Source organism: Bufo bufo, chromosome 5 (assembly GCF_905171765.1).
Source record: "Bufo bufo chromosome 5, aBufBuf1.1, whole genome shotgun sequence".
NCBI lineage: Eukaryota > Metazoa > Chordata > Amphibia > Anura > Bufonidae > Bufo > Bufo bufo.
Window position 1 is genome coordinate 425167282 of NC_053393.1, and position 72089 is coordinate 425239370.

General features: G+C 45.0%; 2 protein-coding genes and 1 long non-coding RNA gene across 5 annotated transcripts in view; all 3 read right to left on the minus strand.

Moving 5' to 3' along the window:
• Window positions 1-7736: 7736 nt before the first annotated feature.
• CMTM6 (CKLF like MARVEL transmembrane domain containing 6) lies at window positions 7737-40172 on the minus strand. The gene is made up of 4 exons (XM_040433389.1): window positions 39928-40172; window positions 11208-11384; window positions 10010-10108; window positions 7737-9312 (listed from the first exon to the last, which is right to left on the minus strand). The coding sequence occupies exons 1-4, from the start codon at window positions 40045-40047 to the stop codon at window positions 9151-9153; spliced, it is 558 nt and encodes a 185-aa protein (XP_040289323.1). The 5' UTR covers window positions 40048-40172; the 3' UTR covers window positions 7737-9150.
• A 10054-nt stretch (window positions 40173-50226) lies between these two features.
• The window catches only part of DYNC1LI1 (dynein cytoplasmic 1 light intermediate chain 1), an 83886-nt gene continuing 62023 nt past the window's right edge, over window positions 50227-72089 (minus strand). The window contains exons 13-16 of one of the 3 annotated variants that reach the window (XR_005779215.1): window positions 71484-71592; window positions 67541-68057; window positions 51332-51342; window positions 50227-50238 (exon numbers count right to left, since the gene is read on the minus strand). Coding sequence is in view for 2 of the 3 variants with exons in the window: in XM_040433393.1 (XP_040289327.1) it covers window positions 68036-68057; window positions 71484-71592 (131 nt within the window). In the remaining variant the exon portion in view is untranslated. Of the gene's footprint in view, window positions 50239-51331; window positions 51343-67118; window positions 68058-71483; window positions 71593-72089 lie in introns of those variants that run through there. The other 2 variants (XM_040433393.1, XM_040433395.1) reach the window with 2 other exon arrangements.
• LOC121002090 overlaps window positions 67119-72089 on the minus strand; it is a 432454-nt gene continuing 427483 nt past the window's right edge. Inside the window, exon 2 of the long non-coding RNA XR_005779216.1 lies at window positions 67119-67560. This is a non-coding gene — a long non-coding RNA (uncharacterized LOC121002090). The remainder of the gene's footprint in view (window positions 67561-72089) is intronic.

Genomic DNA, 72089 nt, shown 5'->3' on the forward strand with positions numbered 1-72089 from the left:
CAAATACTGTATCTGGATAGATTAGATATAGAAAAACATAAAGAAGGGGCGACCAGGGGCTTCTTCCACAAATGGAGGAAGTTCATGGTCAATTCTATGACAAATGAAGAGCTAAAGGAAGTGACTATGCCGTTTAAAGAGACCAAGTGGTATCTTGAGGAACAGACTAGAGGCACTCTGGGAAGACTAATCTTAAGGAAAATAGGAGGATCTGAATACACTTATGGAGCAGGTTTTGTTAATATGATTGACATGTTTTGTTTCTGGGGAGTAAAAAGGGGGGGGGGAATGAGTAGCAGAGGATAATGGCCACTAAAACCTAATGTCTACGGGAAACTCCCAATGCAAATTGTGACATATATGACTATGACAGAAATGGAACCTTATTGTATAATTTACCATGTGTCACCGAATTGTGTACCTGTTTTTCTTCAATAAAATTTTATAAAAAACAAACAAAAACAAAGCAGACAAAACTGACTGAACTTGTTTGTAAAATGGTGCGAGTTTCCCTGAACGCACCCTGAACACATCCGGATCTAATCCGTCATGCTTGTGTGAAAGAGGCCTAATGGGGAGGTAACTGCAGCAGAAAGGACACACCTTTTCAGCTGCCAGCTTCAAATAGATCTAGCAGAGCCATTGAAGTAATGAATGGGGATGGTTTTAGCTTTGTTAGAAAGAGATTGTCATGTACTATATGATGTCTGATTTACAGTATATTTTTTACATTAATCATGGGTTTTCATTTGCACTTATTCTCTCTAATTATATAAAACTTACTGACAGAATTGGGCATGTGATAAACACACATCAAAATCTGCAACCAGGGTGACTGACCAGAAGAGGCAAACACAAACCAGACAGCGGTATTATCACAGCATATTACAGGATAATACTAGTGAGTGGGACCCGCAGGATGGGTCTGCTGTATAACTACTAGGCTTGAGCTAACCGAGCTTCAGATCATAGATCCAAAGTCAATTCGTTCAAACACTCCGTGGACAGCCTTAAAATGTATTGCCTCTGCGGAGGTAGAATTTGTTTCAGCTGAAGTCGCATGAGACCTCGGTGAATAAATTCAGTATTCATTTCTGCATCTTTAAAAAGATTTAAAATCCGGAATCCGAAGTAGGGTTTGGTACCGGCTCAGTACGAAACCTGACTTCGGATTGCTATTTTAAAATGTTTTTAAAGACCGAAGTATCACGCGGCTTCGGCTGATACGAATTTTGCCTCCACGGAGGCAATGCATTTTAATTCTGTACAGAGACCGGTCTCTATACAGCATTAAAACGAAGTATTTGAACGAATCGACTTTGGCTCTATGACCGGAAGCTCGATTAGCTCAACTAGTAACCACGATAATGGATGTTCAGTGTGCTGGGCACATTCTACATCGTTATTGCGGAAAGGAGTACAGCTAATATGCAAAAAAAAGACATCAAAACTGCAGCCATAAACTTGAGTGTTCCCTTTAATCTTCATAGGAAACAAAATACTGATGACTTACATCACATATCCAAGATTAGTCCATCCAGTGTGTAATGTCCAGAAAAGTACTTTTAAAGTGAGATGTAGAGACACCGCATCCGGAGGGGATTAACACGCAGCAGCGCACGTGAAGCTATGTTTCGTGGGAACCCCACCTCCTTTCTCAAGCATGCACATTCTGTGCTACTCAGACCTTAAGGCTGGGTTTACACCTGAGCGTATTTGATAAGCGCTTTTTACAGGCATTTAATCGGGCGTTTTTGGGGCGTATTTTGGAAACGCGCGTAGTACGCGCGTTTGTGTGATTAACCACAGAGGCATCCAATGAAAAACTGCCACAATACGCGCGACAATACGCCCCAAAGAAGCTCCTGTACTTCTTGGGGCGTAGGGCGTTTTACAGCGCATTCGTACGCGCTGTAAAACGCTCAGGTGAGAACCATGCCCATAGGGAAACATTGGTTTCTGCCTGTTGAGCGTTTTACAGCGCGTAGGAACGCGCTGTAAAACGCTCAGGTGTGAACCCAGCCTTAGTGTATTTATCTGCCGCAATAGTGCTTTTCTCATTCAAATGCAAACAACTCTATCTCAGAGTTTAACCCTCCGGGTGCCAAGGTATCCATATTAGAAATACATGGATAGAGAGATAGAGTTGTTTGCATTTGAATGAGAAAAGCACTATTGCGGCAGATAAATACACTTAAGCAGTAGATTTCACTGCAGGCAAATCAGAACATAAGACAGGATAGAAAGAGTTAAAGTGGGTTCGCTAGAGGATATAAGTACTGAGCACTCAGGAGCATCACCATATTCCTCTTTACCTGATGGACAGCGTACTGTCCAAAACGCGTTGTTAGGAATTTTGGCATTAGCTACGATCCGTAGCTGGAACAGCGACGTCACTATCCACTTGTGAGAAGTACAATTTGTAGAAACTGCGTCGTGCCACCGGCTGGGACGCGGACCGTGAAACAAACAACCCCAACCAAGTACCACTTCAAACTACAGTCACGGAACAAGCGCTAGGAGATCGGTAACGGTAGCTCCAGCGTTGAGTAAACCAGTCTGTGACAACCCTACTGCGTAGTAGTGTACTGTAGAAGGTTGAGGCAAGCGCGGTGTCATTGATATTGATTTTAACCCTTTAGAGCAGGGATCAGCAACCTCCGGCACTCCAGATGTTCTGAAACTACAACTCCCAGAATGCTCTATTAACTTCTATGTGAGTTGTCAGAGCAGCCGACCATGTTTGCATGCTGGTAGTTGTAGTTTCACAGCAGCTGGAGTGCCGAAGGTTGCTGATCCCTGCTTTAGAGAGTAGTTCCTTTTAACCCTTAATTTGCCATTTCCCTAAATTTATCATGCAAAATTAACAAACCTACATTTAGGGTCACAAAAATACATTAAAATTGCAAGATTCGGCCAGACCTTTAGGACTTAATCTAAGGTGTGGATCAAAAGTACCTCTTTTTGTAGAAGCTAACAACCTTCTGAGGCCTTCACAGAACAGCTGTAGTTATCCTGAGAAAAAACATTACACCCGGGTGGACTCTACTTACTTAATAGGTGACTTCTGAAGGTAAGTGGTCACACAGGATTTTATTGAGGGGTATCAGAGTACAGGGGGATGAATACACGCACGCTACACTTTTCTGATTTTTATTTATTAAAAATTTGAAAACCATGCATCATTTTCTTTTTACTTCACACATACTTGCTACTTTGCGTCACATTAAATCCCAATAAAATAAGTTTAAGGGTACTTTCACACTAGGGTTTTTGTTTTCTGGTATTGAGTTCCGCCCTAGGGGCTCAATACCGGAAAAAAACTGATCAGTTTTATCCTAATGTATTCTGAATGGAGAGCGTTCCATCCAGGATGCATCAGTTCAGTCCCTCTTACGTTTTTTGGCCGGAGAAAATACCGCAGCATGCTGCAGTTTTCTCTCCGGCCAAAAATCCTGAACACTTGCCGGATCCGGCATTAATTTCCATTGAAATGTATTAATGACGGATCCAGCCCCAAGTGTTCCGGCAAAATGGATTAGTTCTTTCCTTCCGCGCATGCGCAGACCATTAAATCTGTGGGGGAAAAAAATACCAGGTCCGTTTTTCCGGATGACAACCAGAAAGACGGATCCGGTATTGCAATGCATTTGTGAGATGGATCTGCATCCGGATCCATCTCACAAATGCATCCGTTTGCGTCCATATTGCTGGATCCGGCAGGCAGTTCCGGCGACGGAACTGCCTGCCGGAATCCTCTGCCGCAAGTGTGAAAGTACCCTAAGTTTGTGGGTGTAATATGAAAAATGTGGGAAAGTTCAAGGGGTATGAATACTTTTTCAAGGCACTGTAGTGCCCAGAATAGGTTTCTCCCCCAACGCCAGGGGCAAGTTAGCATATGATAGGTCACAGGATAGCCCCATCGTAGCACCTCTGAGCTGGTGGTGGAAGTGTTTTTTAAAACCCGGACACATCCCCATTTTCACCCAGGCAGCCCCTCTAATATGAGCTGTATCGCGCAGGGCAAAGGCCGTTTGTTTATATTGTTTACACTGCTGTATTACACATTTTCTTATGTTCACCTGTACTACTGATATACACTCACCTAAAGAATTATTAGGAACACCTGTTCTATTTCTCATTAATGCAATTATCTAGTCAACCAATCACATGGCAGTTGCTTCAATGTATTTAGGGGGGTGGTCCTGGTCAAGACAATCTCCTGAACTCCAAACTGAATGTCAGAATGGGAAAGAAAGGTGATTTAAGCAATTTTGAGCGTGGCATGGTTGTTGGTGCCAGACGGGCCGGTCTGAGTATTTCACAATCTGCTCAGTTACTGGGATTTTCACGCACAACCATTTCTAGGGTTTACAAAGAATGGTGTGAAAAGGGAAAAACATCCAGTATGCAGCAGTCCTGTGGGCAAAAATGCCTTGTGGATGCTAGAGGTCAGAGGAGAATGGGCCGACTGATTCAAGCTGATAGAAGACCAACGTTGACTGAAATAACCACTCGTTACAACCGAGGTATGCAGCAAAGCATTTGTGAAGCCACAACACGCACAACCTTGAGGCGGATGGGCTACAACAGCAGAAGACCCCACCGGGTACCACTCATCTCCACTACAAATAGGAAAAAGAGGCTACAATTTGCACGAGCTCACCAAAATTGGACTGTTGAAGACTGGAAAAATGTTGCCTGGTCTGATGAGTCTCGATTTCTGTTGAGACATTCAAATGGTAGAGTCCGAATTTGGCGTAAACAGAATGAGAACATGTATCCATCATGCCTTGTTACCACTGTGCAGGCTGGTGGTGGTGGTGTAATGGTGTGGGGGATGTTTTCTGGGCACACTTTAGGCCCCTTAGTGCCAATTGGGCATCGTTTAAATGCCACGGGCTACCTGAGCATTGTTTCTGACCATGTCCATCCCTTCATGACCACCATGTACCCATCCTCTGATGGCTACTTCCAGCAGGGTAATGCACCATGTCACAAAGCTCGAATCATTTCAAATTGGTTTCTTGAACATGACAATGAGTTCACTGTACTAAAATGGCCCCCACAGTCACCAGATCTCAACCCAATAGAGCATCTTTGGGAAGTGGTGGAACGGGAGCTTCGTGCCCTGGATGTGCATCCCTCAAATCTCCATCAACTGCAAGATGCTATCCTATCAATATGGGCCAACATTTCTAAAGAATGATATCAGCACCTTGTTGAATCAATGCCACGTAGAATTAAGGCAGTTCTGAAGGCAAAAGGGGGTCCAACACCGTATTAGTATGGTGTTCCTAATAATTCTTTAGGTGAGTGTATATCTTTTATGAAAAGCTTTAGTGCTACTTTCCCTCTTACCACATCTGCACAGTGCACGTTACACATCACCAATGGTAGCAATAGACTCATTTCACTTTCTTTGATACATGTATTCAACCTGCAATAAACATTAACAAATAAGAAGCAAAATATCCAAAAGTTTCATTTATTCAATATCATGTTTATTTGTGGCATAAAATCACTTTGAGCTGAAATACTAAAAATAGACAAATAAAGTCATATTCAGTGTCATATACAGTAAACATACAGTAAACGCATACACAGAGAAATACGTACACATCAGCATCTATTGATTTAGTAATCTCTACCTCTCGGACTGAGATACATTGTTACTAGAAATTCATGCCGGGTTTTGTACAAAAAAAAACCCCACAGTTGACTTATTTCTTAGGCCACTTCCACACTCCTGTTTTGGGCGGATCCGTCATGGATCTGCAAAAACGGATCCGTTACAATAATGCATGCATCCGTCATGACCGGATCCGTTTGTATTATCTGTAACATAGCAAAGACGGATCCGTCATGAACTCCATTGAAAGTCAATGGGAAACTGATCAGTTTTCTGTTGTGCCAGAGAAAACTGATCCGTCCCCATGGACTTATATTGTGTGTCAGGACGGATCCATTTGGCTCAGTTTGGTCAAGCGGACAACAAAACGCTGCAGGCAGCGTTTTGGTGTCCGCCTCCAGAGCGGAATGGAGACTGAACGGAGGCAAACTGATGCATTCTGAGCGGATCCTTTTCCATTCAGAACGCATTAGGGCAAAACTGATCCGTTTTTGACCCCGTGTGAGAGCCCTGAACGGATCACACAAACGGAAAGCCAAAACACCCGTGTGAAAGTAGCCTTACCTGTGTGAACAACTGCACTGAGCTTATGTTGGCTTAAGAAAAATGCTGCGAAATTCATGTTTTTTTTACACAGGTTTTTATGGCATTTAGTGGTGGCTTTTGCACCTGCACCATTCTTTGCAGGTTTCCCTTTTTCCCGGTAAAACGTCAGCTCCAGATGTTAGCTGAAGGTCTATGGGAAATCTGAAACACAAGGCACACAAATATATTTTTTTATATTGCCATTTTTGTTAATTAAGTGTTTTTTTTTTTTGTCTTTCCGGCTTCTCAAAAATACAGCATGTAAAAAACACTATGAAGAAAATGCTGGTGGGCAAACCATACCATTTGATAAAATGCTTGAAAAAACATGGCAAAAAGGAAGATGGCCAAAAAAATGCATGTGGGTTTGCTGGCATTTTCACAGCCCCATAAAAACTGTGTATAGGGGCGCCACATTTTACTTTTGTTTTTTAAGACTTTTTTTTTCTCTACAGAGAAGGTTATGGAAATAGGTCTGAAAAAATGACACACCCATGGCATGCTGCAATTTAAAAAAAGGAACACCAAAGGCCAAAAACTACTGACCTGACCTCCCAGCACTGACGAGGTCACATAGCATTATATTGATTTATGATGCTATGTAACCCTTACAGTTCTGGAATGTATTGGATAACACTGACCTCATTATGTCACTGTTATCCAATACATTCCAGAACTGTAAGGGTTACATAGCATCATAAATCAATATAATGCTATGTGACCCCGTCAGTGCTGGGAGGTCAGGCCGGGAGCTTCGCTGCGAGTCCGCAGCGTGACAAACGCTCATCTGCAAGGGGCCTAAATGAGTCTTATTGGGAAAGTAGGGGGAAGGTAAGCAGTGCTAGGTGTCTGGCAGCCACTAATCTTCCTTTTCCAGTTAGAAAAAAAAAAAACTTTACATGGTTGGCTGATCCTAGCGTGTGTTTATTGAGGAGAGGTGACATGGCTGCATTAGCTAATGTACAGTATCATTTTGCAAATTTTTTATATTTTTTTTAAATAAACTGCAAAAAAAAAAAAAATTAGAGATTGAAGATATTAATAAAGAAGTTATTTTATTTTAAAAAACACCAAGATTCACATTTTTCACTTTAATCAAACATCACAATGTTAAAAACGGTTTCCGGCATTTGAATATTTATGACCTATCCTTAGGTTTGAAAGGGTCGTCATTACCAGGTACAGTGCCATATATTTTGTAGTGGCTGTTCGTGGTACTACACATAGCTCCGTCTCATTCACTAGAACCTGCACCACCACTACAAAATGTAGGGCAATCACCGGAGAGCCACCGCAGCAATCAATCACCGGAGAGCCGCCGCAGCAATCAATCACCGGAGAGCCGCCGCCGCAATCAATCACCGGAGAGCCGCCGCAGCAATCAATTACCGGAGAGCCGCCGCCGCAGCAATCAAACACAGGAGAAATGCCGCAGCAATCAAACACCGGAGAAACGCCACAGCAATCAAACACCGGAGAGCCGCCGCAGCAATCAATCACCGGAGAGACGTTGCAGCAATCAAACACCGGAGAGCCGCCCTTTGGCTGTGCAGTGGCTGTGCCCCACCGATTTTATATCGATAGTTTATCCCAACGATCGGTCATGGATATTAAAATCTCAGAAATGCCCTTTAATTTGAGCAACCTTCCCACTAGAGCCAAACCTTCGTATTGCACAGTTTTAGATCATATGGATGAAACCCTTTATGCAGTCTGTTCAACAGCAGGTCCAGTGATAGCTCCTGCTCTATGCACATAATGTCACCTGCCAGAGAGCCCAGGCTAAAAGAAGGTTACATTGCTTAAACAGGCTTCATTTTCTCTTAAAAAAAACATTTACGGACAACTTTGCTAAAAACCGCTATATGTACAATTAGACCAATATAGCTTGCGTAAAAATGCTTTCAGCATACCTTAGTAACCTGCAGCTTCTAAATTTTATTTCCAAGTGCCATATACATTACTAATGGGAATTAGGGAATTCTGCCATGTGCACGACTTGTCCTTTAGCCAGAGTGACTACGAAGCACGCCTGGGTCATTACACAGACAGCTCATTCATACCAATGGGAATGGCGTAATGCCTCACTTTTCCTGTGGTGGCGCTGCATGGAAACTGAATGCTTGCGGCTGGATTCCCGCACACAAATTACGTCCCAGCAGAGGTACACCTTACGATCAACTTAACGGGTGAAACTTTTTTTTTTTAAAGGGAACTGTCCAAATGGGATGTCTTTTTTAATATCTTGTGACCCATAGTTTTAGAAAGAACCCTTAGTTCCACCTGCGACCTTGGGCCTTGACGTCTTGCGTGACCCCCACAGTGCATATGGATACCCAAAAAGCAGCTCATTCACGTTATACAGCAGCAGTACCTAAAGAATGGAAGGGTTAATGCAGTAAACGCAGGGTTAATGCAGTAAACCTACTACTGTAAAGGCCTTCCTAAATCTAAAGAACTGATGGTGTTTGATACTGTACAGTAATACAACCTGCAGCAAGTAACTGGGGGACTTCATTTCATCCCTACTGATAAAAGGTGGACCTCCTGGAATATAGAATAGTCACAGTAAGCAAAGTAGCAAAGCAAAGTAGTTTGTGGCAGCCTAAGAATGCACAGAAATATTCGAAAAAGACTAATTTCATGATTTTCACGTTGGTAGTAAATAAATAAGTGAAGCAATCCATCATGCATATAAGGAACCATTATCTGGAATGAATTAAAATAAAAAAGGAATTATCTGGAAAGGCAACGTTCTCCTGCATATCCACATAGTGTTATAATGGATGGCAATCTCCAAAATAGTGGATTATATTTACAGATAATAAAAATTTTAAAAAAAGAGACCATAAAATCGGATGGATTTCCTGACGGATAGGTTTATGCCTGTGGCATAGCTCACTGCGCTCCACCAGAATCAGTGTCCTGGGCAATCAAGCAGAAGCTTGAACTGGTGGGTTCAAGGGTTGGTTCTCAACCACGCCATTTGCTCCGCCGGGTGTTGAACGGTCCTCCTGATTTTGCTTCAGGTAGCCACTTTTATGCATAAACCACAACTCCGCTAGAAACGCAAAAGAAGCGAGGAATCCAAAAGCCTGCAAGATACAAAAAGAGACATTAAAGTGTACCCCCAGCTAGGTGTAGGTCTCGCCCAGTGGTGTTTCAGAAACTCGGGCTGCCCCTTTCCTGTAGAAGTGCGGCACAGACATGTCCACTCTTCATCTGCACTTGGGAGATGGACCATGACCTCCAAATTAGTGTTGAGCGCGAATATTCGAAAAGCAACATTTTTATCTCGAATATCGCAACTTTGAGAATCCGCGAATATTTCGAATATAGTGCTATATATTTGTTTTTAGAATATTCAGCATTTTTTTCCATCTGCTTCTTGCTTGTGGACCAATGAGAGTCACTGGCCCACAAGCAACTTAAGCAGGGAGGAATCATGTGTTCAGATGGAAAAAAATGATGAATATTCTAAAAACAAATATATAGCACTATATTCTATAGTGCTATATATTAGTTTTTGACCCACGCCTGTATTGATCGCGTAATATTCGCATATTACGGGATCATTACCTTGCCGGTTTTCAAGTTTAAAAAAAATAAAATAAAAAAGTAGAATATAACGAATATTCAAATTCGCAAATATTCGACAAAATATTCGCGAAATATCACAAATTCAAATATTGCCCCTGCCGTTCATCACTACTCCCAATCTCCTGCATATGGTACTGCTCAATAAAGAGCTTATTTGTGGCAGACGGAAGTAAAAAAATGGCTCTGACTTACCACTGATACTTGTCCAAGTGACGAACTGTCCATTGTAGCCACAAATACAATAGAAGCGATCAGGAACAAGACTCCAACAACTGCGGTAACCCAGAAATCCTGCAATAGATAACAATGCAATTTGTTGTACTTTCCTCTAGGTGGCGCATTTACCCTACTGTGTCATACATGTGCACAGAATTCAGGCTTCCAGTGCTGGGGTGCAGAGATGGTCTTCATATCTCAAGCTCTGGAGCAGTGAAACATAATGAAACTTAAAGGGCCTCTGTCAGCAGATTTGTACCTATGAAACTAGCCGACCTGTTGGCAGCTGAAGACGTCTGTGTTGGTCCCATGTTCTTATGTGTCCGCATTGCTGAGAAAAAGGATTTTTAATATATACAAATGAGCCTCTAGGAGCAACAAGGGCGTTGCCATTACACTTAAAGGCTCTGCTCTCTCTGCAACTGCTGCACTATGATTGACAGGGTCGGGCAGTGAAAACATCATCACCCCTGACCCTGTCAATCAAAGTGCAGAGGGTACATCAGTTGCAGAGAAAGCAGAGCCTCTAGGTGTAACGGCAACTCCCATGTGGCTCCTAGAGTCTCATTTGCATATAGAAAAGCATCATTTTCCTCAGCAATGCGGGCACATATGAACATGGGACCAACACAGACGCCGTCAGCTGCCAAGCGCACATGTAACAGGTCAGCCAGTGTCATAGGTACAAATCTGCTGTCAGATGCACTTTAAAGTGCTAGCCTAGTGATCTGCAAATTGCTACGACTAGCAACAAAATCTAAACCTGCTAGCTCTCTGGCGGTTTGTGGGTCACTATGCAACTACGTTCACTTTTAACGTTTTTCAATGTAGCCTCACAGATCTGCAATCCTTAGTCGTGGGAAGTCGCCATGTAGCCCTAGCCGCCCTAAAAAGGATCCAGCATGAATAACTGAATTCCTCAGAAAATGACAATTATTGAGCAATGTTCCTGTTGTGGGTGTGCCTGTGCTGACTGTGTGGGGGCCCCCCTAATGGTCAGTTATTCTAGGAGGAGTAAGGAGGAACGACGCAACGCAGAGTTCTGAGAAAATAGGTCCTTGGATTGTTATGTAATGAGGAGTAATAACGAGCATGCCAGGAGAGCCGTCAGTACTTCTAGGAGGCATTATTAGATTTGTTAAAACTGAGTAATTCATTAGGTAAGCAAACTTACAATTTTCCTGAAGCTTGGAATGGAAATTCTTTTCCTTAGAGGTGTCCAATACACGATTAACATGAGGATGGAAAGCAAGAAGGCACTGCAGCTAACAAACTCAAAGAAGTACAGGCCTCCACAGGAGTCACATTGATCGATTATTTCTTCACATATGAAAGCCACGAAGGACAGCACCTAGGAAAGGCAAACCAGGATCAATTCGGTTTTCTACTTGCATATATGGTAGAGGTAAAACTATGTATTTATGCAGCAGTCGTGAGGGGTGTTCTGATATGTTATAGCACATCACCACTATACACTATTCACAAAAGGTTCTAGATATCTGGCTTCTCGGTGAAATTTAAAGATGCACTCTAATCTTTACAGATGAACTTAATGTCACCTTCTCTAAACTTCTGAACGCCCATGTCCAACGGTTCATTGTTTCAGTTCTTTTTGCACAACTTGCAACCAACCAATAAATTTCCTGGTGCAAACAGAATTGGAATTTAAACAGTCCTCCTCATCATGCTGTTCACATTTTGATATCATGAGACCAAGATGACACCTAACAATTGATCAACAGTACCTCGCCATTGCGAGGCTTCCAGCAGGATGTTCTCAGACGGAAGTGGCCACTGAGCTTAGAGTGTCAGAGTGTCATCAGCAGGTTGCAACCGAGATTCTGAGACTGGAAAAGTCACAGAAAGGCATAGAAGTGGACATCCTTTGACCACATGCCACACTGATGACCGCTCCATTGTGAACAATGCCCCGTGGAACTCGATGATAAATGTTACATTTAAGGAAGGGGAGTGTCAGATCAGACCTTTGGAAACTATTTACATCATCGTGGTCTGCATGCTAGACGACCTGCAAGGATACCTGACCACACCACCAGGCGTCATCCTCTTGAATGGGCCAGGGAGCTTCTACGCTGGACAGGGGACCAGTGAGCCTCAGTGCTGTTCACTGATCAAAGTCGAGCAGAAATGATGGCCACAATGATGTTGGAGACGTAAAGGAGAGCGCTATGCATAAGCCACTGCGGTCACCAGACGAGCCTTTGGTGGTGGTGGTATTACAGTGTTGACAGGAGTGTCTAGTCAATTCAGAACTGCCCTACACTTTGTGAATGGTACAGTGAAAAGCCCAAACTACTTGAATAACATCATGAATCCAGTCATTGTGCCTCTGCATAAACAACACAGGCCTAATTTCATCTTCATGGACGACAATGCGCCATCAAGGTCACATCATTAGGGAACGGCTGCTGGAGACTGCGGTGCCTCAAATGGAGTAGCCTGCACTTTCTCCAGACCTGAATCCCATTGAAAACCTATGGGATCAGCTAAGATGCCGTGTAGAGGCTCATAATTCTGTACCCCAGAACCTCAATGACTTGAGGGCCGGCCTTCAAGAAGAGTGGGATGCCATGCCTCAGCAGACAATAAGTCAACTTGTGACCAGCATGAGACGTCGTTGTCAAGCTGTGATTGATGCTCAAGGCCACATGAGAAGTTATTGAGACACTGACATTTTTGTGGGGGTATATCTACCACTGTTGCTTTAGTTTCAATAAATTGTTTGAGATGAGGAAATCACCATTGCTGTTTGTTAAATGCCCTACTTTCATGATATAATATCACTGTAGCATGAACTTTTTTTTACGTTTTCCAAAAATTTCACCCGAAAGTCAAATATTCCTAACTTTTTGGGAGTAGTGTATATATCCACCCACACATAATTCAGATTAGCAGATGACTACAATGTGGTCCATTCAGTTTCCTGTATTTTTTCCTGCATGCAGAACTTTTTTGGCCAGTCTTTATGACGGCATCTGATGGAATCAGCATTATGGCTTGGTGGTCAGCGCTGGGGTGCTAGGTTCAAATCTGACGAAAGAGAACATCTGAATGGAGTTTGAATGTTCTCCCCGTACCTGTGGGTACTCCAAAGACATACTGATAGGGATTGTGAGCCCTATTGGAGAAAGCAATCAATGATGACGTCTGTACAGCTCTACGGAATATGTCAGCGCTAAAATAAATAAGTGAAGGATCTGAACGGAGCCTCCTATGCAGATAGCCCTAAGCCCTGATACGACGACTGCTGAGGGTTTGACTCACAAGAATGAAGGGGCAGAAGTCTCTTTAGGGAATTATGTTGCCAAATGGGATTGCTGTGCACTGAACTGCAACATAGCTTATGTGGCGAATGGTAGCACTTTGCATAGGGAAAAAACAAAGACGCAGCCGCAATGTTTAACTAGCTCTAGGCCTCGTGCACACGATCGTATGTATTTTGCAGAACAGACATACAGATGTGGAAAGAAAACGGATGATCCATGTGTTTTCTGCATCTGTATGTCCATTCCACAAAAAGACAGAACATATCCTATTCTTGGCCACAAAATGTAGACCATGGACCCACGGAAGTCAATGGGTCCGCAAAAAAACGGATGCAACACTGATGTCACCCGTCTTTTGCAGGTCTGCGTTTTGCGGACCTCAAAATACATACTGCCCATGCACGTGACTGTATCCGTTTTGCAGTCCGCTAAATATGGATACTGGCCATGCGTATTCTGCAGTTTCCTGTTCTGCACATCCTGCCCTATGTTAAAAAAAATGCCTTTTCTTGTCCGGAAGACGGACATGTTCTATTTTTTTGCCGGACCTACGGACGCGAACAGCACACGGTATGCTATCCACATTTTTTGTGGCCCTATTAAAATGAATGGGTCACAAAATAAATAAATGCAGATCAGATGCCGACCAAAAATACAACTGTGTGCATGGGGCCTAAGGCTGGATTTCTACATTTACAAAAATTTTACAAAATGTGGCATATAATTAGATTATACCATCTATTTATATATTCTTAATTTTCAGAAGAAAAAAATAAAATAAAAAATCGAGAGCATCATTGTACAAGACATTACAAAATAATAAAACCAGTATAAAATGCAATATGGAGTTGAAATTTGTAAGAGTCACTAATAATTTAAATTACATTATCCCAAAATGGTATCTTAGGGCATCTACATCACACAATGTAATATCTGCCACCAACATAGAACATCTGGGAGCCTCTGCAGATGCCCTCAACCTTGATCTGAACAACCAGAACGGAGAGCAATTTATCGCTGCAAAATAAAAATAAAAAATTGCTCCTTTTTTCCATAACTCTTAGGAAAGAGTTAGAATGTCTCAGTGTCATGTTCAGCACTGATCTTTCCTTCACCCCCTATATTCAATCTCTTGCCTTCACCTCAAAAACATCTCTAGAATCTGCCAACAAAAACTCTCATTGTTGCCCTGATCCATTCCCGCCACGATTATTGTAACTCACTATTAATTGGACTCCCCCTCACCAGACTTTCCCCTCTCCAATCTATCCTGAACGCAGCAGCCAGGGTCATCCATCAGTCTAGCCGCTACTCCGATGCCTCCACCCTGTGCCAGTCATTGCACTGGTTGCCCGCACAGTACAGGATTCAATGTAGGCTACATTCACACGAACGTTGTTTGTTTCCGTGTCTGTTCCATTTTTTTGAAGTTGGGATGCGGACCCATTCATTTCAAATGGATCCGCAAAAAATGCGGACAGCACACCGTGTGCTATCCGCATCCGTATGTCCGTTCCGTAGCTCCGCCAAAAAAATAGAACTGCTATTCTTTTCCGTTTGGCGGACAAGTATAGGCATTGTTACAATGGATCCTCAAAAAAGAAAAAAAGGATGCCATACAGACGTCATCTGTTTTTTTTTGCGGATACGCAATTTGCGGACCGCAAAACACATACGGACTTGTGAATGTAGCCTTAACCTGCTTATTCTCACCCACACAGCTCTCCACAGTGCTGCACCCCCCCTACATCTCCTCCCTAATCTCTGTCTACCACCCTACTCGTGCTTTACAACTGACATCCACCATAATCCAAACCTCTCACTCCCAGCTACAAGACTTCTCCCGAGCTGCACCAGTTCTCTGGAATGCCCTACCCCAAGAAATTAGGCAGATTCCTACATAACCCTAATCAAATTTCTCCATTCACCCACCCGCCTTCATCATCATTCTTCAGAGCCTGATCCATCACCCATCAGTATCCACCGCACCCCATGCACTCAGAAGCACTACAGATATCGGCCGGTGACGTCCCATGCAGCCTTATATTGACTCCCCTATTATGTAAGGGTACTTTCACACTAGCGGCAGGACGGATCCGACAGGCTGTTCACCCTGTCGGATCAGTCCTGCCGCCGGACCACCGCTCCGTCCCTATTGACTATAATGGGGATGGGGGCGGCGCTCTGGCGCAGCACGGCAGTGCACAGCGAAAGGTCGCTGGACTAAAAGTACTACATGTCCGACCTTTTAGTCCGGCGGCCTCTCGCCGTGCACTGTCGTGCTGCGCCGGAGCTCCGTCCCCATCCCCATTATAGTCAATGGGGACGGAGCGGCGGTCCGGCAAAATAGCGGCAGGACGGATCCGACAGGGTGAGCAGCCTGTCGGATCCATCCTGCCGCTAGTGTGAAAGTACCCTTAAGATGGCAGGAACATTGTATAAAACAAGCACTTTTTACCTTTTGTGTCACTCCTATCTCCTCATAGATTGTAAGCTCTTGAGAGCAGGGCCCTCACGCCTCTGGCTTGAATGGTTTGTTGCTATGGTATTTATGACTCTGTTTGTACATGAACCCCCTGATTGTAAAGCGCTGCGGAATATGCTGGTGCTGTATAAAGATAATTATTGTTCAAGCTATTATTTCAGTACTTATTGCAGATGGTACAGATATTTTGCCAGTCCTTATCGTGAATCGGGCTGGTATCTCTTTCCAATTTGCTGCCACCTTTAGTAAAAAGTTCAATGGACTTAATGTACTTTCTGCATGGGAGAGGTGGGGAGAATCAAGTGGAGGAGGGGTTGCTGTTATTTTTGTATTATGTAAAATTTTCATATAAATTATCTGATTAAAAAAGCATTTTAATAAGTTCACTGTATAGTAATAATATGAACTAAAAGGCAATCTGCCATCCTGATTTTGGACCATTGTCTACACTAATAGATAAGGAGTCCAGATCCCCCCGCTGTCAGAGCTGATGAATTCCATTGGCAGGACTGCTGGGCTGTTCTAACATAATGGAGAGGACTCCTGGGCACATACACAGCAGTCCTGACAATGGAATTCATCAGCTCTGACAGCGGGGGGATCTGGACTCCTTATCTATTAGTGTAGACAATGGTCCATAATCAGGGGGACAGATTGCCTTTAATCCCTTCAATTAACCAATATATTCACCAGTTTGTTATTTTACACCAGACACAAATCCTTATGAGCGCAGCTCTGCAGGAAAAACAGACAAAGTTAGAACACACTGCGATTTCCGTGCATATAATCGCCCATTTAAAGATACCCATCCAAATAAAGGAGTCTGTTTTCAGTTCGGGTGCGGTCCATACTGAACTAAGAGCGCCCCAAGATGGAGACATTGGGGGATATTTACTGCCAGTCTTAGTTGTCCATCCTGTGCTGCCATAGTATACGTCTAAATTAATACAAGGCGTGCGCTTGGTCATAAATTTGGCGAAAATATAGTCTGTGTGCCTCTCTGAAAAACAATGCCAGCACCTGGCTGGCACAGTTTATCGTCTACACTTTTGCCAGTTTCCGGGAAGAAAAAGTATTAAATTTCCCAGGGAGAACACAACTCCCAACACGCCCTGCTCCATCTATAGGACGTGGCTTAAAAATGTCTCTGTGACAAAATATTGTTGCACGGGCATTAAAATATTCACAAAGATGACTATTTTTACGCCAGGCGAGCTTTAATAAATGAACCCATTGACGTTGTGAAATCAGCCTAAGGCCTTGTTCACATTTCCATTTTTCACGGACGTGCGCTATCCGCATTTTCCAAGGACAGCACACGTACCCATTGATTTTAAATGTGTTTGTCCACACACCGTGGGTCAGTGGAAAAATGACGGAGACATGCACTACCTTGGTCCATGACGCGGACCAAATACACCGATTGAAGTCAATGGGTTTGTGAAAAACCACTGACAGCACGGATCGGGTGTGTGTTCTGTCAACGGACCATTGGCAGGAGAGCAGTAAGCATTTAGCTGACACGTGGAGGACAAAAAAATAAAAATAAAATAAAAACACGGATCAAACATGGATTCTTCACAACATGGACGTCTTCATGGATTAAACATGGATGGATTTTCCACGGACATCAAACAGACACAGACATGTGAACAAGGCCTTAGGAAACGACCACAAGGCTGTGGTTGTGAGACTTCTTAATGGCAGGGATCTCAAGTCTCCCGAAGGTTCAGGGAGTCTCCCGCTATTAGATAGCGGCTCCCTGACACCCGCATGTGAGACAATATATCCTGGAAAGGTTTACTGATAGCAGAGCAGAGAGATAAGAGAAGTGACAGGACACAGAGTTTACATTACAGGTTGATTTAACCCTTTAGGGTCAAATTGGCTTCTCAAGGAGATATATATATATGTTAAAGGCATCCCTTCTTCTGTCTCATTCAGTAGCTATAGAACTATTGAGAGAGATGTATTTTTTTTTTAAATTCATTTACACATTTAACCCTCCATTTTAATTATATTATTTACCCCAGTGTTAAATTCACACCCCCTGGATGCTTGATTTTTTCCTACAGTGGGGTAGATAATTACACACACGGTTTTAAAGAATTAACTTCCTGACTCATACCAAGAGCCGACTCAGCGAGTAAGCAAGTGAATCCAAGCTTCCGTCATCAGCGCATGCGCATTGCGCAACCTAAGATTCAGTTCACTTGCTTCTTGTCAGCTCAGCGAATGAACCGATTCATGTAAAAGATCCGAACTTCCCATCTCTAGTTTACTCACAGTAAATCTTTCCGACAACCTGTAGCAGTGTCCCCTTCTCGGCGCGTGCGCAAAGTGCAAGAATAAGCCGATGCCAGCAGTCCGCAACGGCGCATCAGGCTGAGCTTGTGCGCACGAGCGGCATCTCAAAGCGGGAGGAGGAAGATGGAGGGAGAGGCGGCACCGAGGAGTAGAAGGGGGCGCTGGGCATGAACGGCGATGCGTGCGGCCGGGCACCATGCATCCACAGACCTCCCCTGCTTGGGCACCTTAATTCAATGATTGACAGGTTAGTAAAACCTGTTTTTTCCGCAGAATAAGGCTAGGTCTACACGACGACATTTGTCGCGCGACATTTTGTTGCACCAATGTCGCGCGACAATTTTTATAATGGCAGTCTATGGTGTCGCACTGCAACATGCAACATGCTGCGACTGCGAAGCAACAGTCGCAGAAAATCCATCGAGATGGATTTTTCTGCGACTGTTGCGTCGCAGTCGCAGCATGTTGCAGTGCGACACCATAGACTGCCATTATAAAAATTGTCGCGCGACATTGGTGCAACAAAATGTCGCGCGACAAACGTTGCGCCCTAATTGTCGCGCGACAAATGTCGTCGTGTAGACCTAGCCTAAAGCCACAAATAGCTTTTATAAGACCACCTTAGAAATCAGAATGCTGCCCTGGACATGAGCATATGTTTAGCTCACAGGGCTTATAGGTGGTGACAGAACCCCTTTAATCATATACAGAAATATGATAATTTGGGGCAGGGTGATGAGCCCAGTCCTCCACACCATAGAGCAAAGTGTGCAGATACTGCATATGTTTGGTAAATGTAATAAAAAGTTTGTAAAAGAAAAAAAAAAGAAAACCTCCCTGAAATGAGAAGTGCACCTCCCTGAAATGAGTTTTTGCAGGTTGGGATGTCTGTAATGGTCGCACAACGGTTCACATATTCACACACGCCGTTTTCAGAACCAATGCAGTCTATAGGGCTATTCGCATGTTTTTTAATGGCCAGGGAATAGCGGCAATCAAAAAAAATAGGACATGTTCTATTTTTGGCCATATTGATGGCCAGAAGGACTCCACTGAAATAAATCGGCCCATTTTTGTAAGCCGTTTAGATAGGAGTGCAGCCGTCTAATGGTCTTTAAAAACGGGTACCTGAGTGGGAGGAAGAATTTGTGTTTGGTCCATGTGTCCGTTTTTTGCTCTCTATTCGGGTTCCACTGACACGGCACAGCTGAAAATTTATTTATAGAGCATCTCCTTTAAATGATCCGTGAAAAACAGATGAAACACTGATGGCGTTCATGCTTTTCATAGACCTATAGACTATAATGAGCGTGATGCATACATAAACACGGGCAAATTAGAGCATGCTTCCATGCTAAAACACGGCTATGTAATGTGAGGCGGTGACAGGAGTCATCTATGAGGGGAGATATGTGTCACCCAGATTGTTGCAGGAAGCATTCTAAAGCGGCTTGCTTACCAGGAATGTGCCACCAAGGTGCCTGGCCTTGGTGGAGTAAAAGGCCTAGTCTGGGTGTCCACTAAGTTAGCTGGTGGACACAGAAAATAGTGTAGCTGGTTCAGCTAGTTCAGGGCGGGCTTTTACTGGGAACAGGCAATGTGTTGGGTGGGTGCCTGTTCCCCAGGTTCCAGTCCGGGACTTGAGGCATGCTCATGTCCAGGGATCCTATTTAATCCTGCTGCTGGATCTTAGGTGTGTCTCAGCCTGGAGGAAAGGCAGACAGTGTGAAGTAACACTGTCAGAGCGGGCTACAACTGTTTGACCCGGCTGCGATCTGGATGTACTGGCTGTACTTTTGATGAAAAAGCCTAAATAAAGAGGACTTTTGTTGAACGTTTTGGTGTCCCTGCCTCTGTACACTGGTCAAGTGAGTACGGTACCCCACAGTAAATACACACATTAAAAGGAGCTATCCAATTTCAAGGACCCCCCCGCCCCCACATGTGCCGGGCCCCTCCCCAGTAATATACTTACCCCGCGCCACTCCTGGTCCCCGCATCGCCGCTGCTGCTTCTCCCTGCACACGGATGAAAACATCCAGTGTCCAGGGGAACAGCCAATGCCTCCCTAGTGTCACCCGCGATGCCGGGACCAGGAGTGGCACGGGGAGCGGGGTAGGTATATTACTGGTGACGAGCCCGGCACATGTGGGGGGGGGGGGGGGGGGTTCTTGAAATTGGATAACCTTTTTAAAAAGAATAGGTATGTGAGCAGTCCGTGGAGAACACATACAGCACTTGTCCATGAATCACTGATGTGTGAATAAGGTCTTATCTCCTCGTCCTGTGAATACAGGATAAGTACAGTATTATTTGTGGGAATACCCCTTTAAGAGAGAGTACATCAGTGAAAATGTGCTAGTGCAAACAAAAAAAAAAAGCAGTTGGCCCTTCACATACACACAAACAGAGAGGGTGCGGACGCAGAGAACAGCACCCTTTAATTACTGCGGCCCAGCTCGGAAAGCGCTGGTTATCTGGACGCGCAGTAAACAATATACAGGCATGCAAGAACTTCCACAGAGGTTTTCCGAAGATGTTAACCAGCAACAGACATGGGAGACGCTGCTGTAAATTACAGACTTCACCGGGCAAGGATTGCAAAGAAAGGAGTGGCTCCTCAGCTTCCCCTCAAGACGCGGCTGCTGAATCACCAAGTGCACAGCATTTCCTTCCTCTACTCAAGACCGTACAATACAAGGGAAAACCTTAAAAACCTCCACAAGGTCAACACATTCAATCCCCTTAAGGTCAAATGGAAACATTGCAGTCATGGCACACTTCTATATGATATTTAGCAAAATTTTAAGTTACAAAAAAAAATAAAAACACAAAAGCAAAAACCCCAAAAACGTATAAATAGACATCATAACTCCAGCGTTGACAGAAAGGTTCACCTGATACTTTGCCTACCTAAGCTTTATAGCATAATACAGGTTATCTTTAGGTTTTCACACTACACTGAAGACTGGGTCAATTATTCGGGATGAACGGGAGCGATACTGCAGTAACCGGGCAAGAGCACTACACACGGGAGCGATACTGCAGTAACCGGGTAAGAGCACTTACCACGGGAGCGATACTGCAGTAACCGGGTAAGAGCACTACACACGGGAGCGATACTGCAGTAACCGGGTAAGAGCACTACACACGGGAGCGATACTGCAGTAACCGGGCAAGAGCACTACACACGGGAGCGATACTGCAGTAACCGGGCAAGAGCACTACACACGGGAGCGATACTGCAGTAACCGGGCAAGAGCACTACACACGGGAGCGATACTGCAGTAACCGGGCAAGAGCACTACACACGGGAGCGATACTGCAGTAACCGGGCAAGAGCACTACACACGGGAGCGATACTGCAGTAACCGGGCAAGAGCACTACACACGGGAGCGATACTGCAGTAACCGGGCAAGAGCACTACACACGGGAGCGATACTGCAGTAACCGGGCAAGAGCACTACACACGGGAGCGATACTACAGTAACCGGGCAAGAGCACTACTCAGTGTAATTCCAGTGCAAAAACACCTAATCTAATTTCGTCCTGGAAACCCCTTTAAAAAGAAGACCCGTCATCTCTACTGACAAGTCTAGTCTAGTAACTGCTTGCATTCCCAATGTACCGGTAATCATTATTGGAAGCGACATCTGTTCTTATGACTATTTTCTGCCAATCCTCTATTATTCCAACTAGAAGCTTATGAATATACTGCCGGTAGTTTGCAATAAAGGTCCAACTGAGTATAACCAGTTAGGTTTGTGTTCACGCTGATACTGACAGCATTAACTGGATAGTGACAGACGGTGCAGGGACACATACACATCTCGTAACACCCAGTTGGACATTTAGGGTCACACTGTCAGGTTTTCCGATGCAGTTTTGGAAGCCTGCAGAAAGATGACCGTGTGCTGGTGCCCTTACTGTGTAAAGCCAGGACTATGACGAGGGGACATCCTCTGCGTCTGGAGGAAAGAAGGTTTGTACACAGACATAGAAGAGGATTCTTTACGGTAAGAGCAGTGAGACTATGGAACTCTCTGCCTGAGGAGGTGGTGATGGTGAGTACATTAAGGCTACTTTCACACTAGCGTTTTTCTTTTCAGGCACTGAGTTCCGTCCTAGGGGCTCTATACCAGAAAAGAACTGATCAGGCATATCCCCATGCATTCTGAATGGAGAGTAATCCATTCAGGATGCATCAGGATGTCTTCAGTTCAGTCATTTTGACTGATCAGGCAAAAGACTTGCCTGAATGCCGGCATTTTTTTCCATAGGAATGTATTAGTGCCGGATCCAGCATTCAAAATACTGGCATGCGCAGACCTTTAAAAAGGAGAAAAGAAATAAATACCGGATCCGTTTTGCCTGATGACACCGGAAAAACGGATCCGGTATTGCAATGCATTTTTCTGACTGATCAGGCATTTTTCAGACTAATCAGGATCCTGATCAGTCTGAAAAAATGACATGCGTTTGCATACAGTTGCAGGCAGTTCAGGCAACGGAACTGCCTGCCGGAATCAAACAACGCAAGTGTGAAAGTACCCTAAAAGAGTTGAAGAGGGGCCTGGATGTATTTCTGGAGTGTAATAATATTACAGGCTATAGCTACTAGAGAGGGGTTGTTGATGCAGGGAATTATTCTGATTGCCTGATTGGAGTCGGGAAGGAATTTTTTCCCCTAAAGTGGGGGAAATTGGCTTCTACCTCACAGTTTTTTTTTTTTGCCTTCCTCTGGATCAACTTGCAGGATAAGGGTCCATTCACACGTCCATAGCATATTGCGGATCCGGAAATTGCGGATCCGCAATACACCCGGCCGGCACCCCCATAGAACTGCCTATTCTTGTCCGCAATTGTGGACAAGAATAGGACATGTTCTATTTTTTTCCGGAGCCGCGGACCGGAAGATCGGGGGCGCACTCTGGAAATGCGGATGCGGACAGCACACTGTGTGCTGTCAGCATCCATTCCTGCCCCATAGAGAATGAATGGGTCCGCACCCATTCCGCAATTTGCGGAACGGATGCAGACCCATTCTACGGAAGTGTAAATGGACCCTAACAGGCCGAACTGGATGGACAGATGTCTTTTTTCAGCCTTACAATCTATGATACTGCAAGCAACCCATTCATATCAAGAGAGCTGACATGTCCTTTTTAAAGGGGTTGTCCAGAATTTTTTTAAATCCCACATACCACTACCCAGTGGTACCTGAGATGTATATGTATCTGCTCACAACCACTCCATTCTGGCTTCGTCTTTTCTGACTTCCAGACCCCTAAAATTTCTGCACAGACAGAGTCACGTGCTCCATTGCAGCCAATGACTGGCCTCAGCGGTGACATGTCCCCAAGCGACATATCACTGCCGCTTGCTGAGGCCAGTCATTGGCTGCAGTGGCAGACATGACCCCATCTAAGCGAGAGTTAACAGGCAGGACCAGAGGTCTAGTGAAGACGACCCAGGGAGCCATGGAGTCTGAACGGAGCAGTAGGAAACCGGCAAGTATAGATTTCTTCACAGGTAACACTGGTTAGGTGGGAATTTAAAAACAAAATCCCGGACAACCCCTTTAAGCCTTACGTCCCAGTGTATACTTTTACTTGTACAAACAAGTGCTCTATGTATAAAAGTAAGAAATAATGATCTGGTCACAGCAGGGGAAGGGCAGTGCGATTTTAGTAGAGCGACAAGAACGCTACCTCAAAAAGAAAGAAATTCAAGTGGTGAGAAGTCAGCAGCAAATTTCTAGGCCTACTGGCCACGTGGCTTATGCGGTTTGTCCGGCACCGATACAGCATATATCTTTCTGGAAGCTATTCCCATCTGGGACACTGATGGAACGTCACTAGGATTGGCCATCAGTCACATACAAGTGGGTCCCAGAGATGGGACTTGCACCTATTTCCAGACTGGGGCCCCTAAAGTAAAAAAAGAGAGCAGCCATGCATGCATCGCCACCCTCTGTTCACCATTATGGCACAAGCAAATGCTCAACTATTTTTATCAGTCCCAAAATGGGAAACTGAGAGGTGGCTGCTCTCCCTTCACTTTGGGGGGCCCCATTCTGGAGATAGATTCAGGTCCTACCTCTGCAACACGCTCCTAGTGATATTCCATCAATGTCCCAGATGGGAAGAACCCTTTAATATGACCACTTTAAGGCTGGGTTCACACGAGGGTGTCCGGATTAGGTCCGGACGCGTCCCGGTGTATTGCGGCAAACCCGCGCAAGTAGGAATGCAATTGCAGTCAGTTTTGACTGCGATTGTGTTCCAATGTTCAGTTTTTATCGCGCGGGTGCAAAGTGTTTTGCACGCGCGTGCTAAAAAACCGACTGTGGTACCCAGACCCGAATTTCTTCACAGAAGTTCGGGCTTGGGTTAGGTGTTCTGTAGATGTTATTATTTTCCCTTATAACATGGTTATAAGGGGAAATAATAGCATTCTGAATATAGAATGCTTAGTAGGTGATCAATTGAGGGTTAAAAAAAATAAAAATAAATTAACTCACCTTCTCCTCTTGTTCGCATAGTTCCCGGTCTCTTCTTTAATGATGAGCTGTCGGCTAAAGGACCTTTGGTGACGTCAGATCACATGCTCCAATCACATGGTCCATCACCGTGACGTCACCACAGGTCCTAGCCGGTAGTTCATCATTAAAGAAGTAAAGAAGAGACCGGGAACAAGAGGAGAAGGTGAGTTAATTTATTTTATTTTTTTTAACCCTCAATTGATCACCTACTAAGCATTCTGATTTCAGAATGCTATTATTTTCCCTTATAACCATGTTATAAGGGGAAATAATATAGTGAATAGACTGTCACCTAGCAACCATGCGTGAAAATCGCACCGCATCCGCACTTGCTTGCGGATGCTTGCGATTTTCACGCAACCCCATTCACTTCTATGGGGCCTGCGTTGCGTGAAAAACGCAGAATATAGAGCATGCTGCAATTTTCACACAACGCACAAGTGATGCGTGAAAATCACTGCTCATGTGAACAGCCCCATTGAAATGAATGGGTCGGGATTCAGTGCGGGTGCAATACGTTCACCTACCGCATTGCACCCGCGCGGAATACTCGCCCGTGTGAACGCAGCCTAAATCAACTCGCAGGATTGCCATCTCCTAGGTAAGATGGTTGGCACAAGATGAACTTTCACTCCAACACATTTTCATATAAAACTGGCCGTAAATAGCTTTATTGTCTTGTCACATGGCAGAACATCACAGCGCAAAACAAATATTAGGCAGCGGAGTGCCACACCTGTATTTATAGAGAAACTGGCCATTTGCGGTATACCGCTGCAGCTTCGTTGTGCAGCACACTGGCGCACACAGAAGCCAAGGCTAACAAAGTGCCCTCCCAGTTGCTTCTAATCAGGCTTATGAGACAGCCCAAGTGACAGACTGTCCTGGATGACGAGGTTCCTGTGAATTTTAGTAAAAATCATTAAAAGTTTCACAACATGGAATGTAGTGGTTTGTGGTTCACTAAGGGCACGTTCACGGCGGTGCCATTATTTTTGTTGTTCTGCTTCGTTATAGTAGTAGTAGAACGAAAAATAACAGAAGTGCCGGATTCAGTACATAACTGACAGGAAAGGTGCCAAACAGATAGGTAGCCGTGCAGACCTGACCTCCACCCCCACCACTGCCCCTACTTACTTTGGAAGATCATCCCTAAATGGTGCCCCCCTCCCCCCAACTGGGCGATGGTTCCTGATAGGGATGAGCGAATCGACTTCGGATGAAACATCCGTGGTGCCTTGGAACCGAACCAGAGTTCGGGAAATGTTTTACCGAGTAGAAATTAATTTATGAGACTTCGCGAAGCAATAACTTTGGCTCATCGGAGCCAATACATTCTAATACTGTACGGAGCTCCTGCTCCGTACAGTATTAAAACAAAGTTTTATGCGAATCGACTTCGGATGTTTCATCTGAAGTCGATTCGCTCATCCCTAGTTCCTGAACTGACTAAGTGTGCAGACAAAAGGGGAAGTCAGACAGGCTGAGTCAAAACCAGCGCATATCGTCAGAACCAAACGCAGAGTAATATACCAAACCAGGAGAAAACGGCAGTCAGAGGTGAAGTCACCAACAGGCAGAAGGTCAGATGTCCAGGAATCTGCATGAAACACAGGACGCAGGTGCCAACCCTCACTGGCTCAGGGGTCTTGCCACTTGACAGGGTGACCAGCTCGACTGTCAGCAGGACTGCTTGTCACAACAAAAGAGTGGTCAAACTTGTCGCGGGAGCGGGGCCGGGTAAGTGCGTGAGAAATGGGATCCATTAGGTAGAACTGTTTTGGTTTTACAAAGAAAAAAGATCTGCATTGAGGAAATTTCGCTCCACTAACTTTGATGAAGTCTGCGAAGGAGGCCCTGAATGGAGCCTCCAACGCAAATGTAAACATACCCCAAGACATTAAAAACTTTGGGTTGGTCCTCCCGAAGTGGCATCTGCACATTTCAGTTATTTTTTTTTTTACTATTGAAACCTTTATGAACCACTTCCCAGCCTGGCTCCAACACTTTCTTTTAACAGACATCCCCACCATGATCATGGGTGACTAAGGCTACTTTCACACTAGCGTTTTAGTTTTCCGGTAATGAGATCCGTCATAGGGGCTCAAAACCGGGAAAAAACGCTTCCGTTTTGTCCCCGTTCATTGTCAATGGGGACAAAACTGAACTGAACGAAATGGAGTGCACCAGAATGCATTCCGCTCCGTTCAGTTGCGTTCCAATACCGGAGAGCAAACCGCAACATGTTGTAGTTTGCTTTCCGTCCTGGGATGCGGAGCAAGACGGAGCCAGCATGACCCCCAATGCAAGTCAATGGGGACGGATCCGTTCATAACGGATGCAGATGGTTGTATTATCAGTAAGGCTACTTTCACACTTGCAGCAGAGGATTCCAGCAGGCAGTTCCGTCGCCAGAACTGCCTGCCGGATCCGGCAATCCGGACGCAAACGGATGCATTTGTGAGACGGATCCAGATGTGGATCCGTCTGACAAATGCATTGCGATACCAGATCCGTCTTTCCGGAAAAACAGATCCGGTATTTATTTATTTTCCTCATTTTTAAAGGTCTGCGCATGCGCAGATCGGGAAACCGGATGCCGGATCCGGCATTAATACATTTCAATGGAAATTAAAGCCGGCAAGTGTTCAGGATTTTTGGCCGGAAAAAAAAAAAAATGCAGCATGCTGTGGTATTTTCTCCAGCCAAAAAACTTAAGAGGGACTGAACTGATGCATCCTGGACGGAAGGCTCTACATTCAGAATGCATTAGGAAAAAACTGATCAGTTTTTTTTTCCGGTATTGAGCCCCTGTGACGGAACTCACCACCGGAAAAGAAAAACGCTTGTGTGAAAGTACCCCAACGGAAGCGTTTTTGCTAAACCCTGCCGGATCCAGTAAAAACGCTAGTGTGAAAGTAGCGTGAAATCTCTCCACTGATACATACCATTCACCTGCCTCCATACTCTTCCTTTGGCCTCTCACAATAGTCCTTCACAGCAACCCACCAGGCAGACCACATATTAGACCATTTCTAACCTCTCAAACCTGCCATTCCATCGGACTACAATTTAACCATGTTCTCATATACAGGCAACCCTATTCTGATACAATGTGAAAATGTCAGTATCAGATTTGTATTTTACTACTGTCGTGTGGGTTTATAATTCGGAATGAAGTAAGGCTATTTATTCATGTTGAGCAGCACGCCGAGCATGCCTGAAGAAGGGGGAACGCCCTTGAAACGTTGTGGTAGCACAGTCTTGTGCCTTGTCTGCCTCCGTGATTTGGACTTTGGTATGTGTCGATTACACTTTTTGAATAATGATCAAATAAAGATGATGTTAATATAATACAGTGGGCTCTTTCGTTGCTTGGACTGTGTGGGAAGTATATAAGAACTTCCTGAGCTACACTACTGCCTATGCCAGCGATATATGTGGATTTCTTTTTTTTTTTATATTATTGTCCCAAAAATCAGACCACCCAAGCTCCATCAGACCTCAGATCAGTTCTCCACATCAAACCTCAGTCCAGAATTCCCCCCTCCCCTCCAAACAAACCTCAGATCAGACACCGCTCTCAGCGCGCGCCATGTTCTCTTCACTAGCACAGTGGAGAAGGAGGGAGTCCCTCCCCACTGTGAAGCCGCTGCCACCAAATGGTAGGATAGGGGAGTGACCGTGGCCACTGCGCCACCAATGAATGTAAAACACATTAATTCAAGTATAGGCAGCGGGTGCCGGCGGTGGCATCACAGACCCAGCCTCAATAACAGGGCACAGCGATCCGCCAAACCGCGGCAATTAACCCCTCAGGTTCATGTCCTGTTATAAAGGGCGGGTATGTGATACCGCCGCCAGCATCTGCTGCCTCCTATACTTAAATTAAATTAATGTGCTAATCACATTCATTGGTGGCACAGTGCGCCCCCCTCAGTATTGTAAATTCTAACCATTGGTGGCACAGTGCGCCCTATTCCCCCCCCCCCCCCGTATTAGTATCATTGGAGGAGCAGTGGCCACAGGCGCACCCCCCCCCCATTGTTATAGTTATATTCATTGGTGGCAGTGGCCACAGGGTCCCTTCCTCATTGGTGGCAGTGCCAATTCCAATCGGAGCCCCAGGGCGGGGCTCCAATCGGTTACCATGGCAGCCAGGACGCTACTGAAGCCCTGGCTGCCATTGTAAGCTCCCTGCTGCTGTGTGCACTATGCACATGGATTAATAGGATACGGGTTCTAGCCCCTAAGGGGGCTAATAGTTAGTGTAAAAAATAAAATTAAAAAAAACACTAAAAGTTTAAATTGCCCCCTTTCCCAATTTTACATATAAAATTTACAAACAATAAAAAAAATTACCATTTACATATCGCCACACCGAAAGTGTGAACTATTAAAAAATATTTCCTCAGATCAGACTCACCCCCCATCAAACCTCAGATTAGACTCCCCCATCAAACCTCAGATCAGACTCCCCCCCATCAAACCTCAGATCAGACTCCCCCCCATCAAACCTCAGATCAGACTCCCCCCCCATCAAACCTCAGATCAGACTCCCCCCCCCCCCCCCATCAAACCTCAGATCAGACTCCCCCCATCAGACATAAAAAATAAAAATAACAACCTTGATTGCTCCAGACAGTGCTGCCACTCCCCAGATCCCACTCCCACGGCTCCCTGCTTTTCTTCTGGCCTGTGCTGCACTGTGACCGGACATTACATAGGGTCAGGTGACAGTGCCCGACTACCTGCACTACGTCCTGACATTGTACACAGTCAGAACACAGCGCTGCACCTGGAAGAAGACCAGGGAGGGCGAGTAGAGCCAGCGATTCCCTGTGCCTCCTGCATGCTGATGATAGCTTCCATAATGGATCATTAGCACTCTGACTATAAGACGCACTGCCATTTGCCGGGGGGAAAGAAGTGTGTCTTAGAGTTTGAAAAATATGGTAAATACTGGGGCAGTCGGGGCCTTCACTAACAAAACTAGGTGAAAATATAAATCATTTATAAATGAATGAATCAAACAATACTGTTTATGGAAATTTCGGTATAAATTCCCCTACCCCTTTATAACCTATGGCCTCTACACAATTTGTTCAGTGCTCCTTCCCATATTAACAGATTAAATGCTTTCCACCCTACTCTCCAAATCCCACCTCTTCACCCGCACTCTTATACAAATCTCACCCCACCTCATCCACAAGCTTACAACTGCATTTCTCCCATCTAAACCATCTTTTTAATCTATCGCTCACTGCAAACCTCTTTCCTTTTCATTAAACATGCAACCATCATATCTATCCATAAGTCACCTTCTGACCAGTCCTCACCCGACCCAGTCCAGCTACTGCCCATCTAAAGCCCCCTTTGAAAGGGGCAACAAATCAGGAAATTATCGGGAAGGAGTATTCCTAGGAACGTTTGTTCCCGATCACTGCCCCATGTAAAGGTGCTGCTGTTTTATCGGGTGAAAGCATCGCTGGCCAGTATTTCCAGGTGGCAGATTCTGCTTTCTACACAGGGATCTACTGCCCAGAAACAAGGAATCTGTATGGGACAAGCAATCGCTAGTCTCCATAAAACAGAGGAGATTGCTGCAGGTAAATGTAGCTTTCACCTTCTCTGACGAGCCGGCAGTTATAGGGAATGAACAGTTTGTTCCTGAAAATTGCCTGCTCGGTCACCATGTGTAAAAGAAAGTCCTTAAACGACACGTCCACCATAAACTGCTATATGTGGCGCCAGGATCTGGCATCATCAGACTCAGCAGCGATGCGCAAATGTTCATGGAGGGGGCATGATACATCATGAAAAGGGGGTATGTCCAATGATGAAGGGTCCTGGCATTCAAAAAGGGGCATGTTAGTGCTCGTAAAAATTTCACCTGCACTCATCACACACGGCACTATACTTTCTCTATTCCAACAATAAAAAGCTAGAAACTATAGGCAGATTTAGTTGAAGTCACTGGTGTCCTCTCGTTTTGTTATGGTCATCATACTGATGACTGGCACGTCGTCCTCTGGGCTCCATTTAACGTACACATTAAATGGATGCCATACAGTGGCATCTGTCACTCATGAGATGCCACTGGACAGGGGGCTGTCTAAGGCCAATGTCAGACGAGCGTATGCATTCCGGGAAACACACTCCGTGGGCGAGTAGTATTTCTCAGCCTGAATGCTGCTCCTGTGAAGTGAACTTGTAGCATGATGATGATTTAGGAATTAGGATGCTGTGAATTCTAGTCTTGCAACAGGTCTACTGAACTATCGTCACTGCACTATGTGATAACAGTTCAGTAGATCTCATCATTATAAATCATTAAAATGTTGCAAGTTCACTTCACATGAGAAGAACTCTCTGGGAAATACAGCTCACACACGAAGCGTATTTCCCAGAATGAATATACTTGTCTGAAACTGGCCAAAAATAAAGACAACCTTACCCACCTAAACGTCCCACCGCTCCACCACCGCTGATCTGGTTCCCAGGAGTCCTGCAACGATGATGTCACTTTACCACTAAGGACAGCGACTGGCTGCGGTGATCATGTGAACCACTTCATCACAGTGGGACTAGTGGGGACTGGAGCGGTGGCAACCCCCTGCCAATTTTTCTTTTAAAGAAAAATGAATATTAATTTTTTTTGTGCCACTTTGCCATAATTAGTACTGGTCCAGTATGTGCCCCTCTCAACACTTTCACTGCCAGAGGGCGTTTCAGGATAAGGGCTCATGCAGACAGCCGTTTCCCGACCATTCTGAGCATTGGTGCCCAATGCATGGGCACCATCCGTGCAGCTGCCGCAGATGGATCCAGACCCATTCAACTTGAATGGGTCCCTGATCCATCTTCATTTTATATTTTTTTGGTGGTGCAGAGGCACGGAGAGAAACCCACAGAAGCACTCTGTAGTGCTTCCGTTCCGCACCGCTCCTTTCAGATTGCGCACCCATTCAAATGAAGGCGTCCGCATCCAGGGCCAATATATTGCGGACACGCTGTTTGTGGGCAGCGATACGTGGAATGGCCAGAGAACGGCTGTCTGCATTAGCCCTAACATTTATACTCTCTACAAATATAAACCCGTGTGAAAGACGCCTTAGGAAAACGCTATCTATCAAAGATTAAATGCCAATTGCTGACTGGGGTGCTTGCTAGGTAGGTGACCTAATACTTCCCTACTGAACTCCAGAAGACTGGTGCAAGGTGCACTGTGTTCCACCTACAGAACAAGAGCGCCTTTCAGGGCAAGCTGTATGTGACAGAATGGTAAATGATTAACGGCACAGGACCATTATACCCGCAGATTGCTGCCTCTGTCCCTATGTCAGTAATCTCCCTGTATTACTTCCTAGAGTAGCATTTTTTTGGAGTTTTTGTAAAAACCTTCTCATTTTTAACAGGCCAGATGCAGTGATGGAGGTCTGTCAGAGTTCCCCCGCAAAGTCAAACATTTCCTCCATTACACGGGGAACTCGTGGTGATAGCCTCGTGAGGTCAGCAAGTCTCTGGCATTCTTTCACGGTGAAATCACCACACCGCCTACTCCTTCCACCCCAACCTCCCTGTAAAGCCTCTGTCACACACATGTCGCAGCCTATTTTAAAGCTTGGAAGATAAAAAGGGCTTGTAGGTTAACAAGCAGTTTTAGTGGCATTATTTTAATTTGTAACATACATATTTTTTTCTGACTTTTTGCTATAGTGAACAGAGCATGCCGAGTTTTGGAAAAAAAATACATAAAACGCCAATGCTGCCCCCCAATCCCACAAAAAAATATCAAAGGCCATCTGTCAGCAGATTTGTACCTATGACACTGGCTGATCTGTTACATGTGCGCTTGGCAGCTGAAGACATCTGTGTTGGTCCCATGTTCATATGTGTCGGCATTACTGAGAAAAATGATGTTTTAATATATGCAAATGAGCCTCTAGGAGCAACGGGGGCGTTGTCATTACTCCTAGAGGCTCAGCTCTCTCTGTAACTGCCGCACCCTTTGCACTTTAAAGAGGACCTTTCACCAGGATACATGTATTGAAATTTTTTTTTTTTTTTTTTTTTTAAAGGACCCCCCCCTTTCGTCCGCTGTGGTCCCCGTTTGTTTTGGCGCCTCATATGCTAATGAGGCGATTCGGTTCAACTAGGCGAGGACTTGAATTTGTCCTGGGCCCGGTTATCTTCTCCCTGGCTGCGAGCGCATCCAATCAGAGCGCCCCGCTCTTAGCCAGGGTGAAGGAGCCCAAGTTCTCGCAAGATTCGCGAGCGGAGCGGAGGCTGAACGCTGCCAGACTGATGCATTCTGAGCGGATCCGCGTCCACTCAGAATGCATTAGGGCTGGACGGATGCGTTCAGGGCCGCTTGTGAGCCCCTTCAAACGGAGCTCACAAGCGGACACCCGAACGCAGGTGTGAAAGTAGCCGGAAGCGTGTTTGAACGCAGCATATTCTGCATTCTTCTATAATAGTACAGACAATAAAGGGCGCCTCAGGCTGTAGAAGGTACAAAAACATCAACAGACGCTGCGTCTTGGTAGATTAGGAAGTTGCCTCATTTCTGATTCTCCACGCTGAAGATCAGCTGTCTTCTCAGAACAAAGCAGCTCTTCCAGGAAACAACATAGCAGTACGGAAACTACCAGAAGAGTGACTCCACAGGTCATAGGGACAAGAAACTTCAAAGACAAGCCGGCGGGGTCTTCTATCTAATCTAGAAGTAGGGCAATGAGCCTAATCAGACTGGTCCGGTTATATTCTCATGTTCTGTCACGCCCAAGGGACATCTGGGGTGGATCTCTTGTTCCTTTACAAGCTGGATCCCAAAACATGTAGCAGGAGAAAACTGTATGCCACAACCAGAGTGTACTATACAGCAGGGATACTTTGGGATAAGGGCGTTTCATTCACACCCAGCAGTACATCGTGCCGACCAGACATCGGCCGCTTCCAAGGACCTGGAGTCTGAAAGCACCATCTGAAGTGCTCCTGATATGACCAGAGAACAGTGTGGTTGTCTCATAAGTCACATTGTCTCTCACGTTACTGCCATTTGGACAACTTTTTTAATAGTGTAGCAGAAATCCAGTTCTGTCCTAGCCATACAAGACATAGACCAGGTCAGTGGATTAAAACCGGCAGCAAACATCATAGGGCCTACTTAAGAATGCTTTCACCTAAAGAAGAGCATTTGCTCGTTCATCTTGTTATTGGCGGCACATTCACACAGGCTTTCCCGTGTAAAGGGACCTTTAGTTGTGTCTATGTGCCCAACCGGGGAAGAGGAGCACATTACTTACTGAACGTTCAAATGCTTTTAAAGAGATGGCCTATCCTCCGAATAGACCTTTAATAGGGTTTTCCGAGACTTTACTACTAATAACCTATCCTCATGATAGGTCATGAGTATGTGAGCGCCGCTGCCTTCTTGCAGCTTACCAAGTACAGCGCAGTACATAGTATAGCGGCTGAGCTGCTCCTAGGCATCGTGATCCATGAACGTGTCATTACTGGCCTAGGAAAAGGTGTGAGAAGGCGTCTGCCTTCTCGACCAGCTTATCAGTGGGGGTCCCGGGTGTCAAACCCACACCAATCAGATACTGATGACCTATCTAGAGTAGGGCTGAAACGATTCATTGATTAAATCAGGTTTCCCTGCATCGAGGAATTGTTTGAATCACATGACCACGGAGCGGGAGTGAAATTAAGCTTCTCACTCACCGCTCCGTGGCCTCCTGAGTCCCTACTCGGCACCGCGCTGCATGGCCTTGCGAACCTACATCGTCAGCGCGCTGGCTGACGATGTGTGTGACGTCATGTCCCAGTGCATGCTGGGATGAAGACGCGTCTCCTGCAGACTCCAAGCCGCACTGCCATTAAAGGTAAGTCAGCAGCACCAGCGGCGGGCCAGGGGAGAAACGGGGGCACCTGTGAATTGGCAATGGGGGGGAGGGGGGGGGGGGGTTAATTGGGGCACCAGGCTATGATTTGGCATGTATAAAGAGATATGAGAGGGAGGTGGGGGGGATGGAGAGGGGTTAATGGGGCACCTGTGACTTGGCATGTATAAAGTTATTGTTAGGGGGGAGGGGTTAATGGGGGCACCTGTGATTTGGCATGGAGGGGCTGATCTGGGGGAGTGGGGGACATGGTGGATGGCATGGAGGCACAGGGGAAGGGAATATCATGGCAATCTGGATGGCATGGAGGGGCTGATGGCAGTGCCATCATGGGGGCACATGGCATGGAGGGGCTGCTGATCTGATGGCACTGTGGGAGTGGGGGACATGGCAATGGATGGCATGGGTCCAGGTCTGGCTCTGATTGCACTGCAGCAAGGGAGTGTGTGATAATGGTGGCATGGGGGTCTGATTGCAGGCTTGCGGCATGGGGGGGGGGGGGGGACTGATTTGAGGGCAAGGCTGACTGACTTGGCGGGGGGCTTATCTGTGCCTGAGATCTGTGATAGTCTGATTTGGGGGGCGGTGTAGTTTGATCTGATGATCTGTGTTCTGATGAAAATTATTGTTTTTGAAATTCTTAATTTAAGCCCCCGTAAGGTGTGACGCAAGTTTTACTAACTGTTGCACAAAGCAAGGAGCAAGACCTAAAGAAGTATTACAACTGCGAAATGGAGAAAGAGAGAGAAAAAAAGTGAGGCTGAGGGGCGATCAGAAGAGAACGGACAGAGTGTCCAAAGTTTGGGATCATTTCAAGCTGAAAAAGAAAGAAAACGCTGTACAGTGTGTCTATTGTAAAACCGATCTAGCGTACCATAATAGCACAACATCAATGCTTCAACATCTGACTAGAAAACACCTTACACATGTAGTTCACCGAGCGGACCGGACCCAAGGTAAGTAAAGCAAACATGTTATATGATCTACACACTTCGTATAGTAATTGTTTATTTAACCTCTTTTTCAGTACATCACAGCGACGTGTGGACAGCGGCGTGTGGACAGCGGCGTGTGGACAGCGGCGTGTGGACAGCGGCGTGTGGACAGCGGCGTGTGGACAGATGCATCACGTTCACCTGAAGCAGCCGAGCTTACAGACAGCAAAGCCCTTTCTGTGCATTCCAGCAACTTCCACGCCACCAGAGCAGGAAACATAGCATCAAAGCGCAGGGCCAGCCTTTGAGCACCTTGCCTGACAATAGACAGGGGAGCATCTATAAAACTTTGTGTTTTTATGAGAATGTATATTGCTGCTGTGAAAGAAGCCTTGTGTGTGCGCAATTATTTGCTACACCACTGTAAGAAACAAAAAGATTGTTTTTATAACGCAATACGTTATTTTAAGAAGGTTTTTCTTATTAGATTACTCCATTAATTGTAAAAATGAATCGATAGAATGCTGGATTACTAAAATATTCATTTACTGCAGCCCTAATCCAGAGGATAGGTCATCAATAAAAAGAACTCAGAAAACCCCTTCAGGACACGGCCATTTTTCACTTAAAGAGGACCTTTCAGTAGTTTAAAAACTAAAAACTAACTATATCAGTGGGCAGAGCGGCGCCCAGGGGTCCCCCTGCACTTACTGTTATCCCGGGCGCCGATCTACACGTCTGTATAGTCAGTTTAGATACTTAATTCTGGTGAAAGGTCCTCTTTAAAGCTAAAATTAATTATATCACTAAGGGTTAAAAATGCAATAGTGTCCCCTGAGTTGTGCGCCCGTGCAGTTAAAAAAAAGTGACATTTTTGGCAGGGTTTTTCCAATTTTAACATGACTGCTAGGCCTCTTTCACACGGGCATTGCGGATTGGGGCCGGATGCGTTCAGGGAAAATGGTGCGATTTTGACACTAAAACAAGTCAGTTTTCACTGCGATTGCGTTCCGTGTTGGCGTTTTTTCCACGCGGGTGCAAAACATTGTAATGCGTTTTGCATGCGCGTGAGAAAAATAGGCATGTTTGGTATCCAGACCCGAACCCGGACTTCTTCACAGAAGTTCGGGTTAGGAGTTGTGTAGATGTTATTATTTTCCCTCATAACATGGTTATAAAGGGAAAATAATAGCATTCTTAATGCAGAATGCATAGTACAATAGGGCTGGAGGGGGTTAAAAAAATTTTTTAAACTCACCTTAATCCACTTGATCGCGCAGCCCGCTTCTCTTCTGTCTTCTTCTTTGCTGTGCACAGGAATAGGACCTTTGATGACGTCACTGCGCTCATCACATGGTCCATCACATGATCGTTTACCATGGTGATGGATCATGTGATGGACCATGTGATGAGCGCAGCGACGTCATCAAAGGTCCTTTTCCTGCACACAGCAAAGAAGAAGACAGAAGAGAAGCCGGGCTGCGCGATCAAGTGGATTAAGGTGAGTTTAATAAAAAAAAATTAACCCCTCCAGCGCTATTGTACTATGCATTCTGTATTCAGAATGCTATTATTTTCCCTTATAACCATGTTATAAGGGAAAATAATAATGATCGGGTCCCCATCCCGATCGTCTCCTAGCAACCGTGTGTGAAAATCGCACCGCATCCGCACTTGCTTGCGGATGCTTGCGATTTTCACACAGCCCCATTCACTTCTATGGGGTCTGCGTTGCGTGAAAAACGCACAATATAGAGCATGCTGCGATTTTCACGCAACGCACAAGTGATGCGTGAAAATCACCGCTCGTGTGAAGCACAGCCCCATAGAAATGAATGGGTCCGGATTCAGTGCGGGTGCAATGCGTTCACGTCACGCATTGCACCCGCGCGGAAAATTCGCTCGTGTGAAAGAGGCCTTAGGAAGTTAGAGAGGACCTGTCCTCACAAAATGCAGTGCAATCTGCAGACACTATGTTATGGTGAAGGAGGAGCTGAGCGAAATATCGTTTTGTAGGAAAAGAATCAGTAAAACGTGTAGTTTATACATTTAAACCTCAGCCTTTTCTGACTTCTGTTGTACGCGGGGAGACGTCACACGCGGTGGACACTTCACTGCTGCAGCAGCCGCGCGACCTTTGTCAAACTGGATGTTGATGGATCACAGATGCGGCGGACCCGTTCACTTGAAAGGGTCCGCAATCCGGAAGGTCGGTGCAGAATGGAGGCACGGAACCCAGCGGAAGCACCACGGAGTGCTTCCGTGGGGTTTCTGTCCGTGCCCCCGCACTGCATAAAAGTAGTGCATGCTCTACTTTTTTTGCGGTGTGGATCGGCGGATGCGGATCGCGGACCCCATTTAAGCAAATGGGTCCGTGTCCGCATGTGGCGTCCCTACGGTCGGTGCCCGTGCATTATAACTAACAAAAACGGAGCACAACAAATACCATTGACTATAACGGCATCTGTTCGGTTTCTGTCTGGGGAAAAGTTCTGTAGGCCTCACACACACGACTATTTTTGGTCCGTGTCCGATCCAATTTTTTTTTTGTTGGAAAGCAAACGGACCCATTCATTTCTATGGGTCAGCAAAATAAGTAAAAAACGGATCGCCCAAGGATGTCATCCATATGGACAGGCTGCAAACGATAGAATGTGTCCTAGTCTTGTCTGTTTTGCATAAAAGAATAGGCTTTTTTTTTTTTTTTTTTTTTACATTGGGCCCCACGAAAATTATGGGATGCACACGGACCGCATCTGTATTTTGCAGATTGCAAAACGGATAAGGTGGTGTGCAGGAGGAGGTCTTAGGCTGGATTCACAAGTGTCTGGAAATCCACGCTGCGATTTTTGTTGCGTTTCTGTACCCTTTTAGGGTTTCCGTACCCTTTCTATTACAAGAGGTAAAATCTGCAGGAGAGATCCGCTGTATAAAACGGACATGCTGCGGATTATAAGTCTGCATTGCTGCAACTTTTCCGCTGCATTTTTTTAAAATATATATAACACATGGATGCGAATTCAGAAATTCTCGTCCATTTTGCTGGTACTGCACAATATTGTGGATTAGCAGCGCAAATGGCAAATGCGCAGCTATTCAGTCACATGTCAACCCAGCCTTAGGCCTCATGCACATGACCGTATGTATTTTGCGGTCTGCAAAAAAACGGATCCGCAAAAAAAACAGATGACGTCCGTGTGCATTGCGTATTTTGCGGAACAGAACAGCTGGCCTCTAATAGAACAGTCCTATGCTTGTCCGTAATGCAGACAATAATAGGACATGTTCTATTTTTTGGGGGAACGGAAATAAGGACATACGGAAACGGAATGCACACTGAGTAACTTCCAGGTTATTTTTTGCGGACAGATTGAAATGAATGGTGCCATATAAAAAATAAAAAAAACACGGAACGGACAGGGAATGAAAATACGTTCGTGTGCATGAGGCCTTAAAGGGGTTATCCGGGCTTTTTAATATTGATGATTTATCCGCCGGATAGGTCATCAATATCAGATCGGAGGGGGTCCGACACCTGGTACCCTGCCGATCAGCTGTACGAGGAGACGGCGCACGCAGTGTGCGCGTGCCACCTCCCTTCCTGCCCGCTGTCCCATAGACATACGGATTATAAAGCCGTGACGCTTGGTTTTGTTTTTCAGAGTCTCCAAAGCAAAGTTTTAAAGATATGCAAATGAGCCAATCGCGTGTGCCCCCCGCCCTACTCGCCTCTGCCTCCTCCGCTGTGTATTGTCCGGCCAGCCCTGTATCCTAATGAAACCCGGGGCTGGAGGTGATGTGCGCAGGCGCTGGAATTGGGTCACAGGACAGAACGACACCAGAAAGATACAGGGCTGGCCGGACAATACGTAGGAGAGGAGTTAGGCGCGAGTAAGGGTCCATTCACACGTCCGTAGAAAATGCCTTTTTAGGGCATGTTCTATTTTTTTGGCGGAACGGAAGTGCGGATACGCAAATGCAGATGCGGACAGCACATTCCGGCCCCATTGAAAATGAACGGGTCCGCACCTGTTCCGCAAAATTGTGGAACGGATGCGGACATGTGAACGGACCCTTGCAGCAAACTGGGCGCTTACGATGGCTCATTTGCATATATTTAAAACTTATGGGGGTCATTTATCAAACTGGTGTAAAGTAGAACTAGAAAATGAAAGGTAGAATCGGATTGGTTGCTATGGGCAACTAAGCCAATTCTACTTTCCACCAGTGTGATAAATGAGCCCTGTCCTTGTGCCCCACACTGCAGGAGTAAAGTAGGTGACAGGCTCCCTGTTGGGTCAGTACAAGGGGTGACGGTAAGTATCACTGAAGAGTCCAGCTCTCTACCGCAGAGGACGTCACTGCCCTCAATGGCTTTGTTCACACAGGACGCGTCAGCAGGTAAGTAGCCCCCGCCGCAGACTTACCAGCTGTACGAGCTTCAGGACTAAATGCTTCAGGTCCAGCTCGGAGCCGCAGACCTTGTTGGCTTTGCCGGTGTCGTCAGAGACGGTGGTGGGATTGTAGGCCGGGCCCGTGTCCGCCATGACCCTCTGCTGCGGCGATCGTCCGTGTACACACCGGGGCTGCTGCAGGCGGTTCTCCGCGCTTCCTGCTCTTCAAGCGACTCCTAGAAAATGGCCTCCGAGAACGAAAAGAAAGTGAAAGTAGCCGCATGTGGCGGACGTGCCTGAGGACTGCGGCGCGCGGCCTCCCCCTGCTGCCCTCTCCGGGTCCGGGCTGGGGCAGCTGCCACAGAGATAGAGACAAAAAGGGGGCAAATGGGGTTTTATGTATCCGAGTGAGGATTTTTCGTTATTCACTCCCTTCCTGGAACCATAACTTTTTTATTTTTTCCGTCCACATAGCTGTGTGAGGGCTTGTTTTCTGCAGGACACCTTGTACTTTCTAATGTCACCATTGAGGCCTCATTCACACGACCTTACCGTGCTTTGTGGTCCGCAAATTGGGGATCCGCAAAACACGACTGATACTAGCTGTCTGCGTTCCGACCTTTAGCGTAACGGAACCTCCCGCCCTATGATAGAAATGCCTATTCTTGTCCACAAAACAGATAAGGACATGTTCTATTTTTATGAAACAATATCACCTGGCCCAAGATATTGTTTCATGCTTTTTTCACCACCCTTTGCACTCCGCGTATTTGGTGTGCCCCCTGTTTTCTCAATCCATGTTCTATTTTTATTGCGGGGCCACGGAACAGACGTACGGATGTGGACAGCGCACCGTCTGCTATCCGCAGCTTTTGCGGCCCATTGAAGTGAATGGGTCCGCATCCGAGCCACAAAAAATGTGGACCAAAGCAACAGTCATGCGCATAAGGCCTTAGTGTGGCCTACCATGTAGGGGGAAGCTGGAAAAAAAAAATCCAAATAGAGTGGAACTGGGAAAAAAAAAATTCCATCACAGTTTTTTGGGTTTTGTTTTAACGGCGTTCCCTATGCGGTAAAACTGACCAGTGCCCTTCATTCTCTGGGTCAGTGCGATTACAACGATACCACATTTGTATAGTTTTTCTTGTGTTTTCATACTGACATACTTTTTATCATCATATTCTGACCCCATAACTTTTTTTTAAATATATATTCATGTCTATGGAGCTGTGTGAGTGCTCATTGATTTACTTTTTTTTATTTATTTATTTTTCCTGTAGTTTTTATGGATACCATTTTGGACCATGTATGACCATGTATGATCACTTTCTATTCCGATTTTTATGGGAAGTGAAGTGACGAAAAAATAGAGTCTGCAGGTTTGATTACGTTTTCCATTCACCGTATTGGATAAATATTTTTATATTTTAATAGTGGGCACGTTTTCAGACATGGCGATGCCCATGATGTTTACTATTTTATTTTAAATTAGATTTTGGGGAAAGGGGGTGATTTGAATTTTTATATTATATAATCTATATATTTTTTTTTATTCCATCACTGAATAGAGAATTCAGTATATTCCAATGCAGCGCTGCTAACTATTTCAGCGAGAGGAAGGCGTTCCAGTTTTTTTTAGCTCTTAGATGCCGTGATCACATTTCACCACGGCAACTGAGGGGTTAAATGTCTGTGATTGGTGTTATTGCCGATCACAGATATTGGCCCCAGGTCTCTGCTGTTTATTGCCCCTTGCAGACGAGCGTGAGCGGATTAGGACCGGATGCGTTCAGTGAAAAATGCGCGATTTCACAAGCAAGTTCATTCAGTTTAGTATGCGATCGCATCCAGTTTTTATCACGCAGGTGCAATGCGATTTAATGCGTTTTGCACGCGCGTGATAAAAAAACTGAAGGTATACAAACAACATCTCTTAGCAACCATCCGTGAAAAACGCATTGCATCCGCACTTGCTTGCGGATGCGATGTGATTTTCACACAGCCCCATTCACTTCTATGGGGCCTGCGTTGCTTGAAAAATGCAGAATATAGAGCATACTGTGATTTTTCACGCAACGCAGAAGTGATGCGTGAAAATCACCGCTCATGTACACAGACCCATTGAAATGAATAGGTCCGGATTCAGTGCGGGCGCAATGTGTTCGCATCCTGCGCGGAATACTCGCTCGTGTGAAAGGGGCCTAAAATAGCAGAAACCCAGTGGCTGTGGTATTCGCTGTGCTCACGAGTGGGCGCCGTATTTAAACTGATGACTTCTGTCGTACATGTACAGCGCTGGTCGTCATGTTGTCTCATTCGGCAGTACATTACCTGCCAGGTACTGGCCTCCTGCGTGTCCAAGGTGATCTGAGAGCCCATGTAACATCGCAATAGTGAGAATACCCCAGGGGTCCTAACCTGTCTGCTTCCTCAATGAGAGGCCGTTGTTGTGTTCCGTTCCGCAAAATGGGGTTCCGTTGTTCCGTGATCCGTTTTTGTTTCCATGTGTCTTCCTTTATTTTTGGAGGACCACCAGACATAAAGGAATGTAAAAAAAAGTCTAAGACAGGTTTGCCATGCAAATGATAGGAATAAAACAGACGCGGAGGACAATCTTGTGTGCCTCCGTGTATTTTAGCGGTCCCATTGACTTGGATGGGTCCGCAAACCTTTTTTCGCGGAAATAATAATAGGACAGGTTATATTTTTTTGACGGACTGGAACCACGGACGCGGATAGGAAACGGTGCACTATCAGCATTTTCAACGGCTCCATAGAAATGAATTGGTTCGCACCTGAAACGCTAAAATCGCCGGAACGGACGCGGAAGCAAACGGTCGTGTGCATGAGGCCTAACATTGCTGTACAGAGATCCCATTTTACAAGACCTCACTCTCAGCAGAGACACGTTCCTTCGAACATTTTTTCCTGACTATTGCTTCATGTAAACTGTGCCCATTGATCAGCTGACAGAGGCGCAAATGCTTGGCCGATCGCATCTTTTATATGGTGTAACGGATCTCCTGGCACCCCGACTGGGTACCTCCGTTGATGGATGCTCCTAGTGCTTCCCGAGGGCTCCAAGCACTCCGCTCAACACCGTAAGCACTGCCGACCCCACGAACTGCCGCAGCTCGGTTGGGATCTCGCCGTCTTCTACCCACCCTGGACCTACGACAAGGCTTCCAGGTTCCAGCGGGTGCACTTCTCTTCCTTCAGAGAGCAAAGGAGGAACAAGCTCTTAAAAGTGCTCCGGGATTATAGCCAGGGGAGTATACAGCATATAGCATTCCCCAGTGTAGATGCAGCCTTTTCCCCACACACATGAGACGAGGCTCTATGTTGAATCCAGTATCTCTTCCAACTGGTCGGCTTGACTCTGCTGCAGGAGAGTGATGCCACCCATATCATCTTCTGGGTAACCACACTGCCGCTGGCGAGAGAGGTCGGCTACCTCTTCTCCGTGGAACGCCCTCTGCCGCTGGGGAGATCGACCAATTGTCTCTTCTCCCTGGAACGCTGCTGGGTAGGGGTAGCGACCATCTCTGCTCCCACTGCTGCCACCACTGTAACAGATCTCCTAGCACCCTGACTGGGTACCTCTGTTGATGGATGCTTCTAGTGCTTCCCGAGGGCTCCAAGCACTCCGCTCGACACCGTAAGTACTGCCGCTGGGGAAGGGAGACGATGCTTTTGGTGTAAAGCAGTTTAATACCTGGACGACCCATGCTCATATGGACTATATCTAATATTTATTATTTGGAAGCACTTCCTTCTATTCATCTACCTGTATAATCACCTGGAAACCCGAAAGCCCACGACGCTGAACACAGAGGACTACGTAACCTCCTCCACAACACCAGCGCCTGCTGACCGACGCACACGCCGAATACCCGGACATCCCAGTGTGAAGCCACGTGGGACGCCAAGAATACGCAGTCGGGCACACAGCAGCAGTGGGAGCTCGTGAAGACACCGGGACAGGTAAACGCAGCCAGTGTATGGTGGGACGCCACCAATAACACAGCAGTACACTGGTCCGCTTTCATACTCCATTACACAAGGTCTATACCATATTATACCAAACCGTCTAATACAATACAATCGGGACACGGGAAAGAAAAATAAAGTGTGTGTAATAGACACGTTTTGAATAACTGAAGATTCACATCAAATCAAATAGATTTTTGGGGCTTGTGGTCTAAGAGAATATATTTGATTGCCACATACCTAACCTTTATTACCATGACAGTTTACTACAATTGATGTATAATCACAATACAATCGATGTGCAATTGAAACAATAAATAATATTACTCTAGGCGAAGTTTTCTTAAAATTGGGATCGTCAGTCTGTCTGCTACAGCCACTGGTTCAATCACCGAGGACCTTGATATTACCTTTACATTGCCTCTTTTCTGAAAGTTAAAAAAAATAAAAATGTAACTTTTTATTCCCCACATTATTTTTTTATTCTTGTCTTATAGTATAAAATTTTATTTTTATTTTTTTTGGGAAGCACACGTATCCACTGTACGCCCGCAATATTTTATGTACTATGTATTAATAAACTACTTATTTTATCTAAACTTCTGTGCGATTGCAAATATTGAGTGCCTGTCTACACCATTCTTTTCCATATCCACTCCACTCCACTGACTGGGTGAGTCAGAGCAGACATTGAGCACCTCCCATACTGATAAACAGATGAGCCTCCACACCTCTCTCTAGTTACTTTCCAATGCTCTCCTCTCCCTGGAAGGTACACTGCCACTGGGGAAGGGAGACGATGCTCTCCTCTCCCTGCAAAACATACTGCCGCTGGGGAGCAGGACCGACTGTCCCTACTTCCTGAAACTCTGGCTGCCGTTGGGGATCTGGGCCGACCGCCAAGCATCCCTGTAGGGCCGGTGGAGAGACCTCGGTCCCATCTCCACCTGTCATATGGAGTTCCCCTTCAGAACCCATCTATCAGGTCCCCTACCTCTTTAGCTGGTAGTGAAGTAAGGGGTACCTCAGCCGGGTCTTCCCCGCCACAGGACTTTAAGTCTGGGACTGCCACCCAACTCTCCTGCAGGGTATTCTCAATTACGTGGAGCAGATGTCAGTAGTCGTGCTCCAGCCCCCCACTCCAGTGTCACTAGATATTCTAAGTCTGGTCTCACCTCGTTGGCGTCAGCCCAATCTTGCACACCCTCCCTGAAGTCGTAGATTTCATAAAATTGGGTCTCCGTAGTGCTCCCAAACTTCGGTTCTGTGAAAGCCTCCCACAACAGCCCAGTGCCATCGTAATCATACCCCTCCGGGTTGTCGTGCTCCGCCGTCCAGGGTATATGCCGAGCTGTATACCACCAGAGCGCCTGGTAGGCATTCTCCAGCCACAGCTCCTGTCGCACCTGGAGCTCAAGCTCCTTCACCCACTCCTCCAGGGGCTGCTCTCCCAGGAGGGGCATCCGTATGGCTAGTCGCGTCTGCCATCGCTGGGGAGTCTCCCGCCGACGCTGTACGCCCTCCAGGGCCTCATACCAGACGCCTTTCTAGACTGTATCCCGATCGATCAGGTCCTCGTCTAGTGACGCTTTTTGGTTACAACCTGGTTCCATACTGCTGTAGCCAGGGGCGCTGTATGGGGACAAGCGTTGCCCTCAATTTTGTAAATCCACGAATGGTGTCTCCGAGCTACTTCTCCTCGCACTAGGATGCCATCCTACTGCTGCCACCACTGAAACTGTAACAGATCTCCTGGCAACACAACTGGGTACCTCTGTTGATTGATGCGCCTACTGCTTTCCAAGGACTCCAAGCACTCCACTTGACACAGTAAGCACTGCCGACCCCACGATTGGGTATTGCAGATGTGCTAGCGCCCATCTAGATCTATACATGAAATCCCAGTGACAGGTTCCCTTTAAGCAAGTGGGAAATGTGCAGTGTTATCATCCGGCCTCCTGGCAGCATGTAATACACTATGCGCCATAATACAGAAGGTAAAAAGAACTGGGGTTGTTGCAACTATAATGACCCAACCTATTCAATTATCCCATCATTCAAGCCACATGGTGAACGCTCCCCAAAAATGTAATAAAAAAATTATCAAAGGGATGCATCTATCCCCAAATTGTATCAGTAAAAATACAGATCGGCCTGCAAAAAAACAAGCCCTCACACAGCTCCATCAGTAGAATAAAAAAGTTATAGGTGTCAGGACATGGGTTGCTGATAGCACATCTGCAATACCCAGTCCCCATAGCTCTGTGTGCTTTTATTGTGTAAAAAAACTATTTGATACATATGCAAATTAACCTGAGATGAGTCCTGTATGTGAGATAAGTCAGGGACAGGACTCATCTCAGGTTAATTTGCATATGTATCAAATCGTACACAATAAAAGCACACAGAGCTATGGGGACTGGGTATTGCGGATGTGCTAGCGGCCATCTAGCAACCCATGTCCTCCGCTTTATACCCAAAATCCTGGTGACAGGTTCCTTTTAAGAATTTTTGGAAAGATAATGTAAGCCATATCTTGTATTGGTATCCTGGACTTATCTAAGGTTGTCAGCAACTTTCTGTTAATTAGTGTCTTCTCAAAGCCAGTATGAGCAGGTACTGTCCATCCGGACAAAGGAACGTTAACATATCAAAGGCAGCAAATCGTTGTCAACTGCCTAAGGCTACTTTCACATTAGCTTTTTCTGCGGATCCGTCATGGATCTGCAAAAACACTTGCGTTACAATAATACAACCGCATGCATCCGTCATGAAAGAATCCGGTTGTATTAGGTCTTCTATAGCCAGGACGGATCAGTCTTGAACACCATTGAAAGTCAATGGGGGACGGATCCGTTTTCTATTGTGCCAGAGAAAACGGATCCGTCCCCATTGACTTACATTGTGTGTCAGGACGGATCCGTCTTGCTCCGCACCACATCGCGGACAGAAAAAAGCTGCTTGCTTTTTCTGTCCGCGATGAGGACGCAACCAAACGGAACGGAATGCATTTTGGTGCGTTCCATTTCGTTCAGTTCAGTTTTGTCCCCATTGACAATAAATGGGGACAAAACTGAAGCATTTTCTTCCGCTATTGAGATCCTATGACGGAACTCAATAGCGGAATTGAAAACGCTAGTGTGAAAGTAGCCTAAGGAATGTGTGACTGTTGTCCTGAGGGTGGTACAGTGGCCGGTGGGGAAGGAAAATGCTGGACGTTCCAGCTACTTCTATCAATCTTAACCAGAGTTAGGCTACTTTCACGGATCCGTCATGGATCTGCACAGACGCATCCGTTCAGATAATACAACCGTCTGCATCCGTTCAGAACGGATCCATTTGTATTATCTTTAACATAACCAAAACTGATCCGTCTTGAACACCATTGAAAGTCAATGGTGGACGGATCCATTTTCTATTGTGCCACATTGTGTCAGTGAAAACGGATTTGTCCCCATTGACTTACATTGTGTGCCAGGACGGATCCGTTTGGCTCAGTTTCGTCAGACGGACAACAAAACGCTGCAAGCAGCGTTTTGGTGTCCGCCTCCAAAGGGGAATGGAGGCGGAACGGAACCAAACTGATGCATTCTGAGCGGATCCTTATCCCTTAAGAATGCATTAAGGGCAAAACTGATCCGTTTTAGACCGCTTGTGAGAGCCCTGAACGGATCTCGCAAACGGAAAGCCAAAATGCCAGTGTGAAAGTAGCCTTAACTAGAAAGTGCTAGAAAATCATATGGAGCAACCAATCCGATGTGACCAAGCCACGAACCAGGAGATTCTAGAACTGGCTGTTAATCATATAAAAGGCCGGAATGTGAGACCCAATGGAGGACGGGGACTGGACTGCAAGGAAAAGAAGAGAGCACAGACAGAGAAGAAGGACTGATTGAGAGACTTAGACAGACCCATGTATGGTAACTACTGTAGAGTCAGAGTGATTTAGTTGTTTAGTTTACCAAATGGTCTTGGGGGTATCTTTAGTAGCATAGTATATAAGGCCGAAAAAAGACATCTGTCCATCCAGTTCGGCCTGTCATCCTGCAAGTTGATCCAGAGGAAGGCAAAAAAACAACAACTGTGTGAGGTAGAAGCCAATTTTCCCCACTTTATATTGTAATTTTGTACTTTAAGCAATTGTAACTATTATTGTGTACAAGTCTCTCTGTATGTGATATGTATTTATTTGTGTTCCTTTATACTTTTATATTTACTCATCAATAATATTAATAACAATATCTCCACACTGTACAATATACGTATTTTAGATTTTTGCTCATGTCTCATTTATTACACCCATCTTAGGCTACTTTCACACTGGCGTTCGGTGCGGATCGGTCTTGTATCTGCACAGACGGATCCGCACCAATAATGCAAACGCTTGTATCCGTTCATAGCGGATCAGTTTGCATTATTCATAGAAAAAAAAAAAGTCTAAGTCAAAACGGATCCGTTTTCAATTGCACTATATTGTGTCAGTGAAAAACGGATTCGTCCCCATTGACTTACATTGTAAGTTAGGACGGATCAGTTTGGCTCCGCATCGTCAGGCAGACACCAAAATGCTGCAAGCTGCATTTTAGTGACCGTCTAAAAAAACGGAGACTAAACGCAGACAAACTGATGCATTCTGAACGGATCCTTATTCATTCAGAATGCATTGGGGCTGAACTGATCAGTTTTGGGCCGCTTGTGAGAGCCCTGAAACGGATCTAACAAACAGACCAAGAAACGGCAGTGTGAAAGACCCTGTAAGAGGGTACAATATATATATATATATATATATACATACACTGCTCAAAAAAATAAAGGGAACACAAAAATAACACATCCTAGATCTGAGTTAATTAAATATTCTTCTGAAATACTTTGTTCTTTACATAGTTGAATGTGCTGACAACAAAATCACACAAAAATAAAAAAATGGAAATCAAATTTTTCAACCCATGGAGGTCTGGATTTGGAGTCACACTCAAAATTAAAGTGGAAAAACACACTACAGGCTGATCCAACTTTGATGTAATGTCCTTAAAAAAAGTCAAAATGAGGCTCAGTAGTGTGTGTGGCCTCCACGTGCCTGTATGACCTCCCTACAATGCCTGTGCATGCTCCTGATGAGGTGGCGGACGGTCTCCTGAGGGATCTCCTCCCAGACTTGGACTAAAGCATCTGCCAACTCCTGGACAGTCTGTGGTGCAACGTGACGTTGGTGGATAGAGCGAGACATGATGTCCCAGATGTGCTCAAATGGATTCAGGTCTGGGGAACGGGCGGGCCAGTCCATAGCATCAATGCCTTCGTCTTGCAGGAACTGCTGACACACTCCAGCCACATGAGGTCTAGCATTGTCTTGCATTAGGAGGAACCCAGGGCCAACCGCACCAGCATATGGTCTCACAAGGGGACTGAGGATCTCATCTCGGTACCTAATGGCAGTCAGGCTACCTCTGGCGAGCACATGGAGGGCTGTGCGGCCCTCCAAAGAAATGCCACCCCACACCATTACTGACCCAATGCCAAACCGGTCATGCTGGAGGATGTTGCAGGCAGCCGAACGTTCTCCACGGCGTCTCCAGACTCTGTCACGTCTGTCACATGTGCTCAGTGTGAACCTGCTTTCATCTGTGAAGAGCACAGGGCGCCAGTGGCGAATTTGCCAATCTTGGTGTTCTCTGGAAAATGCCAAACGTCCTGCACGGTGTTTGGCTGTAAGCGCAACCCCCACCTGTGGATGTCTGGCCCTCCTCCTGTTCCTCCTTGCACAAAGGCGGAGGTAGCGGTCCTGCTGCTGGGTTGTTGCCCTCCTACGGCCTCCTCCACGTCTCCTGATGTACTGGCCTGTCTCCTGGTAGCCCCTCCATGCTCTGGACACTACGCTGACAGACACAGCAAACCTTCTTGTCAAAGCTCGCATTGATGTGTCATCCTGGATAAGCTGCACTACCTGAGCCACTTGTGTGGGCTGTAGACTCCGTCTCATGCTACCACTAGAGTGAAAGCACCGCCTGCATTCAAAAGTGACCAAAACATCAGCCAGGAAGCATAGGAACTGAGAAATGGTCTGTGGTCACCACCTGCAGAACCACTTCTTTATTGGGGGTGTCTTGCTAATTGCCTATAATTTCCACCTGTCGTCTATCCCATTTGCACAACAGCATGTGAAATTGATTGTCACTCAGTGTTGCTTCCTAAGTGGACAGTTTGATTTCACAGAAGTGTGATTGACTTGGAGTTACATTGTGTTGTTTAAGAGTTCCCTTTATTTTTTTGAGCAGTGTATATATAAAGAAGGACGTATATATATGTGTGTATGTATGTTCCGCGATCACGCAACCATCAATTTCAACAAAACTTGGTATACACATCCCTTGCTACCTGGAAAGGAATCTTGTGGGGGTCTCAGCTCTTTAGGATGTACCGTTCCTGAGATATTCCCAAAAAATGACCTGCATTAGCCAATACAAGCCTGCAAGTCTTTCTCTTCATATCCCAACTGCCATACACACGGTCACATGTCCCTTATCAGCCAATAGAAGCTCGCCTGCCCTTAGTCTCCACATACACACAGTTTTACTCCAAGTTTCCATAACAACCCATCCATTTTTCTTCACTGCTGTAGATCAGCTTTAGGCTAGGGCTACACGACGACAATAAGTCGCACGACACATAGGGCACAACTACACTGCGACATGTTACATAGTTAATACGGTTGAAAAAAGACATCCATCCATCAAGTTCAACCAAGGGATAGGTGGGGATGTGAATCCCAAAAGGAATTGAGACTCTACACGTTTTCATAAGCATTAATGTTTTTTACTTTTAAGAATTCAACTAAACCCTTTTTAAAACTGTCCACTGTTCCTGCTGTGACCACATCCTGAGGAAGTCTATTCCGCAGATTCACTGTTCTTACAGTAAAGAAACTTTAACGCTTCCGGAGCCTGAACTTTTTCTTCTCCAGTCGGAGACAGTGCCTCCTTGTCTTTTGAGCGCATTTTACATGGAACAGTTTTTCACCATATTTTTTGTGTGGCCCATTTACTGTATATATTTGTATAGGTTAATCATGTCCCCCCTTAGACGTCTCTTCTCAAGACTAAATAAATTCAATTCTTTTAATCTTTCTTCATAACTAAGACCCTCCATGCCCCTTATCAGTTTAGTCGCTCTGCTCTGTACTTTTTCCAGCTGCAGAGCGTCCTTTCTATGGACTGGTGCCCAGAACTGAACTGCATATTCCAGATGAGGCCGCATTAACGCTTTATAAAGTGGTAATATTACATCCCTGCCCTGCCATGTTTGATGCATGACAATATCCTGGTGGCCTTAGAAGCAGCTGATTGACATTGTATGCTGTTATTTAATCTACCATCCACAAGGACACCCAAATCCTTCTCTATAAGTGACTCGCCCAGTGTTACATCCGCTAGGACATATGATGCACAGAGATTATTACTACCAAGATGCATAACTTTACATTTATCCACATTGAACCTCATTTGCCAAGTTGATGCCCAATCACTCAGAGTGTTCAAATCAGCTTGTAGTTTATGGACATCTTCCATAGACTGTACAGTACTACATAGCTTAGTGTCATCTGAAAAAATAGATATGGTGTGCGACAATTTTTATAATGATAGTCTATGGTGTTGCACTGCGACATGTGACATACTGCGACGCAACATCTTGGATGGCTTTTTTTGCAACTATCGTGTCGCAATCGCAGCATGTCATATGTCGCAGTGTGACACCATATCATTATAAAAATTGTTGAGACAAAATGTCGCTTGACACATGTCGTTGTGGAGGTCGCTGTTAAAGGGGCGGACACTGTGGAAGTCACTGTCAAGGGAGTGGGGTGCTGTGAAACTCAGTTAAAGGGGCAACTGCTGTGAAGGTCAAAGTTAAGGGGGTGGGCTGCTGTGGAGGTCCCATTTTAAAGTGGCGGGGTCAGTGTGGGACTGTGGAGTTCACTGTTAAAGGGACGGGGTGCTGTAGAGGTCACTGTTATGGGGGATACTGTCGATATCTTTTAACGACACACACAAACATTAAATGAAATATACCCGTGCGAAGCCGGCTCCTTCTGCTAGTAATATATATTTATATATAGAATCATTTCTTACATATGTCGACAAAAAAAAAAAAGTTATAGCTTTTGAAATGCGGAGATTTATAAAACTGACAAAAAAAAATAGCTTGAGCCTTAAATATCAAATTAGGGGTTAAAGATGACCTATCAGCAGAATCAACCTTTTTAAACGGCATACTCCCTAGTAGGATTGATCCTACTTATTACAGTGATATCTGTATTGTGAAAATCGGTTACAGGGTACCTCAGAAAAAAGATAATTCTTTATGTAAATGATGGCTTCAGTGCACTGAGGGGTGGGGCCTAGCCCATTAGTGCACTGAGGGGTGGGGCCTAGCCCATTGGTGCACTGAGGGGTGGGGCCTAGCCCATTGGTGCACTGAGGGGTGGGACCTAGCCCATTGGTGCACTGAGGGGTGGGGCCTAGCCCATTGGTGCACTGAGGGGTGGGGCCTAGCCCATTGGTGCACTGAGGGGTGGGGCCTAGCCCATTGGTGCACCTCAGCTTCCAGGTGCTGGCCACACTCCTCCGTGCACTGAAGCCCTCGTTTACATAAAGAATTAAAGTCATTTTTTTCTTGGGAACACTGCAACCGATTTTCACCAGACAGGTATCATTTTGCTCAGCAAGATCAACCCTACAAGGCAGCATACATGGTGTAATAGTGTTGATTCTATTGAAAGGCGCTTGTTAAAGTCCTAGCAACTGGAATTCTACATAAGTGCATAAGAAGTAGCATCCAGTTGTTCTTGACTGATTCTACCGCAGGCATGCTCAACCTGCGGCCCTCCAGCTGATGTAAAACTACAACTCCCACAATGCCCTGCTGTAGGCTGATAGCTGTAGGCTGTTCGGGCTGTTCAGGCTATCTAAGCGATCGCTTAGATACAGCGATAGCTTAGAATCAGCGATAGCTTAGATACAGCGATAGCTTAGAATCAGCGATAGCTTAGATACAGCGATAGTTTAGAATCAGCGGTAGCTTAGATACGGCGATAGATTAGATACGGCGGTAGCTTAGAATCAGCGATAGCTTAGATACAGCTATATGTCCATCTTATAGATAGAGCTGTAGCTTAGATACAGTGATAGCTTAGAATCAGCGATAGCTTAGATACAGCGATAGCTTAGAATCAGCGATAGCTTAGATACAGCTGCGATTGGCCAGCGCTACAGCCTAGGAGAAGGAGACGCCAACAGAACAAGGGCAGACACCGCCTACTATAACCAAGTCCCCGAACATACTGGAGGACATAACGGGAGAACGGAGCGGCGTCCAGGGATAATAGTAAGTGCAGTGAGATCCCCGGGCGCCGCTGTATATGTCATGATACTTAGTTCACAATATCAGGATCGGTGAAAGGTCCTCTTTAACCACCTCCGGACCGCTGTACGCACAGACGCGTCCTGGAGGTGGTTGATTTATTCCTCCTGGACGCGCCGGCGCGTCCTCTCGCGAGACGCGAGATTTCCTGTGAACGCGCGCACACAGGCGCGCGCGCTCACAGGAACGGAAGGTAAGAGAGTTGATCTCCAGCCTGCCAGCGGCGATCGTTCGCTGGCAGGCTGGAGATGTGTTTTTTTTAACCCCTAACAGGTATATTAGACGCTGTTTTGATAACAGCGTCTAATATACCTGCTACCTGGTCCTCTGGTGGTCCCCTTTGTTTGGATCGACCACCAGAGGACACAGGTAGCTCAGTAAAGTAGCACCAAGCACCACTACACTACACTACACCCCACCCCCGTCACTTATTAACCCCTTATTAGCCCCTGATCACCCCATATAGACTCCCTGATCACCCCCCTGTCATTGATTACCCCCTGTCATTGATCAACCCCCTGTAAAGCTCCATTCAGACGTCCGCATGATTTTTACGGATGCACTGATAGATGGATCGGATCCGCAAAACGCATCCGGACGTCTGAATGAAGCCTTACAGGGGCGTGATCAATGACTGTGGTGATCACCCCATATAGACTCCCTGATCACCCCCCTGTCATTGATTACCCCCCTGTCATTGATTACCCCCCTGTAAAGCTCCATTCAGATGTCCGCATGATTTTTACGGATGCACTGATAGATGGATCGGATCCGCAAAACGCATCCGGACGTCTGAATGAAGCCTTACAGGGGCATGATCAATGACTGTGGTGATCACCCCATATAGACTCCCTGATCACCCCCCTGTAAAGCTCCATTCAGATGTCCGCATGATTTTTACGGATGCACTGATAGATGGATCGGATCCGCAAAACGCATCCGGACGTCTGAATGAAGCCTTACAGGGGCATGATCAATGACTGTGGTGATCACCCCATATAGACTCCCTGATCACCCCCCTGTCATTGATTACACCCCTGTCATTGATCACACCCCTGTAAAGCTCCATTCAGATGTCCGCATGATTTTTACGGATGCACTGATAGATGGATCGGATCCGCAAAACGCATACGGACGTCTGAATGAAGCCTTACAGGGGCGTGATCAATGACTTTGGTGATCACCCCATATAGACTCCCTGATCACCCCCCTGTCATTGATTACCCCCCTGTCATTGATTACCCCCCTGTAAAGCTCCATTCAGATGTCCGCATGATTTTTACGGATGCACTGATAGATGGATCGGATCCGCAAAACGCATCCGGACGTCTGAATGAAGCCTTACAGGGGCATGATCAATGACTGTGGTGATCACCCCATATAGACTCCCTGATCACCCCCCTGTAAAGCTCCATTCAGATGTCCGCATGATTTTTACGGATGCACTGATAGATGGATCGGATCCGCAAAACGCATCCGGACGTCTGAATGAAGCCTTACAGGGGCATGATCAATGACTGTGGTGATCACCCCATATAGACTCCCTGATCACCCCCCTGTCACTGATTACACCCCTGTCATTGATCAACCCCCTGTAAAGCTCCATTCAGACGTCCGCATGATTTTTACGGATCCACTGATAGATGGATCGGATCCGCAAAACGCATCCGGACGTCTGAATGAAGCCTTACAGGGGCGTGATCAATGACTGTGGTGATCACCCCATATAGACTCCCTGATCACCCCCCTGTCATTGATTACCCCCGTCATTGATCACACCCCTGTAAAGCTCCATTCAGACGTCCGCATGATTTTTACGGATGCACTGATAGATGGATCGGATCCGCAAAACGCATCCGGACGTCTGAATAAAGCCTTACAGGGGCATGATCAATGACTGTGGTTATCACCCCATATAGACTCCCTGATCACCCCCCTGTCATTGATTACACCCCTGTCATTGATCACACCCCTGTAAAGCTCCATTCAGATGTCCGCATGATTTTTACGGATGCACTAATAGATGGATCGGATCCGCAAAACGCATACGGACGTCTGAATGAAGCCTTACACGGGCGTGATCAATGACTGTGGTTATCACCCCATATAGACTCCCTGATCACCCCCCCGTCATTGATCACCCCCCTGTCATTGATCACCCCCCTGTCATTGATCACCCTCTGTAAGGCTCCATTCAGACATTTTTTTGGCCCAAGTTAGCGGAATTATTTTTTTTTTTTCTTACAAAGTCTCATATTCCACTAACTTGTGTCAAAAAATTAAATCTCACATGAACTCCCCATACCCCTCACGGAATCCAAATGCGTAAATTTTTTTAGACATTTATATTCCAGACTTCTTCTCACGCTTTAGGGCCCCTAGAATGCCAGGGCAGTATAAATACCCCACATGTGACCCCATTTCGGAAAGAAGACACCCCCAGGTATTCCGTGAGGGGCATATTGAGTCCATGAAAGATTTAAATTTTTGTCCCAAGTTAGCGGAACGGGAGACTTTGTGAGAAAAAAATTAAAAATATAAATTTCCGCTAACTTGTGCCAAAAAAAAAAAATTTCTATGAACTCGCCATGCCCCTCATTGAATACCTTGGGGTGTCTTCTTTCCAAAATGGGGTCACATGTGGGGTATTTATACTGCCCTGGCATTCTAGGGGCCCCAAAGCGTGAGAAGAAGTCTGGTATCCAAATGTCTAAAAATGCCCTCCTAAATGGAATTTGGGCACCTTTGCGCATCTAGGCTGCAAAAAAGTGTCACACATCTGGTATCGCCGTACTCAGGAGAAGTTGGGGAATGTGTTTTGGGGTGTCATTTTACATATACCCATGCTGGGTGAGAGAAATATCTTGGTCAAATGCCAACTTTGTATAAAAAAATGGGAAAAGTTGTCTTTTGCCAAGATATTTCTCTCACCCAGCAAGGGTATATGTAAAATGACACCCCAAAACACATTCCCCAACTTCTCTTGAATACGGCGATACCACATGTGTGACACTTTTTTGCAGCCTAGGTGGGCAAAGGGGCCCATATTCCAAAGAGCACCTTTAGGATTTCACAGGTCATTTACCTACTTACCACACATTAGGACCCCTGGAAAATGCCGGGGCAGTATAACTACCCCACAAGTGACCCCATTTTGGAAAGAAGACACCCCAAGGTATTCCGTGAGGGGCATGGCGAGTTCCTAGAATTTTTTATTTTTTGTCACAAGTTAGTGGAAAATGCTGATTTTTTTTTTTTTCATACAAAGTCTCATATTCCACTAACTTGTGACAAAAAATAAAAACTTCCATGAACTCACTATGCCCATCAGCGAATACCTTGGGGTCTCTTCTTTCCAAAATGGGGTCACTTGTGGGGTAGTTATACTGCCCTGGCATTCTAGGGGCCCAAATGTGTGGTAAGGAGTTTGAAATCAAATTCTGTAAAAAATGACCTGTGAAATCCGAAAGGTGCTCTTTGGAATATGGGCCCCTTTGCCCACCTAGGCTGCAAAAAAGTGTCACACATCTGGTATCTCCGTACTCAGGAGAAGTTGGGGAATGTGTTTTGGGGTGTCATTTTACATATACCCATGCTGGGTGAGAGAAATATCTTGGCAAAAGACAACTTTTCCCATTTATTTTATACAAAGTTGGCATTTGACCAAGATATTTATCTCATCCAGCATGGGTATATGTAAAAAGACACCCCAAAACACATTCCTCAACTTCTCCTGAATACAGAGATACCAGATGTGTGACACTTTTTTGCAGCCTAGGTGGGCAAAGGGGCCCATATTCCAAAGAGCACCTTTCGGATTTCACAGGTCATTTTTTACAGAATTTGATTTCAAACTCCTTACCACACATTTGGGCCCCTAGAATGCCAGGGCAGTATAACTACCCCACAAGTGACCCCATTTTGGAAAGAAGAGACCCCAAGGTATTCGCTGATGGGCATAGTGAGTTCATGGAAGTTTTTATTTTTTGTCACAAGTTAGTGGAATATGAGACTTTGTAAAAAAAAAAAAAAATCATCATTTTCCGCTAACTTGTGACAAAAAATAAAAAGTTCTATGAACTCACTATGCCCATCAGCGAATACCTTAGGGTGTGTACTTTCCGAAATGGGGTCATTTGTGGGGTGTTTGTACTGTCTGGGCATTGTAGAACCTCAGGAAACATGACAGGTGCTCAGAAAGTCAGAGCTGCTTCAAAAAGCGGAAATTCACATTTTTGTACCATAGTTTGTAAACGCTATAACTTTTACCCAAACCATTTTTTTTTTACCCAAACATTTTTTTTTTATCAAAGACATGTAGAACAATAAATTTAGAGCAAAATTTCTATATGGATGTCGTTTTTTTTTGCAAAATTTTACAACTGAAAGTGAAAAATGTCATTTTTTTGCAAAAAAATCGTTAAATTTCGATTAATAACAAAAAAGTAAAAATGTCAGCAGCAATGAAATACCACCAAATGAAAGCTCTATTAGTGAGAAGAAAAGGAGGTAAAATTCATTTGGGTGGTAAGTTGCATGACCGAGCAATAAACGGTGAAAGTAGTGTAGGTCAGAAGTGTAAAAAGTGGCCTGGTCTTTCAGGGTGTTTAAGCACTGGGGGCTGAGGTGGTTAAAAAGTGGGTTTTGAAAAATTTCAAGATTTGCTTCTAAACTTCTAAGCCTTGTAACGTCCCCAAAAAATAAAATGGCATTTTTAAAATGATCCATACATGAAATAGACATATGGGGAATGTAAATTAATAACTATTTTTGGAGGTATTACTATGTATTATAGAAGTAGAGAAATTGAAACTTGGAAATTTGCTAATTTTTCCACATTTTTGGTAAATTTGGTATTTTTTTTTTTATAAATAAAAATGAATTTTTTTGACTCCATTTTACCAGTGTCATGAAGTACAATATGTGACGAAAAAACAATCTCAGAATGGCCTGGATAAGTAAAAGCGTTTTAAAGTTATTCACACATAAAGTGACACTGGTCAGATTTGCAAAAAAATGGCCTGGTCCTTAAGGTGAAAATTAGCCCGGTCCTTAAGGGGTTAAAAACAGTGACCTCCACAGTGCCCGCCCCTTTAAGCAGTAAAGAAAAATGGCTGGGTTGTTATGGAAACCTGGAGTAAAACTGTTTATGGCAGTTGAAATTTGAAGAGAAAGACCTTATAGGCTTGCATTGGCTAATGTGGGTCATTTTTTGGGAATATCTCAGGAACAGTGCGTCCTAGAGAGCTGAGAGCTGATAACCTTCCTGGACACTTGATGTACCTGTGTGCCAAATTTGGTGAAGATCGGTCCAGTCGTTTGGTCGCGCATAAAGAACAGACAGAAACTAATTTTTATATATATAAGATACTAGCAGAAGGACCCGGCTTCGCACGGGTATATTTCATCTATTTCATTTTATGTTTCCGTGTGTCGTAAAAAGATATCGTCAGTTTCCCCCATAACAGTGACCTCTACAGTAGCCGCCCCTTTAACAATGACCTCTACAGTGCCCGCCCCTTTAACATTGACCTCCAGTGGCTGCCCCTTTAACATTGACCTCCACAGTGCCCACCCCTTTAACAGTGACCTTCATAGTGGCCGCCCCTTTAACAGTGACTTCCACAGTGCCCACCCCTTTAACAGAGACCTCCATAGTGCCCGCCCTTTTAAAAGTCGACTTTCACAGTGACCACCCCTTTAACATTGACTTTCACAGTGGCCGCCCCTTTAACAGTGACTTTCACAGTGACCGCTCCTTTAACAGGGACCTTCATGGCGCCCGCCCCTTTAATAACAGTGACCTCCACTGTGCCCGCCCCTTTAATAACAGTGACCTCCACAGTGGCCACCCCTTTAAGCAGTAAAGAAAAATGGCTGGGTTGTTATGGAAACCTGGAGTAAAACTGTGTTTATGGCAATTGGGATTTGAAGAGAAAGACTTGCAGGCTTGTATTGGCTAATGTGGGTCATTTTTGGGGAATATCTCAGGAACGGTATGTCCTAGAGAGCTGAGACCCCGTCTAAAACCTTCCCGGACACCTGATGTACCTGTGTGCCATATTTGGTGAAGATTGGTCCAGTCGTTTGGTCGCGCATAAAGAACGTCCAGACAGACAGACACAAATTCATTTTTATATATGTAAGAGATATATATAAAATACATAACATGGGGGGCGTGGCTTCGGCATGGCGGCGTGAGGACGCATGTAAGGAGAGCTCCGTGACCTGCTTCAGAGAATCAAGCGGGACCACCTTCCTACTCACCTCCGACAGGCCATGACTAAGGGGAGAAGGTCGAGGAGCCAACCCGCGGTCCCTCCCGAGCACTCTATAGGCCGGTTCCTCCGTTCCACCCAGCAAGGAGACCCAGAGTCGCCCATAATGGCCGCCCCTTCCTCATCATTGCGGCCTGCGGCACAGCCGTTTCTTCCGGCGCCAACTCCGGAGGCCCTGCTTACCAGCGTGCAGCACCCGGGTGAGCAGTTTCCATGTTGCTCAGCCCCGGCCTCCCTGAGTGAAATCGCCGCCCGACCGGGTTCCCCGCTAGGCCACGCAGCTCCGTATCCGCCGGAGCTTCCAGACACCGCCTCTCAGGTGAGATCGGGGCCTAATGAAGGCAGAGGCCTGCAAGCCTGCACCTACGCGCCTTACTCGGCTTTAAATGGCTCAAGGCACACTCCCGGGAGGGATATATCCCAGATCCATTCTCCTGCGGCTAGCCCTACACGGGGTATTACTGAGGGGACACCACCAACTCTGCTGGACCCTGCTCCTACTCACCCACGGCCTGCCCTGGACACTCACTCTCTCAGCCAAGGCATACCTGCCATTTTCTCCCCGCTGTCGCAGCATCCTGAGGAATCACAGGGGCTCCCCCCACCCCCATCTACCATTGATCGCACGTTGACAGAGCTATGGGAAATGGTGAGGGCATTGCCCACAAAGTCTGATTTGGAGGCACAAGTGGCTCGCATAGAAACCAAACAAGCCCAGGCTCTCCAAGTGGTTCGTGATGAGGTCCATCAGCTAGACGCCCGACTATCATCGCTAGAACACCGCTACGCGGCCACTACATCCACGGTCCATTCTCATTCCACGACCCTGTCTGCGCATACCTCTCAACTGCAGGACTTTTCTTTACATCTTGACGACGTGGAAAATAGAGGCCGCCGGAACAACCTTAAGCTCCGTAACATCCCGGAGTCTGTCCCCAGCGATCAGCTACATTCCGTTGTGGTTGACATATTCAACTCGGTCCTTGATAATCCACTTAATCCACCGCTGGTCCTAGAAATCGTGACCTGGAGAGGCCACGTGACGTCATCTGCCGGGTACATTTTTACACGGTGAAAGAGCGAATTCTACGCAAAGCCTGGGAAAAGAAGGAACTCTTCTTTGAGGACACTCCGATTACTATCTTGCCAGATGTGTCCCGCCTAACCCTATCTATGCGAAGAATGGTTAGGCCTCTGCTAGAGGCTATTAAAGAAGCTGGTGCATCTCATCGCTGGGGGCATCCGTTCCACCTCATCGTCCGATACTCTACCGGTCAGTCAATGCTGGTCCGCTCCCCTGCCGACCTCTCAGATCTTTTCAAGTTTCTGGATATCCATCCATTTGCTGTTCCGGATCGGACATTGCCTCCACTCCTGCAAGGGCCACCACAAAGGCCAGATTTCCCTCGACGATCAACATCTCCGTCACCGAGACGCACATCTCCTGGCCGTTCCAGCTCCTCCCGCGGCCGTTCTTCCAGACCTCACTACCAGCCTGCAAGACGTCTATCGCAATCTCCCCGTTGATACACCATTTTCGTCTCGGAGGGGGCGATTCTTCACCTGCATTCCTGTTTCTTCAACCTCAGGGGATGTTATTAGTCTTATGACTTTGTTCTTATTCTATCCTCTGTGTTTTTTCTGTTATTTCCTGTGCTACCTCCATTTTATCTGTCTTGTAGGTACAAACCTATATATCTATCCTTACCTCTCTCCGCTGTCAATGTTGCTGTTCATTCTAGGAAGGGGTCTCCCGGAAGTAAAATTGCTCTGTCTCTTTTTCAGGTCACTAGGAGTTCTTTCTGAGATTAGATTTCACTCCCTCTCCTAGTCGCTTGCCGTTCTACCTCCCCTATTAGGGCACTGTGAGTCCTTTCCTTAGTACCCTTTTGACGGGTTACTCAGTTATTTCTGCTTTTGCAGCTTTTTCCTGCTCATAGCTAGGATCCCTCCTCTCTTTTCCGCCTTCTCCTACCCTACTCCCGTTCTCCTCCTTCCCCTATTGTCAACATACTTCTCTCTCACAAAGGGGTTTTATACGCACTTGCTTTTTATACTCTACTGTTCAATATGTCTGACATTTTGTTGGTCTCCCTTAATGTACAGGGTTTGAACTTGCCTGAAAAGAGCTCTTCTCTCCTGCGTCTCCTCTGGAAAAAAAGAGCTCATGTGGCATTTATCCAGGAAACACATTTCCGATCCTCCTCCACTCCGAAGCTCTCCGATAGACGTTTTCCACATGTCTACCACAGTTCTGATCCGGATTCCAAGACGAGAGAAGATTACCAATCTCTACTCTAATCCCACTGCGGTTGTCAAAGTGAATGGCCAATTTTCCTCACCCCTATCCATCCGCAATGGAACGAGACAGGGTTGTCCCTTATCCCCCCTTATATTTGTGCTCTGTCTGGAAACGCTTTTGTGTCACATAAGGGGGAACCCCGATATCACCGGGTTACAGGTACAGGGGACACCACACAAAGTCGCAGCCTACGCTGATGACCTTCTATTTTTCCTTACCAACCCAAGGGTTACCCTACCTAACCTACTGAGGGAACTTAAAGTATACGCCAATCTCTCAAACTATAAAATTAATTATCAGAAATCTGAAGCCTTAAACGTTACTCTCCCGTCTACCACGGTCACATCCATTTCAGAGAACTTCCCCTTTAAATGGGCTCGCTCGTCTTTAAAATACCTTGGTATATTCCTGACCTCTACTCTCTCAGACCTGTATCAGGTTAACTACCCGCCTCTTCTTCGGGCCATAAAAGCAGACTTAGACAGGTGGCATAAGAGCACGTTCTCATGGTTTGGGAGGATTTCGATTTTTAAAATGAATATATTACCAAAAATCCTTTTCTTCTTTCAAGCCCTTACGGTTCACATTCCTAGGCTCTTTTTTCACAACCTTTTAAAAATGTTGACTCACTTTATTTGGGCCGGCAAACCGTCCAGAATAGCCAGGTCGACACTCTTTCGCCCCAAATTAGAAGGGGATCTAGGGCTGCCAGACTTCCTTTCCTACCACAGAGCATCACATCTCCTTAGAATTGTGGACTGGTGCCGTCACAAAGCCTATAAGCAATGGATCTCGGTCGAACAATCCTTTCTGTCTACTCCTCTGCCTGCTATTCCATGGTTGGCTGATCACATACCGTTGGAGGCACGCTTACATCCGACCATAGGCCCTTCCCTAAAGGTCTTCTCTACTATTCAAAATCTCCCCAATATCTCACCATCTCCCTCTCCTATGTTCCCTCTCCTGGGTAATCCACAATTACCTCCTGGGATGGAACACGGACCTTTTCGTGTTCTGGTGAATTGCAATAAATTCAGGGCCCATCATCTGATCGCCTCGAATTTATGGCTCACCCCCCAACAAATCTCAGAGATGGATATTTCCCCTAAAATAAATCCCTGGCAGTCACTCCAACTTAAACACTACATGGCCACTCTTCCTCCAGCACAATCTTTTGTCCGTGACAAGACGGATTTTGAGTTTCTTTGCGATCAACCAGGGGTGTCGAGACGTACCCTTTCTCGAATGTACAACTTACTACTCAATCCTCCCAACCAATCTCCTCCCAACTATATCTCTCAGTGGGAAACAGATCTAGATATTGCACTCTCATCAGAACAAAGATTAAGATTGTACACGTGCCTTCACAAATCATCTATTGCTAGCAATGTCCAAGAAGCTGGATTCAAGCTTATGTCCCGTTGGTATAGGGTCCCTACTAGACTTAATTCCATTTTTCCTCAAGTCTCTCCTTTGTGTTGGCGTTGTGGCTCCAAGAGAGGCACTATCCTACATACATTTTGGAGTTGTCCACATGTGTCGGATTTTTGGGATTCGGTGTGGTTGATTACATCTAAATTCACCTCATATATCCTTCCTAAGACGCCTGCTTTCTTCCTGCTCCATCAGTGCGAGATTCCTCTCTCTACCTATAAAAAATCTGTGGTAAGACATCTGGTGAACGCCGCAAGAGCTTGTATCCCGTGCCTTTGGAGGCAACCGTCTGTTCCCTCTATAGCCATGTGGATCAACAAAATCCAGGAGACCATGAGAATGGAAGACCTTACCTCGTCAATAAGGCATACTGAGAAGGTGTTTACTAAAACTTGGAGTCATTGGTTAGAATTCTATGACTCCGCTGAATGTAGGTCTCTTTTATCCCAGTCGTGAGAGCGAGGTTTGTTGTTTATCCTTCCCTTTTCTCCTCCCCCTCCCTCCCTTCCCTCTTCCCTTTTTCCTAAATATATCCCTCCCCTCTCTTTCTCTCCTTTCCTTTATACGTCTGCTGACGCTCCAGTCTTTTCAAACTATTCCACATATGTCTATGTGATATCTCATTGGGTATTGTGTTTATTTGACTTAACAAATTGCCATTGCGAGATTATTCGCTTTACTTATTGTACCCTGTTCAATATTTGATTCATGTCTTGTCTTGAATTGAAAAACTCTAAATAAAGAATTTACAAAAAAAAAATACATAATGTATGTACTAGGGATGAGTAAATCTACTTTGGACGAAACATCCAAAGTCGATTCGCATAAAACTTCGTTAGAATACTGTACGGAGCGAGCTCTCCATAAAGTATTAGAATGTATTAACTCCTATGAGCCGAAGTTATTACTTTGTAAAGTCTCACGGGACTTCAGGTAAGAACTTCAGAAATTAATTTCTACTATAAAAAACCTTTTACCGAACTCAGGTTCGGTTCCAAGGTACCATTTGGAACCGAAACAGAGTCCGGTAAAAGGTTTTTTACAGTAGAAATTAATTTCTGAAGTTATTACCCGAAGTCCCACGAGACTTCACAAATTAATAACTTCAGCTCATAGGAGTTAATACATTCTAATACTTTATGGAAAGCTTGCTCCGTACAGTATTCTAACGAAGTTTTATGCGAATCGACTTCAGATGTTTCATCCGAGGTTGAGTCGCTTATCCCTAGTTTGTACTAAGCATGGCCTCCAGTACATCTCTTCAGGGTTTGTTACCCGGTTTTCTAAGATGGCTGTATTCCAAATTAGCTCAGTTATATAGTGATAAATACCTTCATAAACCTAGACCAACTTGCCGTTCCAGGTCCTGGAAAAGCTGGGTGACAACAGATTATGTTGCCCCTATCAACACTCCAGAGAGGTTGTTACCCAGCTTTTCCAGGCTACAGAATGCCAGATTAGCCTGTTTATGAATTTGGATCCTGAAAAAGCTTAGTTAGGACTCATACACACGATCGTTTGATGTTTTACGGTCCCTAAATTGTGGATCCGCAAAACACGGATACCGGCCGCGTGTATTCCGTATTTTGCGGAATGGAACAGCTGGCCTCTAATAGAACAGTCCTATCCTTGTTCAAATTCTTTGGAATGTACATACGCTTACGGAATGCACACTGAGTCATTTCCATTTTTTCTTTGCGGCCCCATTGAAGTGAATGGTTATGCATGTGCACCCCAAAAAACGGACATGGGAAAAAGGGAAAGCTGGGTTACCACCATGTGAAGCTGTAATAGTCTGCAAAATACTAAATCTGCTCAGATAAAGCCCCCCCCCCCCCCCCCCTTCTCACTATTAAATCAGGCCATAGGTAGGCAGATTTGCTTTTCATGGTCTTAGGAAAGCTGAGTTAGCAGTTAGAGAAATCATCTGTACCTAGCTCAACCAAGGCGTGTGTGGCCAGATTGAAAATGGGGCTTAGCAGGAAAATTTGTATGACCTACAATACACTATTCTGCTGCAGACTACCTAAACCAATAAGTGGTATAAAGAGGCTAGTCAAGCCCCAAATTTATCATCCCGTCTGAGCCCGTGATAAATTTGATACATTTCTAGAAGGCCTAAGTTTACGCCATGTACAGGATTAGTAAATCTGCCCCAAACTGTCAAGAAAAAAAAGTCTCAATCACTTGGATTAGGTAAAAGCGTTCCAATGGAAGTAAAATGTCAGATTTGAAAATGGGGCTGCGTCCTTTAGAGGTTAATATTAACACCTACTAGCTCTTCAAAACCATTTTTCTATTCCAACACTTTGGAGACATATTTTTCTTGTCGGAACCCTCCATGTTCTCCAGCACAGCCGTTCTCTATATGGAAATTACTCAGTATGCACCAACCATTGACACTGTGTAACTTCACACATCAAATTGATGGGTAGGTTTTCTTTTCTACTTTCCTTAAAGGGGTTGTGTCATGAAACATATTCTACATGTTTCAAACCAGCACCTGGATCTGAATACTTTTGAAATTGTGTTTAAATAAGAATTTTGTATCATCAGTGAGCTATTCAATAAAATGTATCTGTATAGCGCCACCTGCTGTTTGTTCATTTCCTACTGAGCTAGTTGAACGTGCTCAGTTTAAATCTTCAGCTCCCACCAGCCATATGTTGTTAGAAGCTGTGACAGTTACAGGGAGAGAGCTGCAGCAGAAAGGACACGCCACCGGAGCTGCCAGGCTGAAGATAATAGGGCACAGAAATTTAATGGGGAGATCTCTGGATCCATGTGAGGTACAGGGCCAGTACTAGCTTTGTTAGAAAGAGACTGTCATGTACTGTATGAGGTCTGATTTTCATTTTTAAATTCATGGCATAATCCCTTTAATAGTATGCCCACAACTGACCTTGACGGATACCCGTTTGTTACAGGGAATGTTTTCATTGTAGTATTAGTTGCTAGTAATATTTATTTAGGAATTTTCGAGTAATTGTTATGAAAGAAGCCACGCACCAAGAGTTTTCATGGATATATTTTCTTTTTTTTGCTGAAAGTACATTTTTGGGAGTATCCATTGTGTCGGTACAATATCACTATACAACAAATTGTTGCAACAGAGTTCAATGTTTGGGAAATCCATTAATATCCTTCTTAAAGGAGAGAATTGGCACTCACATACATATGGAATCAAGTTATGGGTCATATATAGACAAAATCGTAGAGGAAAGAAACAGTCTAATTCATATAGCATGCACTTTTCCTGGCAACTTATCAATTGCAAAAACTAGAAACCCATCTAAGAAACTGTAACCAATCCAATGCAAATTATGAATGATTAATTTGCAAAAGATGGGTAAAATAAATATACTTATGTGCTTAGGATACACTGATTCTGGTGTTTAGAGGTGGAATTCAAGATCAGACGTGACAACAGTTCACCTTGTCTACAATACAACTATTTGGAGGTTCTAAAAACAGCAGCTATTTAATTTGGTAAGTTTGAGGTGGTTAGGTGAATTGGACAACTTGAGATTCTGACATCACATAATCAGTTTATGAAATTGACACCGGAGACGCTTACATAAAAAGTGAAAGATTTTGGTTTTAAAGCATATTCGTAGTACTATTAAGAAACGTGTGTCCAGTCATGCCTGTAGATGCCATCTAGAAATGATTATCCCTGCTGATATTACACATAATACTTTGCCCTCTCAGTAGTACTTATTCTAACTAAAGAAAACTAAAATAAGGCCAATTTATTGAAATAAATATCTCAACGTAATAATAAAAAGAATTTAAATCTATGCAGATAATAAATACAACTTTATTAACTGATTGTAGAAGACAGGACTCTGTGACCACCAAAGTGAAGCGCACCGGCTAGTGCAGAGCTGTACACAGTAGAGACACAAATCGGGAGACGTTAGTTTAATACAACACAGTGAAGCTAATCTCTGCCTTAATGAAATCAGAAAATAGGAGTTCAGTGCTTGCAGTCATCTGGTAATAGAACCTGCCCATACCGTAGGTCATTGTATTGTGGAGCACAGCAGCAATATTTTAATGCCAGTTTTCATTCCTCAAGTTCGGTGTTGACTTTTGGATTCTACAAAGCGCACAAACTGCCTCCATCCTCCATTTCTGTGACAAACGAGCAGAACCTTTTTCTTAAAGGGCTTGTCCAGTTTTTTCATATCGATAGGTCACCTATATGAGAAAATTGGACAACCAATTTTCCATAATCTCCTCGTTGGAAAATGGTAAACCCTCAGTAGCCTTATTAAATTGCAATTTTATTCATGTACATTTTTTTTCATATCGATAAGTAACTAAAAAGGATTGTAGTTCTACCAAACAGTGGCTTGACAAAATAAACGGAAAAAGTCAATCTGTGCCGGGAAAAAAATTAAAATAAAATCTCAGACCAGAAATGAATTGTATTTTTCCACAGCTAGATTATGTTAATTTGGGATATATCAAAACGATGAATGAGTGTCTTCACTTTGAGGGGGGGGAAGAAAAAAAAAAATAAGGGAAAAAAAAAAAAGTTTGTCTCTGCTGTTCCACAATCATGAAGAAAGGTAAATGCAGAGGCAAATTTAAACAGCTCCAAAGATGAATGTGCAGTCTTCAAGATTCTTCACTTTCTGTAGGGGAGGTTGGTGATGTAGGGGATACCATATCGGGCTTACGTGAGATTCTCTCCAGCTCTGCTTGAACATCAGTTAACACCGGCTTCTGGCCTACAGGACAATATTGAATAGGTTTCAGGAACATTACATAAACTATGCAACAACTACTCATTAACAATTTACAGTTACATCATCTATGATACATCTTAAAAGTTTTGCTCTAGAGGGAGAGACTGTACACAGAGACAGTCTAAAGTTTCCAGGTCCAACCACAAAAGCTATACCAGGGTCTGCCTCTGGCCACTTGTACTGTACTTACTTGAAGGATATGAACACCTTTGGAGGAAATTTTTGTTTATGATTGCATTTCACTCATTTTTGGCTAAAAATCATATTTTCAAATGTCCTTTATTAACCACCTCAGCCCCTATAGCTTAAACACCCTTAATGACCAGGCCACTTTTTACACTTCTGACCTACACTACTTTCACTGTTTATTGCTCGGTCATGCAACTTACCACCCAAATGAATTTTACCTCCTTTTCTTCTCACTAATAGAGCTTTCATTTGGTGGTATTTCATTGCTGCTGACATTTTTACTTTTTTTGTTATTAATCGAAATTTAACGATTTTTTTGCAAAAAAATTACATTTTTTCACTTTCAGTTGTAAAATTTTGCCAAAAAAACGACATCCATATATAAATTTTTCTCTAAATTTATTGTTCTACATGTCTTTGATAAAAAAAAATGTTTGGGTAAAAAAAAAAAAAATGGTTTGGGTAAAAATTATAGCGTTTACAAACTATGGTACAAAAATGTGAATTTCCGCTTTTTGAAGCAGCTCTGAGTTTCTGAGCACCTGTCATGTTTCCTGAGGTTCTACAATGCCCAGACACTACAAACACCCCACAAATGACCCCATTTCGGAAAGTAGACACCCTAAGGTATTCGCTGATGGGCATAGTGAGTTCATAGAACTTTTTATTTTTTGTCACAAGTCAGCGGAAAATGATGATTTTTTTTTTTTTTTCTTACAAAGTCTCATATTCCACTAACTTGTGACAAAAAATAAAAACTTCTATGAACTCACTATGCCCATCAAGGAATACCTTGGGGTGTCTTCTTTCCAAAATGGGGTCACTTGTGGGGTAGTTATACTGCCCTGGCATTCTAGGGGCCCAAATGTGTGGTAAGTAGTTTGAAATCAAAATCTGTAAAAAATGGCCGGTGAAATCCGAAAGGTGTTCTTTGGAATGTGGGCCCCTTTGCCCACCTAGGCTGCAAAAAAGTGTCACACATGTGGTATCGCCGTATTCAGGAGAAGTTGGGCAATGTGTTTTGGGGTGTCTTTTTACATATACTCATGCTGGGTGAGAGAAATATCTCGGCAAAAGACAACTTTTCCCATTTTTTATACAAAGTTGGCATTTGACCAAGATATTTATCTCATCCAGCATGGGTATATGTAAAATGACACCCCAAAACACATTGCCCAACTTCTCCTGAGTACAGCGATACCAGATGTGTGACACTTTTTTGCAGGCTAGATGCGCAAAGGGGTCCACATTCCTTTTATGAGGGCATTTTTAGACATTTGGATCCCAGACTTCTTCTCACGCTATAGGGCCCCTAGAATGCCAGGGCAGTATAAATACCCCACATGTGACCCCATTTTGGAAAGAAGACACCCCAAGGTATTCAATGAGGGGCATGGCGAGTTCATAGAATTTTTTTTTTTTTGGCACAAGTTAGAGGAAATTGATTATTTTATTTTTTTTCTCACAAAGTCTCCCTTTCCGCTAACTTGGGACAAAAATTTCAATCTTTCATGGACTCAATATGCCCCTCACGGAATACCTTGGGGTGTCTTCTTTCCGAAATGGGGTATTAATACTGCCCTGGCATTCTAGGGGCCCTAAAGCGTGAGAAGAAGTCTGGAATATAAATGTCTAAAATTTTTACGCATTTGGATTCCGTGAGGGGTATGGTGAGTTCATGTGAGATTTTATTTTTTGACACAAGTTAGTGGAATATAAGACTTTGTAAGAAAAAAAATAATTTCCGCTAACTTGGGCCAAAAAATTTCTGAATGGAGCCTTACAGGAAGGTGATCAATGACAGGGGGGTGATCAGGGAGTCTATATGGGGTGCTCACCCCTTGTCATTGATCACCCCCCTATAATGCTCCATTCAGATGTCCGTATGTGTTTTGCGGATCCGATCCATGTATCCGTGGATCCGTAAAAATCATACGGACATCTGAATGCAGCCTTACAGGGGGGTGATCAGGGAGTCTATATGGGGTGATCCCCCCCCTGTAAGGCTCCATTCAGATGTCCGTATGTGTTTTGCGGATCCGATCCATGTATCAGTGGATCCGTAAAAATCATACGGACATCTGAATGCAGCCTTACAGGGGGGTGATCAATGACAGGGGGGTGATCAGGGAGTCTATATGGGGTGATCACCCCCCTGTAAGGCTCCATTCAGACGCCTGTATGTGTTTTGCGGATCCGATCCATGTATCCGTGGATCCGTAAAAATCATACGGACATCTGAATGGAGCCTTACAGGGGGGTGATCAGGGAGTCTATATGGGGTGATCAGGGGTTCATAAGGGGTTAATAGGTGACAGGGGGGGGGGGGGGGGTGTAGTGTAGTGGTGTTTGGTGCTACGATCCAAACAAAAGGGACCACCAGAGGACCAGGTAGTAGGTATATTAGACGCTGTTATCAAAACAGCGTCTAATATACCTGATAGGGGTTAAAAAAAAATCACATCTCCAGCCTGCCAGCGAACGATCGCCGCTGGCAGGCTGGAGATCCACTCGCTTACCTTCCGATCCTGTGAACGCGCGCGCCTGTGTGCGTGCGTTCACAGGAAATCTAGCGTCTCGCGAGATGATGCGTAGATGCGTGACTCTGCGCAGGGCTGCCGCCTCCGGAACGCGATCCTGCGTTAGGCGGTTAAAAATATTGAGCTGTTCTGTCACAAATGGTTAACTGTTTTTCTAAATGTGCGATTGGTACTTTCACTTTGTGCCAGTCATCTAATAAACCTCATCTCTAAACTACTAAGAGGTCATCAACATTCAGTAAGATAAGAACTGAGCTATAATGAGTATTTATAATGTCGGAGAGCAGAGATAAGGAGTCCCTCTGCTCCCCAGATGACGGAAAAAAATCCACTGGCTGCTACTAGAGCATCTAAGCTCTGTCACGAAAAAAAAAAAAAAAAAAAAAAAAAAATAATTTTTTTTTTTAATAAAGACCAATTGAAAAAATGACTTTTAGCTCAAAATAAGTACAACACAGTAATAAAAATAGAAAATTGTCCCCAATGGTGTACATAGCCTTTAAGCATGATTACAGGTGATTAGTGATCACAGTTATGGTACCATTGTGTCTGGGCCAAAATCCTGGAAAACCCCTTCAAGTATACTATCCTGCTCCTTTTATTCACATTTTTTCATCATCTACAGGAGGTAAACGCTATTTGCTACACCTAACATTAAAACCAACACAAAGGTGAGTACCTGGGGTTTTGGCAGCTGTTGGCAGACTTATCTCCTGAACAGTCTGCAGGGCTGCCTGTACCACCAGACCCAGGTGACCCAGTTGGGATCAGCGATCTGTCAAGTTCATCTGGGAATTAGAGGGGGGATTTAAAGGACACGCTTTTAAAAACTGAGAACAATTGGGTGTTTCTAGTGAATTCAGTGAATCCAAATAGAATTAGAAGGGATGCCCAAGATTTTTTTTTTCTTTTTAAAGGTGAATCTGTCACCAGTGACTTCCCTATCGCACTGTTTGCATAGACCAGGGATCAGCAACCTCCGGCACTCAAGCTTTACTGAAACTACAATTCCCAGAATGCTATATTCATTTCTATGGGAGTTACAAGTACAGTTGAACAATTTGGAATGCTGGGAGTTGTAGTTTCACAGCAGCTGCAGTGCTTCAGGTTGCTGACTCCTGGTATAGACACATAGCTGTGGTTCACCCAATTAAAATCTGTCTTACCCACGCCTCCACAACAGCACCACCTGGCACCACCCCGCCTTCTCAGGGACAGGAAACAATTGTGAGATCAGTCAATAAAAGGCCCCCTCCCTCTTACCTTCTCCAGTTGTTTCCTGTCC

What these genes read in the sequence shown, in the direction of transcription:
- CMTM6 (XM_040433389.1), bottom strand. Translation starts at nt 40,047, where the DNA reads ATGGCGGACACGGGCCCGGCCTACAATCCCACCACCGTCTCTGACGAC. An exon ending in TTCCAAGCTTCAGGAAAATT is followed by an intron (nt 10,109 to 11,207) that starts GTAAGTTTGCTT and finishes TATCTATTGCAG; the next exon opens with GATTTCTGGGTTACCGCAGT. An exon ending in CACTTGGACAAGTATCAGTG is followed by an intron (nt 9,313 to 10,009) that starts GTAAGTCAGAGC and finishes TGTATCTTGCAG; the next exon opens with GCTTTTGGATTCCTCGCTTC.